This window comes from Trachypithecus francoisi, unplaced genomic scaffold (assembly GCF_009764315.1).
Source record: "Trachypithecus francoisi isolate TF-2019V2 unplaced genomic scaffold, Tfra_2.0 Lachesis_group8, whole genome shotgun sequence".
NCBI classification, from domain to species: domain Eukaryota; kingdom Metazoa; phylum Chordata; class Mammalia; order Primates; family Cercopithecidae; genus Trachypithecus; species Trachypithecus francoisi.
In genome coordinates this window covers 14326474-14388907 of record NW_022681473.1, presented here as the reverse complement: position 1 = coordinate 14388907, position 62434 = coordinate 14326474, and the positions used below count along the sequence as shown (strand labels likewise).

Sequence of the window (62434 nt, the reverse complement as noted above, 5' to 3'; positions counted from 1 at the left end):
TTTTTATCTCCTCAGCACTGTAAGTCTTTAGGGCACTCTGCTCCACTTTTCATTGGATTACTCCAATGAGCACAAGGCATGAAACTTAGTGCCATCTTTAAGGATCTAAAGGATACAGAAATGATGCTCCGTGTCATGTATGCATTTAGTTCATCAGTTGTGGAGAATGACCGTTCACTATCACAACCAATTGGTGGGCCCAATTGCAGCCACTGTGCCAGATGTGGAATCTTCGCTAGAGCAAATGCATGTTGACTCAGGTACATGGTATGTGGCCATCAATTGAATTAATACCTTCTCTTCTATCTCTATCAGAAAAAGGGATCATAAATAGTTCCACTCATATGGAACAGACAACAGTATACATGTGTATTTTTGCCCTACGACTATATTAAATATAGTGTTCCTTTTGTTATAATATAGATAGAAAAGGTGTGGACTACTTGTACTTCCTTCAGACCATCACACCTGTCTACTATATCGATGTTAACATGCTAACTAGGCCAGATGGCAAGAAGTAATCAACACCTTGGAGGTGCCAGTACATGTGCATTTCAGGTGACAGGAAGTAAACCCTGTGAGGAATCAGAGGCCCTCTAAATCAGGGCCATGCTAAGACAACCCACCCAAAGAAAAGGATGAATTATTGAATCTTGCATACCCCACGGAGAAAAAGAAAGTACACTGCCTGATAAATGTCTTTGGGTTCTAAAGGTAGCATATTCTACACATGGGTATAGTGTTTCAGCCAATTTACAGGGGACACTATAGCCTGCCAGCCTTGGGTGGGGTCTGGATTAGGAAAGGGTCCCAGAAGATCCACGCTATAGTGAAAACAGTACGGCTACTTGGACCATGTGCCCTGGCTGACCCTCTGGTATCAGAAGTATCAGATGTGGGAAGAGAGACCATGTGGGGTTGATAGCAAGCCCAAGTGGGAAAAGTACAAGGCAAAGTTTTGGGGTTCTGGAGAAAGGCCATGTTTTTGCAGTGGATAATTACATATCTTTTCAATAACAACTCCTTTTGAATTATATACTGTTTGAATATACCTTTTGGGCCCTGGTAGGGAGCACCTAACCATGAGACATTAAGTGACTCTGCATCCAAATCTCCCCATTTTGTAATGAGTTCTATCAGATTTATCAAGTCATAATGTCAAGTGTGGCCAAAAAACCATCTCTCATATAATGGAGTTGGAATACCTAGCATTGAGCAGCATGAGCAAGAAAGGAGACCACAAGTAAGTTGTATGAGAAATGTGAGGAGCAGGCTCCCAAAGATGTTCACACCCTAATCCCTGGAATATGACTATGTAGGTTATATGGGAAAAGGGAATTAACGTTGCAGAGGGAATGAAGACGCTAATCATCTAAGTTTAAGATAGCAAGGTTATCTTGGATATCCGGATGCCCTGATGTAACCACAATGATTCTTAAAAATGAGAATAGGGAGAATCAGAGATTCAGAGGGAAATGTGACCATGAAAGAGGCATAGAGAGATGCAACACTGCTGGCTTTGAAGATGGAGGAAGGGGCGGTGAACCAAGAAATGTGAGTGAGCTCTAGGAGAAAGAAGAGGCAAGGAAATAGATTCTCTTCTAAATCCTCCAGAAGAGAACTTCATTTTAGTCCAGCAAGACACATGTCAGATGTCTGACCTATATAGGCCTATACTTGGGCCTGGGAAACAAAGGGTAGAGGCAGGAAGGGCCCTGCTTACCTTTATCTGTATTCCTAATAATACACTTCGGGAATTTGTGCTTCCTGTCTCTCCGTCTGCCATCCATGGCCCTGCCAGCCCCCAAGTCAGGACTCTGTAGGATGAAAGGTCCTGATTCCCTATGGGGGCACACTTCTGCCAGGGGACATGGAAAGAGTCCCGCTGAACTCTAAGCCATAGCTTCTGCCTGTCACTGCAAAGACTTTGCATCCAGAGACCATTATGCAAGAAGAGTCACTGTCTGGGCTCAGGCAATTAATTCAGTTCTTCAGGAGAAGGAAGTGCTTACGTGACCCAGTAAGGGCAGGGAGAAATATGTTTGCCACTCACATGATCCATTTGGACCCTACTTGACCAAATTTGATAGTAAACAGACAATTGCACCACCATAGCTTGAAAATAGCATGGCAGCCAGGGTCTCAGACCCTTCAGAAATGAAGATTCGGGTCATGCCACCAGGTAAGACACCAATACTAGAAGAATCATTACAGGAGACTGAGGGTAATTTAGAATGGACTCCAGAAAAGGGAGACAGTAAAAATCAGTTACATCCCCTAACTCAATTGCTGTGAGAAAAAGGAGAATTCTCTCTGAAATTCCAAATAAAATAAATTCTCCCTTTTATTTATTATTTTATTTGAGAGAATTCTCTCTGAAATTCCAAATAAAATAAATTCTCCTTTTTATTTATTATTTTATTTGAGAGAATTCTCTCTCAAATTCCAGCTGTGCATTGTACCAACTAGAATTTGAAACCAAAACAATACCATTTGTTTGAGCAATTCCCCTCCTTCCCATCCAAACTAACTTGCTGAGATTTTGATTGCAGTTGCAATGAATCTATAGAACAAGTTGGGAAGAACTGATAATGTGACAATATTGAGTCTTTCTATAAATATACATTGAATATCTCTCCATTTATTTAGTCATTCTTGATTTCATTCATCAGAATTTTGTAGTTTTCTTCATAAAGAGCTTGTTTAGTCTTTTTAGATTTATGCCCCAGCTGTCCCTTCCCAGTGGAGTTGTATAGATAGTGCTATTTCTCCCAGTCACAATGTGTGACAATACACATGAAGTATCGTCAACCAGGGAAGCTCACCTGAGCTTCAGTATCAGGGTTTTTGCTGGGGGCTAGTGATGTAGATATGGCTGACCTTAGTCTCCAGATCCTCCAGAACTGGTGCTGATAATGTGTGGCCCAAGGCCGCCACTATCAATATTAAATAAAATAGACTTCAGATCAGAGAAAATTACCAGAGACAGAGAGTGCTATTATATAATAATAAAAGGATTGATCACCAAAAAGACACAGTAATTACAGATATGCAAGCACAAAACAACGAAGTGACGCAATATATGAAGCAAATCCTGATATAATTAAAAGGAGAAATAGGCAAATCCACAATTATAGTTGGAGAACTCAACACCCTCCTCTCGCAACAACTTACGGAATAACTATACAGAAAATCAGCCTGGATATGGAAGAACTGAACAACATGATAAATCAACAGGGCCTACTGGTCATTTATAGAACACTCCATCCAACAGTAGACTACACATTCTTTTCACGCACCCACAGAATGAATACAAAGATAGATCATATCCTAGGCCGTGACACAAACCTCAACAAAGTTGAAAGAGTTGAAATCATATTGAGTGTGTCCTCTGGGCTACAATGGAATCAAAACTAGGAATCAATAACCTAACAATAACAGAAAAACCTCCAAACATTTGGAAGTCAAACAGCACACTTCTCACTTCTTCTTTTTTTGTTTTTGAGATGGAGTCTCGCTGTGTTGACCAGGCTGGAGTGCAGTGGTGTGATATCAGCTCACTGCAAGCTCTGCCTCCCAGGTTCACGCCATTCTCCTGCCTCAGCCTCCCAATTAGCTGGGACTACAGGCTCCCGCCACCACCCCGGCTTTTTTTTTTTTTTTTTGTATTTTTAGTAGAGACGGGTTTCACCTTGTTAGCCGGGATGGTCTAGATCTCCTGACCTCGTGATCCGCCCACCTCGGATAGTGCATAGGTTAAAGAAGTCTCAAGGGAAATTTTGAAAGACATTGAACTGAATAAAGGTGAAAATAAAGCATCTCAAAATTTGTGGAACACAGCCAAAGCCATGCTGAGAGGAAAATCAATAGCACTAAATGCTTACGTTAGGAAAGAGGAAAAGTCTCAAACCAATAATATCAGCTTTTACTATAATAATCTAAAAAAAGAGCAAAATACGTAGCCAAATGAAGACAATAATAAAGAGCCAAAATAAACAATGAGTTGGTTCTTTTGAAAAATGTATATATATAATAGACATACTGCTTAGCAAGACTGGCAGGGAAGGAGGGAAAGAGAAAGGGAGAGGTGCGGGGAGAAAACCAACTTGACAATAACATCAAGAATAAGCCGTGTTATCACAACAGCCCTTGAAGATATCAAAATTATAATAAGTGCATATTATGAACAACTCCACACATAAATTTGACAACTTGTATAAAATGGACCAATTCCTTAAAAAATATAAATGACCACAACTCATCCGATATGAAATAGATAATTTGAATAGCGCTCTATTAAGGAAATTGAATCTGTAGTTTAAAGTCTTCTGAAAAAGAAATCTCCAGGGCCAGATGCTTTTACTGGACAATTCTATCAAACTCTTAAAGAAGAATTAACACCAATTCTATACAATCTGTTTCAGAAAATAGAAGAGGGTAGAAAACTTCCCAATTGATTTTTATGAAGCTAGTATTATTCTGATACCACCCCTCCCAAAATGAAAGAAAGTATTCAAAGACAAACTTTAGACAAATTTAATTTAACAGAATTTTACAGAGCAAAGAACAATTCTAGAATCAGTCAGCTCCCCAGAACTAGAATAGATTCAGAGACACTCCAACGCTGCCATTTAGTTGAAGATAATTTATGGACAGAGAAAGGAAAGCAGCTTAGAGAAAATGAAAGTGAGGTATAGAAACAGCAGCCTTGGCTGTAGTTCACAATGAGAGAGCAACTCACATATCTAGGATGATGTTAAATATTCCCCAAAAAGGAAATGATAAATGTTTGAGGTGGACAGATATGCTAGTTACCCTGATCTGATCACTGTATATTATGTGTATCAAAATATCACTATGTATCCCATAGATATATACAATTATGTGTCAATTTTAAAATACAATTTTAAAAGTATTTTGCAATAAAAAGTTTGAAAAAGAAGAAGAAGAAAAAGAAAAGTAACAGTTGCCTTGGCTACAGCTCAGCATTTACCTTGTTTGAACACTATTGGAACAGTTGGCCGCCTGTGAGTGGTTGAGATATTGCTACTGTGATTGCCTGAGACTCAGGTACTTGCTACAAAAGTAGGCTAGTCTGTTTCCACGTTCAGTTAGGTTATAGTTCACTATGTATTGAGAAACGTTTAGGTCAAACTTAAAGTACGTAAGGAGGTAGCTTTAGGCTAAGCTTAATTTAACAAAAGAAAGAGAAAAGAAAACTACACACCAAGATTCTTTATAAATATAGACCACCCCCCAATTTTTTTTTTTTTTTTTTTTTGAGACAGACACTCTTCCTCTGTCACCCAGGCTGCAGTGCAGTGGCTCATAATAGCTCACTGTAACCTTGAAATCCTGGACTCCAGTTACCCTTGTGCCTTAGCCTCTCAAGTAAGTAGAACTACAGGTATGCACCACCATGCCCAGACCCCTGAAACCTTTAACAAATAAAATACAGCAATATTTTAAAAGAATTATACACTATAACTAGGTGGGGTTTATTCCAGGGATGCAAATCTCATTAAATATTTGAAAATCAATCAATGCCATCCACCATATTAGCAGTCTAAAGAAAAAAAACTTATGATTATATCAATTGATACCAAAAAAGCATTTAATAAAACTCAATATCTATTCTTGACAAAAAAAAACCTCTCAGGAAAATAAGAATAGAGGGAAACTTCCTCAACTTGATGAAGAACATCTAAAATAAACACCTACAGCTAATATCATAGTTAATAGTGAAAAACCAGATGTTATCTAAAATTAGAAACAAGGCAAGAATGTCTAGTCTCATGACTGTATTAAACATAGTACTGGAAATTACAGGTAATACAATTCTAAGTAAGGCAAGAAAGGAAATGAAAAGCATAAAGATCAGAAATGAAGAAACAAAATTGTCCCTATCTGGAGATGACAAGTAAAATCCCAAGGAATCTATAAAAAACTCTTAGACCCAGATTTGGACTCCCTAACAAGTTTACAAAACACTAAATAAACATACAAAAATCCATTGTATTTATATGTACCAGCAATAAGTATGTGGAAACCAATATTAAAAATAGAATGCCATTTATTAATATAATCACTCTGAAAGAATGAACTACTTAAGTGTACATTGAGCAAAAAATGAACTGGACAGGTATGCTTAAAACTAGAAAACAAAGAATAAAACAAAGAATATCTAAATAAATAGAGAAGCATATCCATATTGTGTTTATGGATTGGAAGACTTAACACAGTAAAAATATGTCAGTTCTCCTCATATTGATATACAGCTTCAATGCAATTCCTATCAAAATCCCAGTGAGAATTTTTGCACATATAGACAAGATTATTCTAGTATTTATGTGGAAATCAAAGGATCCAGAATAGCTAAAACAATTTTGGAGAAGAATAAAGTGAAATGAATCAATCTACCCAATTTACAATATAAGACATTACATAGCTTATTAATACAGCTTATTAATCAACACTGTGCAGTACTAGCGAAGGGATAAACATACAGGTCAATGGAACAGACTAGAGAAACCAAAAATAGATCTACACAAATATGCCAGAATGATTTTTTTTACAAAGACTCAAAAGCAATTCAAAGGAGGAAGAAAAGCCTTTTCAACACATGGTGCAAGGACAATACATCTATAGGCAAACAAATAAAAAGACACTCAACTTAAACCTCACTCCATACACAAAAGTTTAACTCAAAATGGATCATAGATTTAAATGTAACTTGTAAAAGAATGAAACTTTTAGAACAAAACAGAGGAAAAAAATACTCAAATCTTAGGACTAGCCAAAGAGTTATTAAAATTAACATGGGAAACAGAAGCCATTTAGAAAAAAAAAAAAAAAATAGTAAGTTGTATTTTATCAAATTAAAAAACTTTTGTTTTGTGAAAGATGCTATGAAGAGCATGGAAAACATAAGCTACAGATTGAGAAAAATTATTTTCAAACTATATATCCACTAAGAGTATTTATTTACTTATTTATTTAAGACTAGGATTCACTCACTCTGTTGCCCAGGCTGGAATATGTCACCATCACAGCTCACTGCAGCCTCAGCCTCCCAGACTCAAGCCTCAGCCTCACGAGTAGGTGGGACTACAAGCCTGCACCACCACGGCCAGCTAATTTTTGTATTTTTTGTACAGACAGGGTTTCCCCATGCTGCCCATGCTGATCTCCAACTCCTGAGCGCAGGCAATCGAACTCCTGACTGAGCTTCCCAAAGTGCAAGGATTACTAGCTTGAGCCACTGTGCCCAGTCCAATATTTAGAATATAAAAAGAACTCTCTAATTTCAACAATGAAAAACAAAAACCAGCAAAAGACCTGAAAAGATATCAAAGAGCGTATATGGCAAATAAACACAGGGAAAGGTGTTCGACATTATCAGCATTATCAGTCAATAAGAAAACAAATTAAAAGCACAATGAAATAACACTACACACCTACAAAAATGGCTAAAATAAAATATACTGACCAAAAAGTGATGGTGAAGATATAGTGACAAGATCATGGCTATATTGCTGGTGAAAATGTAAAATGGTGCAGCCACTTTAGAAATCTGGCAGTTTGTTAAAAAGTTAACATGCAACTACCCTATGACCTTGCCATTGTACTCCTAGGCACTTATCACAGAGAAATGGATACTTTATGTTCACACAAAAACCTGGATGAGAGTGTTCATAGCAGCTTTATTCATAATAGCCCAAACTAGAAACAACTTACATGAACTTCCATGGATGAACAGCAAGATGGTCCATGGATACTAGGGAACACTACTTAGCAATAACAAGAAACAAACTTCTCTTGATACACACAATTTGGATGAATCTTTTGATAATTATGCTGAGTGGAAAAAGCCAGTCTTAAAAGATTAAATGCTCTATGATCCATTTACAGAATATTCTTGAAATGACAAAATCATAAACATGGAGAACATATTAGTTATTGCCAGGAGTTATGGACAGGATGGTAGTGGGGAGGAATTAGTGGGTGTGACCTTTTAGGGCAACATGAGAAATCCTTGTGGTGCGGAAAATGTATATTGTATATAAAATGTATATTGTATAATGTGTGACACAATGGTATTATATCAATAAAGGAGCAGAATTGTAACCATTCTGAATCTTACCTGTGTCAATATCAGCAGTGATATTGCACTATAGTTTTCCTAGAGTATTATAGGATGCTGAGGATACCCAGGCTCTGTCTTGTTTCTTATAACTGCATGTGAATTTACAATTATTTTAAAATAAAAAAATTAAAATGCAATGCCTCTTCTGCCTGGCTCTTTCTCTTGCCTCTCATTTATTTGGAAACTAACTTCTGTGTTGTAAGAATGTCAATCAATAACATGGACAGGCCATGTGTAGGTACTTGGGCTGATAGCCCTAGCTAAGTGCCCAGATAACAGCCAGTATCAAGCAGTAGACTCACGAATGAGCAGGCCTACAGATGATTCCAGCCACCTGCTTTCCTGAGAGCTCCCTTGAGCTAATGCTGTGTGGAGCAAAGACCAGCTGTCCTTGGAAGCTCTCCCCAAAGTGCAGATGTGTTTGAAAAATAAATGCTTGCTGCTGTTTTTAGCCACCAGTTTTAGGGTGGTTTATCACATTATAATAGGTAATTGAAAAAAAAATTGGGGCTTTGTCTCTGAACATTCACAGAAAAAGAAGAGAAGTGGTTTTTTCACTGAACCTCTGTGTTAGACAATAATGACCTTTTTTGAAGTTTCATCAAATTGTACCTTTGAACAGTTCAAAACTGGCTTCATAGTCTCAGTTAGTGAGGTTTTATTATAGCCACCATATGTTCAAATTAAAAATTTGGAATATCATTTGGTTAAAGATTTTTATGCCACTTATGGGTACAGAAGGCAATTTGGGGGATATAGTTTGGATACTAAAATGGAATATTGGCCGGACACGGTGGCTTATGCCTGTAATCCCAGCACTTTGGGAGGCCAAGGTGGGCGGATCACCTGAGTCCAGAGTTCCAGACGAGCCTGGCCAACATGGTGAAACACCATCTCTACTAAAAATACAAAAATTAGCCAGGCATGGTGGCAGGTGCCTCTAATCCCAGCTACTTGGGAGGCTGAGGCAGGAGAATCGCTTGAACCCAGAAGGCGGAGGTTACAGTGAGCCGAGATCGCGCCATTGCACTCCAGCCTGGGGGACAAGAGCAAGACTTTGTCTCAAAAACTCATACAAGTTAGTATGAGTTTATTTGGGTGCAAAAGAAAATTTGAACTACCTGCCTAGTTTTTTCATAATACGCATTTTCCATAAACTTGTAAAGACCCCTCTCGTGTGTGGATCTGTGTATGTGTGTGTGTGTGTGTGTATTCACTTCCTCTTGCAAATGAATCAGACTACATACAAACCTTCTCACATGTCACAAGATATTTTTATTCTGCTGTAATACTCTGTTGTGCTTAACATGGAAGATACAAGAAGACCAGATACAAAATTCGGCTGGACATAGGCAGGTAGGCGTCAGTTTCCTTCGACCTTCCATTCGTCTTTCAAACAGTTCATCTAACATTTGCTAGTAGCCCTCTTACCTAGTTTAGACTTTTTTCACCTGGGAATTTCTGGCTTAGTTGGTCAGGTACTATATTTTCGCTGGTTCTTCCAATATCCCCTTGAATCATTACTCTTCCCTTTTTGATTCATACTTACCAAGACTGTAAGAAAGTTTCCTGAGTTTTGATACTTTCCATTTTTATGACTACAAATAAAACTAGCCCAATAAAAGTTTAAATTACTTTTTCTTCAGTTTGACTTTTGTTTCTTTTCCAGAAAATTCTACCACCATTTTCTCCCTTCCCTTCTTTCACAGTGAGACACTTCTACATTGCCTGTTTTTGTGCCACCTCTGTGTCATACAGGACATGCTATGGAACAGGCATTTTCTTTTGAGTCAGCCCAAGTAAATTTTGAATACGTGCTTCCCCTCTAACTAGATATGTAATCTAGGGCAAATAGTTTAAATTCCTTAAGTCCTGTCATTTGTAAAATGGTAATAATAATGGCCTATGATAGAATTCATTGAGGTATCCTTAGCTTGTTTTCTTTTTGTTCTAATTCTGAAACTCGACATTTTAATGAGTGGTGTTGTTTGGGTTGGATTAGAAACAGTCCCTAATTAAGGGAGAGGCTGACTAGGCATTTTGGAGGTCAAGCTGTGCAAGAAGACCAGAAAGAACAAAGCTCAGAGGTCCCTTGAGCCTGGTGCCTTTAGAGGCCTGAAGAAGAACAGATCTCACACTTTTTCTTTTGCTTTGTATTTGGAACTCTGTTGGGAGAAAGATAACGGTTAGAGGGATGGAAAATTCTAACAATTGGAGAAAGGACAGCTGTAAGGAGAGGGAGGGGGAAGCAACTCTTCTAAAACATAAAAGGGTCTTAGGACATTTATTTAAAAATTGATTATTTCAAAAGACTCACAATCCCATTTACTTTCCCACATCCTATATCTTGGATCTTGATAGACTCAATTCGTTGTTTTATGTGGTTTGCAATCTCGACAAAACAAAATTTGTGTTCTTTGACAAGGATAATGCATAATCCTGATTTCAATATTCCCTTTTAGTCAGAACCTACCTATTTAAAGTTATTTTCCATATTAACTATTGATGATCAAAATAAGTCTAGCTTGTGTTTGTCCTAGTGTTTCATAATTTTAGTTACAGAAACGATGCAGATAAAACTAATTTAACATGCGTCTTCCTGACTCTAGTACGTTGAATCTGGCCAGAAAAACCACATTTGCTCTCTACACTGGTAATAGAAATCCATCATTAGCCAAATTGCTGCATCCCTTTGGACTGGGTCTATTAGCAGAGGCTGGAGCGGCCATTGGCCGACACACGACACTTTAGGCCAGCAGGGGGCGGGTAAGCTCCAGGGCACTCGCCCGAGCAGCAGGGGGCGTGGCTTCTGCTTTCTTGACTGACAGCTAAGGATGCTGGAGCGGATGAGGTAATAGGAGCCAGGGCAAGGAAGGCGTGGGGGTGCGCGCGCGTGTGTGCGACTGTGAGTGTGCCAGTGCGTGCGCAAGCCCCGAGACAATGCGTGTCTTCAGTTCGCGCTGCGGACACTGATCATGCTCCATTAAGGGAAGAAAAAAAAAGAGAGAGAGAGAAAATTACATTTTGGGGAAGGAGGCTGCAAAGTTGCGGCTGGGCGACAGTGGTGGTCCCGGGGCCGTGTCATGGCGGGTCGCTTCTCTGCATCAAGGAACCAGGGAAATACACGCGGGCGCGGGTTTGCCTTAGCGCCCCGCTTGGGAGGGGCGGTTCATTCTGGAAGGGACTGAGCAGAGCCACAGGGAGGGGGAGCTCTCCCCGCGGCGGCTACTGCAATTCGTGCGGTGAAGGGGTGGGGAGGGAGAGGGGAGGGGACCAGAGCGTGCCATTCCGAGTGCGGCAGTGCGGCGAGATCCCACCCCGGCGTCTGCAGAGCCCGAGGCGCAACTGGTGCGAGGGCTGGGTCCTCGCCTCCCCGTCAGCCCCAGCTCGCGGCCGCCGGGGCTCGGGCCGCGCGCCCGCGGAGTGGCTTTTGCAAGGCGGGGGCCTGTTTGCAGAGAGCTGGGCATTTGCATGAAGCGACTCGACCCCACGGAGCAGCGGCAGCAGCGGCGGACCCCGGCGGCGGCGGCGGCGGCGGCGGCGCGCGGTCCCAGCCAGGTGGCCCCGGTGTCCCGGCCCCGGTGGATGCACGGCTGGGGAGGAGCCCATGGGCCGGAGCTGAGGCTGCCCGCGGAGGGGGGGCGCAGGGCAGGGGGCGCGGTCGAGGCCCGGAGGCGGCGGCGCAGGAGGAAGCGGAGGAGGTCGGGCGCTCGGGCCGCAGCCCCGGGCTCGCCATGCTCCTGGCCTCGGCGGTGGTGGTCTGGGAATGGCTGAACGAGCACGGCCGGTGGCGTCCCTACAGCCCGGCGGTGAGCCACCACATTGAGGCGGTGGTCCGCGCCGGCCCCCGCGCGGGGGGCAGCGTGGTGCTGGGCCAGGTGGACAGCCGTCTCGCGCCCTACATCATCGACCTGCAGTCCATGAACCAGTTCCGCCAAGACACGGGTAAGCCAGCCGCCCCTGCCCCTGCCCCGCTTGCTCCCACCTTCCCAACCTGCCAAGGTACCTCCCTCCCTGTGAACCCACCTTGGCCACCTAGTCGGCACCTCTGTGCAGTAGTGTCACCAAGAGGTAGTGGGAGGCGATTCACTCCCCTGGATTCTCGCAGAATCCTCCCTCCCCGCTAAACGTCCATGCAAGTAGTATTGGTGTTCTGGTTTTGCAAACCCAGCTTCAACCTAGTCGGTAAGAATCCACTCCCCACCCCCTTTCATGCCACCCTCCCCCCTTTTCAGCATTTGGTGGCCCTAAGTCTTTCCATGTAGAAATTCTAGGGTCTCCCCAGACTACAGGTAATTTCAGCCCTTCGCAAAGGCGTCCTGCCCTCATCCCGTGGCGGCCGGCACCTCGGCTGACCTGACCCTCTTTTGCTTCAGGCACGCTGGGGCTTGCCACACGTCCCCTCACCCCCGATCTCACTGCCTCTGCGTCTCCTGTGTGGGATGCCTCCCGGCAGCTGGGTCCTGGATGTGGGAACTAGGGGAGGAAGAAGGGATTCCCCGGAGGTTCTCGCTGCAGTCGGGTAAGGGAAGCGCCGGGCTCCCTGGGAGGAGAGACTGGGGCTGGGGTACCCTGGACGCCGTGGCATTGGCGAATGCCTCTGCTAAACACTACAAGCGCGGAAGCAACAGGCCGGAGCAGATGGAGAGAGGAGGGGGAAGCTCGGGGCTTCGGAATGCATGGCAGGGAAGCCGCTCCCTTTGTCTGTGGAGGAGGAGGAGGCAGATTCCTAAGGAGAAACTGTCCCCAGGCTTCCTCTTAAAACCATAGCCCGTAAGGAACCCTTGGTCTCCCGGAGCGCCAAACTACTATCTTTTCATGAGAATCAAGTTGCCACTGTAGCCAGCACAAACCCGCTTCCCAGCTGACCTGCCTTTCCAGGTCAGAGCCAGGAAGGGAGCCTCCAGGATGGGGTCGTGGGGGGTAGGGAGTGAGGGTTCTGCCCAAGGGAGAGCAGAACTGCCCCTCTTTGCTCGGTCCTTGCTTAATCGATGACCTGGGAAGAGTTTCTGTCTCCTTCAGTGACAGGTGGGGTGGGGGCCATTGTTTCTGGAATTCTGGCTCGGCTTTCCCAAGAGTGTAATGGAGGAGCCTGGAAAGGCCGGTGTGCTCGGGAGGAAGTACAGAAGATGACTGGAGAGGCCCTCCCCAGTGAACAGCTGTTAGAGCAGAGTCTCTCCGCTTCCTTGGAAAGCCCCCATATCCTGTGTGCTAATTAGGATTGTCATGGGAAAGGGGTATCTTTCCACCCTCATGTCCCCATCTTTAGTCATAACTCCCAGCAACCCCTTTGCCAAGGACTCTGCAGACACTGACTGATTGAGGCGAGCTTTCTGGGGAGAGGATTCTGGAAGTGTTAGAATCTGGAGGGGCTTAAACGGTGTGTGGAGCTGAGGGAGACTGGGAGGAGGAGAGAATAGAGAGGAACGTGGGGAGATTGAGAAAGAGGATTAAGTGTGGCTGAGGTAGGGGGAGAGAACGTCATTGTGCAACTTGGGTAAAGGTTGTGGAGGTGAGGGTGGAGGCATCAGGAGGTGAGGATGGAGGGGGTGTGTGTTGGGGGGAGCTGAGCCATGGAGGTGGGACCGAGAGAGAGAGAGAGAGAGACCAGCAGTTAAAGTACCTGACAGGGGATTCCAGTCCTGAAAAAAAAAAAAAAGCAGGTTTTAGCTTTTCTATTTCAGACTAAATCTCTGCAGCATTTGGAAAACCACCCTTGTGACAGAAGGGTCTCAGCCCCTTTCCTACATTTGGGAAGAGCACAGGTAGAATCTGTGTTTGGTGGGACTTAGGATAGGCAAGGTATCTACAAAGGTTCATGACCCTTTCTACAGAAGTGAAGTTGTAGAGAAAACTGGGTGGAAGGAAAGAAGCCACGATTCCCAGGTCTGATCACTCTTACCTGAGGACAGGTTGAGTACTGCCTGGTGATGAGCAATTTAGTCAGAGGATGGTGCTCCCTGGACTTTAAACTTCAGGCAGAGAACTTGCCCTGAATCATTTTAAAGGCTGCCCCAGGGTGTGTTTGTCACCAGACTGCTGTGGTTTCATCCACTCATTGCTAGAGTCAGTCAGCCATCCTGAGTACCTCTCTCCTGTGCGCCAGGCCCTGTGCTGGGTGCTCAGACACTGGGCTGAATTCCCAGAAAGGCTGGCTCTGTCAGGGCGCTTGTCAAAGAAGAATAAAAGAATCTCTGGGTTTCTGAGCTCTGAGCCTCCTCCTCTCCCTTCTCCACCAACACACACATAGTTTCTCTCAACCTCATTGATGAGGCCATGACAGGGTAGGAACTTTAAACCAGTGGCTCCCAGGCAACCTCGGCCAAGCCCTTGCAATGTTTAATTAAATTACCCACCATCCTTAAGCCATAATTCAAAGCTGGGAACCAGAAACATCCCCACAAACAAAAGAGAGCTGGAAGTCCCCTGCCCAGAGGCGATTCCTCTCCTTTTTTGTTGCCTCCTCTATATGGGGACATTTCCTGACATGAGAGCTTTGTCTTTTTAGAAGTTGCTTGCTCTGCTGCTGAGAGAGTCCTCAGGCTCTCCACTTGCCTGGGCTCCTGACCTCATCTAGCCTGTCTCCAGGGAGATGGCTGGGAGATTGCAGACACCCGTCTGCCTGCCTCTGTTTGCCCTGGGCCCTTCTCCTTCCCCAGACCACCTAGGGGTCTGTTCTTATTTGCATTCTATGCCAGTCTCCTCTAGGCATTTTGGGCTAGAGAATCTGGAAGAAGGGAAGAGATGGGGTGAGATAGATGGGACTGGCTCTTGGCCGTTTCCAAAAGCCTCGGTGAGGCCTTCTCCACCTGCCATCATTTACCTTGACTGGGTTGTCCTTTTTCTGTTGTAGGGCAGTGACTGAAGAACTTTACTTCAGCATCACTTCCCCCTGTACCTTTCAACATGCCTGATCCTACCAACTCCAGGGTTTCAGTAGCAGGATGAGGAAGACCCAGGCTGAGAGTGGGGAGAGACAACTGTGGCTCTCATTCCAGGCTCACTGCTTACTCCGTGCCCCTGAGCAAGTCTCTAAATGGTCAGGCCTCATTTTTTTTTTCCTTTTTTATTTTTTTAGAATGAAGAGCAGCATTAAGATTTCTTTTTCCCTCTTTTTCTTTCCTCCCATCATGCACATCAACAGGTGAACGGGTTGGTCCCTGTGCCAGTGATGATGCTGATAAGCACAGGGTGAAGGAGAGTTATTTCCAGCTCAGAGTTTCCTGTGCAAGTATTGCCTTCTTTATGTCTTTTAAAGTGGTAAGAAGTGTCAGATGGAGAGAAAGAGGTTGGGTTGAATTAAATGATTTGACAGAAACTGAGTTTTAGCCACCCCCCCCAACACCCCCTACCCTATGTTAGCATAGAAGTGGAGGAGGCAGGCATCCTGATGACCACATGATAGTTAAAACAATGTGCAGGATGCACCGTGTGACTGCATCATGCCAAGCACATTGCACGCACTATCTGGTTTAATCCTTACAACCATCTTATGAAGAACCTATTATTATCCCCATTTTATAAGTAAGGAAACAAATTGAAAGTGATTAAGCTGCTCAAGGGCAGCTAGTTAGTCAATGGCAGGGCTGAGATTCTGAATTAGGTGCCCTATGTCCTATTTCTTCATTCAGTGAATAGTTATGGAGCAACTGTTTAGCGCAGGCACTGTTCCAGACATGTGGGATATAGCAATAATAGCGCATCCAAATGTTTCTTTGTCCTAGTGGAAAATTCTGGTGGGCATAGGGGATGCTGGTAAGAGTGGCCTGAGACTTCTTGGACATAGTGCATGCCCTATGGGCAGTGAGTCACTTACATAGATGTGTGTAACATGTCCCAGAGACCTCAGTGCATGCCTGGAAGGCATTGCCTTCTACTTCCCAGAAGCCGAAAGATTTTGGGTGCTTTGTAACACAGGTGGAAAATCAGTAAAAAACTGATTTACTTTCTCCTTCTTCATCCTTAGTTTATGAACATCCTCCATCCCTATCCTACTGGAGCCCTTTTCCTTGCGTTACTTCACAGATTATCTGGTTTATAATCCTGATTCTAGAAAAGCTGAGAACTAGCACATCCAAAATAAGGTGGTCTCTGAAAAATAATCAGAGAATAAAATCCCACCATGTCTGTTGTCTCAACACTTTGGTTCTGAGGTCTGCATGCTATCTCTGACTCTCCTCTAGGATTGAATTGAACTCAACAACTTTCCCTCCAAAACCAGCTCTTCCTCTTGACATCCCTCTGACACCATTTTACCACTTTCCCATGGTCCAAGCCCAGGATTCTTTGACTCATTCTGTCATTTAGAATCTTATTTGGGCACCTAATAGGTACAGGCACAAAGGCCCTGTAGCCCAGCAGCTGAAATTTGAGTGTACCTGTGCACCACTCAAGGTGGCCATTCACATGCAGATTCCCATACCCAGGCCTGGGAGATGCTGGCCTGTAGGTCTCAAGGGCACTGCTGATTCCATTCGTACCCCTGGAGATTCTGATGGAGGCAATCCTCAAACCTCACTTGGAAAGCATTTAGCTACTGATGATCAAGTCTTACCCATTTTTTTCTCTGTAAGGTCTCTCCAGTTTGTCACCTTCATTTCATTTTCTATGCCAACATCTTTCTACTCACCTGGAGCTAATGGACAGAATGGCTCTGGTCTGGCCCCTCTTTTCTTAACAAACTTTACTGGCTCTTCATTGATTGCAAATTAAATCTATCATAGCCTGCCATTTCAGACTTTCCATACCCTCTCTGGCTCTTACATATCTTTCCAGGATTGTCTTCTTCTATGCCTTATATTTCCCTCCAATCTGCCAAACAGAGGCCACCTCTATCCTCAGGCATTCCTTTAGAGTTCTCTGACACCTTCACTCCACAACTAGCCTTGAGGTCCCTTCTTCTGAAACACTGTCCTTTGCCATTTGTACCTGTCAAAATTATTTTTGTTATACGAGCCCATGCCATTTGTTATTCATTTCTTAAAATGTTCTCCACAGCTTGAAATGCTTTCCAAACTATCATTACTTCATTCATTGAATCAATATTTCGGGGTGTCTAGGACATGCAGGCGTAGAGAATCCCACTATGAGCACATGCCTTGATGCCCACTCTCATGGGATTGGGAGGGGGACAGATGTTCATCAAATTAGACACATAAATACATATGTGACTGCACATTGAGATGAGTGCTATTAAATTTTTTAAAAGGAATGAGAATTCGACCTGGCCAGGACTGCCTAGGAGACTTCCTTGAAGAAATAAGCTTTTCCTGTAGGAAGAGCTACGGAAAAGATGCCAGAGAGTTTTGGGGAGGAACCAGCATTGTGAAGAGGCCCAGAATCAGAGTAGCCTAGCAATGAGGAGAGACTGAAGGCCAGTGTACCTGAGATGTGCGCAGAGTTGGGCTATGAGGGGGCCATGTATGTTGGTGGGTAGGGGGGATTTAGATTTCATCCTAATGAGAAGTCATGGAAGGGATTTTTGCAGGGAGGGGATGTGGTCGATTTTCCTGCCAACATGCATTTTGTTGGCATTCTCCTTGTGATACGTTCTGCCTCATAAATAGTCATTCACACACTTGTCTTCCAACCCTGTTTTAGACTGAAAGCTACTTGAGGAATGCTTGAATCTGCATTCCCCATAGCAGTTAATGAGTACTCAGTGATATGTGATAAATGATTAAATATTAAAGTAGCCAGAAATCTTCAATCAGTCTCAGCAGTTTGTGGAGCCCTTGCAACTGCCAGACACTGCATTAGGCACTAAGACTGCAAAGAGCTCCACAGTGGCGTTCCTGCCCCCACTTAAGGCAGGCTGGTATGAAAAGTGTTGCTGAAACATTGGTGCACATCAGCATAGTCAAGCTACGCAGCTCAGGCTTCCTGAGGGTGGAGCCTGGGCTGGGAGAACATTTTAAGAAATGGTTGGAGAATGGCTTAAGACCTGAATGGTAAGGAGAATTTCAATAGGTAAAAATGACAAAGGAGGCCATTTCAGTAGAAGGGACCTAGCGAATTGTGGGGAAGGGAGTCAGAGAACTCTGGGGGAATGCACGAGGATAAAAGGGGCCTCTGTCAGGCAGGAATAGAAGAAAGCACAGAGACTGAGGAAAACAAACCTAGAAAGGTATATTATAGGTCCATGGCGTAGTTTCCAGAAGTTCTGGGACAACTCTCAGGCATCTCCAGGATTGATAACAGTATTGTGTTAAAAAAAAAAAAAGTATTTTAGGCACATCTGTGAGGGGATTAATTGCACTGTCCCTGCCACCCTGGAGAGAATATCAAATAGTGCCATTTAAACTCTCTAAACTTAAATTCCTCATTTGTGAAAGGTATTTCTAGGATTGCTATGAAATTTACATGGGATATGTGAGGTGCTTTGTAAGTAATAAAGATTGTGCAAATACCAATTTGAGAGCAGCAGAACGCAGCCAGATGACTAGGCAGATAGGGGCAGGTCTCCAGTGAAACCCTACCTTCAAGCCAAAAACAGCCTGAAGGCTGAAAGACTGGACTGCTGGTCCAGGATGAAACCCGCAATCCAGTGTGAGAACTTCTGTTCCTGTTTCCCTACCCTTTCCCAATTGATTCTTTCTGAATAATGCCTTTTAACCCATCAAATGTTGCCTTTTCCAGTACTACCTACAGCCTGCCCCTGCCCTATTCTGAGCATATAAAAGCCCCGGACTCAGCCACATTGCAGGGACTTTCCCAATTTGGGGTAGGGGGACCATCCCTGGGTCCCCTCTCTGCTGAAAGCTGTTTCATCACTCAATAAAACTCCCCACCTTGCTCACTCTTTGGTTGTCAGCATATCCTCATTCTTCTTGGGTATGGGACAAGAACTTAGGAATTGGTGCGCAGCCAAACTTGGCCCAGGTGGTCAGAGTGAGCAGGGCATCTCCTGCCATCTCCTGCAGCAGACTGTGTGGCGGAGTGAGGCCTAGGCAGGGTGTTACCGGCCAGAGGTCCCTGGCTTGCAAAGTGACTGAGAAGAAAATCCTGTGTCAGTTATATAGAAACTTTCTCTCTCTTTCTTACACCCCCCTACCACCCTACACACACACACACACACATACACACACACACCCTGAGCTAAACCTTCCCCATGGCTTCTCCATCCTGCTTAGACATATAATAGAAAATAAATTACAATAATAATCACCAACTTTCATTGAGCTCTTGCCATGGTGACAGGTGCTATTTTTGAGTTTTATATTCATTTCTTCATTTAATCCTCAAATCCACCCTTTGAAGTCGCTGCCGGGGACTCAAACAGATGAGGAAACTGAGGCTTAATCACACAGCTGGAAGGGACAAAACCACCCCTGTTGGCTCCAAAGCCCATACTCTTTGCCCCGAGCAAGCTGGGCACTTAGGAAGGAAATGGAGACAAACCAGAGAACTATCGCCTCCCCCTCCCCTGTCCCCCATCCAGATACCCCCATGTTCCCCAGCAGAGGCCCTGGTGATGAATAGGGGATTGTTCTACTTCTCCCTTGTGCCTCTGAATGTTGATGTTTGGGTCATTAAGGGGCTTGGAGTTGGGGTGGGGGGCGGGTTATGACCCTGGCAAAGGCCTGAATAGCCATTGTTTCTTTTCTTCCCTCCTTGAATGGGATTCTGTCCCCAGTCTTGGTATATCCCTCTAGGTTGCAGGAGGGGTGGGTCAGAGGCTGGTGAAGGGAGCCTTTTCTCACCACTTTGATGGATAGAGCTTAAGCTGACAGATGCAGAGATTCCAGCATCCCAGGGGCCCTCCCCAACCTCCCCACCCTACCCTGAGCCAGGCATCTTTAGCCTTAATGTTGATACCATGAAATGAGCCCTGGTTGAGAATGGGTCAGGATTCAGGTTTTGAGTGAGGGAGAAAGAGGCAACAGTTACAGGTTCAGTTCCCTTGCAGTCCTGACAGTTCAGATCTGCTGTACCATTTCCGTGTAATAACCCTGACCTCTTCCTGGCCCCAAAGTGAGACTGTCAAAATTAAGACAATCCTATCTTTAGGAGGGTTTGAGCTTCTTAAAGAAAGACATCAGATAAATATAAAATTATTCTCATGACCATTGAGAATGTTACTTTTGCTGCTGATATAAGACTTAATGCTGGGAAATATGAGAGAGTTTTCCCAACCTGATTTCCCATCTCCTCATAGTAACACACCGTTTTTTTTTTTTTTTTTTTTTTTTTTGACAGCATTCATAAATGTATAGAGATCCAGCTCCCTCGCAGCCACTTCTGGGCAGCCTTCCCACATGGAGGCAGAGTCTTCCCTCAGTCCTCTAGGCTTCCACAGCCCTGTATTCTTTTCCTCATGACTCTTGGCACAAGAGCATTTAGAGGAACAGAGGAGAAGGAATATGATCATTATGAGCACCTACTGTGTGTCAAGGGCTTTACATGCCTTAGTGCATTCATAGGGTTCACATGAAATCCAGAACCTGGCATGTACAAATACATATTTGCTGGATAAATAAGTGAGTCATATTTAATTTGTACAAAAACTCTAAGAAGGAGTTATCTTGTTTCCCAGGAGGGAAAGGGAGGCTAAGAGGTTCTATAATAGCTAGTAAATGGAATGAATTTGGCTGCAAACCAGGTTGTCCCGACTACAAACCAGGAGGCAGTCTTTCTGCTACCTTACACTGCCAGCCATATCCTTCATGTCATAACTCATCTGCTTCTACCCTTGTTGGACTGTAGACGTCTTAAAGGGAAAAAATGAGTTTCATTCAAACCTGGCACTTCAGGCAGTGTCATGCCCAGTACACAGTAGGACTTGTTTAATGTTTGCCATTATGGCAATGGCATGACTTGTTAATGTCATGCCATTCATGTAATTGCATGCTGACTCTGACCTCTCCCCATCCCACCCTGGCAGGAACTCTCCGCCCAGTTCGCCGCAACTACTATGACCCCTCTTCAGCCCCTGGGAAGGGCGTGGTGTGGGAGTGGGAGAACGACAATGGCTCCTGGACGCCCTACGACATGGAAGTGGGCATCACCATCCAGCACGCCTATGAGAAGCAGCACCCCTGGATCGACCTCACTTCCATTGGCTTTAGCTACGTCATTGACTTCAACACCATGGGCCAGATCAACCGTCAGACCCAGCGCCAACGCCGCGTCCGCCGGCGCCTCGACCTCATCTACCCCATGGTCACGGGGACCTTGCCTAAGGCTCAGTCCTGGCCAGTCAGCCCTGGGCCAGCCACCTCGCCCCCCATGTCCCCCTGCTCCTGTCCCCAGTGTGTCTTGGTGATGAGTGTTAAGGCAGCCGTGGTCAATGGCAGCACTGGACCCCTACAGCCGCCGGTGACCCGCAAGAACTTGCCCCCTCCTGGAGTGGTCAAGCTGCCCCCACCACCAGGCTCTGGGGCCAAGCCACTGGACAGCACAGGCACCATTCGAGGCCCGGTGAAGACCGCCCCATCACAGGTGATCCGGAGACAAGCCTCCAGCATGCCCACTGGGACAACCGTGGGCTCTCCTGCCAGCCCCCCAGGACCCAACGGCAAGACCGGAAGAGTGGCCCTGGCCACATTGAATCGTAGCAACCTGCAGCGACTGGCTATTGCCCAGTCCCGGGTGCTGATCGCCTCTGGGTAGGTGCTTCCACAGCTGCCTCAGAGCATTTACTCACAGCAGAGATAGGCTACAGCAGATCTTCTGGATCAGAAGAAGGAGGGGCTGCCAAGACTTAAGCTTCTCCTCATCTTGTGCTGACCCCTGGCTGCAGGTGAAGGCAGCATGGTGTGGTGGATGAGGGAGGGTTTGATGCTCGGCCTCTGATCCGGACTCTGGTTGAGACTGGCTCTTACTAGTCATGTGATTTAGGACCAGATCCCTAACATCATGGAGTCCTAACTTTCTCATCTGTAAATGCTGGCAGTAATACTCCTGTTAGGGTGGCTATGAGGCTTAAAGAAGATCGTGGCCAGGCATGGTGGCTCATACCTGTAATCCCAGCACTTTGGGCCGCTGAGGCTGGAGGATCGCTTGAGCCCAGGAGGTCAAGGCCGCAGTGAGCTGTGATCGTACCACTACACTCCAGCTTGCGTGACAGAATGAGACCCTGTCTCAAAAAAAAAAAGAAAGAAAGAAAGAAAAAATAAGATTGTGCCTACTAAGCAATAATAGGCAACATTAATTGAACTCCCACTGTATTATAGCTTGGGGTTTTATCATCTCTTATAATCCTTGCAACAACTCTATGAAGTAGGCAAGTAGGCGTTATCCCATTTATAGGTGAAGACGGTAGATGTTTGCTTGTTCAAGGGTACATAGCTAATCACTGGCAGAGAATGGGATTCAGACTTTAGGACATCTGACACTAGAGCCCAGATTCTGACTCTGCTGTGCTTCTCTTCTACCAAGTGTCTACACAATGCCCAGCGTTCAGTAGGTGCAAAATGAGAATTTCTTTCCTGTAGTCTCTCTGGAAGCCAGAGAGGTGACTCCAAATTGAAATACTGGCCTATTTTTAGTGATGACTTATTATGTGCCAGGCACTTTTCATACATTGTCTCAGTTATTTCTGTGACAACCTGTTGATGCTGTAGGTCCTGTTTGTATTGCTTTTTATGTTCTTGATTTTCCTGATCATAAAATTGAAGTGACCCGGGTTCATATGGTGGCTGCAACGTTTGCCTGCCAGCCGCTGGTGTCTTAGCATCTCACAGCCACCCCGTCTTCCCTTTCTGTCTTCAGAGAGGCCTGGCTCTCCTTGTTGCCCCTGATCCCAGCTGATCAGGATGGTTTTCCATTGCATGGGGTGCCTAAGTCTGAAAGTCCAGGCCACTCTAAGAAGGTTGTTTTGATACTCGGCTGGGTCCCTGCACACAGAGGTTTGGCACTGGGAGGAGGAATGAAGGAGGGTGCACCACAGGGTGGGAGGAGTGCTGGATTGGAAATCCAGAGGCCCAACCCCTACTGCTACCCCTGTCACTGAGGTAAGCCACAGAATCTTTGCAAGATCCAGTGGCCTTACCTACCCCATGGAGTTATCGGGAAAATCTCCACTCAGGGAGTTGGCCCGTTGGCAGTGTGTTCTCTTACTCTGTGATCTAAGTGCTAAGCACAGACGTCCTGCTCAGAATTGATTTCCCAAGGAGAAACACAGAGCTCATGTATTATGCAGTAGGGGTTGGAACCCAGGTTTTGGTCTCCTGATCCACTGTTCTTTTGGCTAAAGCCCAGCTCCTCATTGTACACAAAGGCAGTTTATAAAAGGCAAAATGCTGGCGAGATGCATGAGATTTTCATGACTTCCCCTGAGATGGCAGAAGTGTTTGGGAGCGGGGAATGGATGGCTAAACCCTGCTACTGCTTAATTTCTCCCCAGTTTCACACAGCACCATCCTGGGGGCTTGGGCTGGATAAGAACACGTCCTCCAGAAAGTAGGACTGTCTGGGCTTGAACCCAAGTGCCTTGCTGTGTCACTTGGGGCAAGATTTGCATCCCCTGTCTTCAGTTTCCTCACCCATAAGATGGGATAGTAATAGTAACTTCCTTTTACAGTTGTCATGAGGATTAAACGACATGCTAAGTATATAGACTTAGCACAGTACTTGGCACATAATAAGAGTTCAGTCAGCATAGGCTGCTGTCATTGTGATTGCTGTTATTATTGTTAACAGGTATCCATGTAGTTGAAGTCAAAGCTGAGTAGAGTCTGACATCCCACCTTGTCTCTGGTGCCCTTGACAAATGCCAAGTGACTTCATGCCATCACTGAGGGAGAGGCACCCAGGTGGCTTTGAATCTTGATGAGGGAGTGGAGTCAGCAGCTTTATCTCTCTTCTTTATTTCCTCTGCCTGCTAATAGAATTGGGGCTAGAGAATGGGTGGAGGTCTGGGCAGCACAGTCTCAAATGGGCTAGAGAAACAAGTTGGTTTTTTTTCTCTACTCTGTTTTCCTGACGAGGGAGGCCCCTGCCTACTCCTCTCGATCTTCCAGCCCTTTGCTTTTCACCTCTTACCACCTCCCTCACCCCCACTCCCATCTTCTCCTCCAGCCTTTCTTGGCCATTTAATTAGCGTGTTTATTCCCTTTGTCTGGCATTGCCATCGACCTTCTGTCACTGCAGGGCCCCTTCCCCCCCCCCCCCCGCCCATGACCTCTTCCAGCAACTTTCCCACGGAAAAAGGAAGACCAGGGAGGGCGGGAGGAGTGGGATGAAGAGAAAGGTTTGGGGGCAGGAACAAAAGATCCTGTGAATTATTCAGAGACAGAAGCAGGGGTTTTCTAAAGGGAAGCAAGAAGGGGGCTGTGCAGTGGAGGCAAGCGCCACCCCTCTAGCCCCCTCCTCTAGAGCTGAGGATTCTCTGTCTCCAGCTAGGCCTCAGTTGCCGTAGAGACAAGATCCTTGTCCTGCTGGAGGATTCCTGGGCTGGTGCATAACTCCGAGAAAAACACTGCTTCTCATCGTGGTGCCTACAGAGATATCCTCCCTCCCTCAAAACTCCTTTCTCTGCCACCTTGCCAGCTCTCTTCTCTTGTCTTAGTTTTATGTTTTAGCGATAGAAACAAAACCTTGGATCCTGCATGTCGGGGAACAGCCCAACTGAATGGGGGCAGAAGGTGTCTTCTGATTGGCCAAGAAGCGGTTAGGACAGACAGTTTTGGCTGATGGAGTTGCCTGAAGGATGTGAGATGCGTGCCTGCCATTGGGTTGCTGTTTTCTAGGAGAACTCAGGCTTTTGTAGCTGGGGCCCCAACAGGGTGTGACCAGCTGGGACTTGATGGGCTGTTCTCCAAGGTTTAACCAGTAATAGTGGGGGAGGTGAGATCAGGTGTTGCCAACTCAACCGTCTCAAGTACTACCTAGCACTCAACTTTATGCTGGATATCCATGACCTCAAGAATCAGAATCAGAAAATTGGAACATTAGCGCAGAAAACATCTTTCTTCAACCCAATGCACCTTTTATACTTGGGAGGTAAAAGCATAAACAATCACCCAAACTTGCATAGGGCTCGGCTGTTTACACAGTTATTTGACCTAGTTCCTAAATCCTCACAGGGCCGCCGTGGGGCAGACATTTAGGATGCCCTGTTCCCAGCTGTGGTAACTCAGATATGGTCAACAAAACGCAGAGAGGCTGTGTGGTTCTCCCAAAGGCAAAGCAGGTCAGTGCTGAGCAGGGCTAAAACAGACTCCCTGACGCCAGTGCAGAGCTCCTTCCCTTACACCGTTCTGGATTTCACAAGCAAATATCCCCGCTTCTCCCCAGGCCCCTCCTTCCCAGAGCCCAGTGACAAGCCCACCTACCATGTCATTCCTCTCCTCAAGTGGCAGGGACATGTATCTCTCCCACCTATTGAACCCACAGTCTTCTTGTGTGTCCCAGGTCCACATGCAGGCCCTTCCCTCCCTCTCTCCAGACCTTGCCCCTGAGTTCTTGAGCTGCCTGAGACGTGTGGTGTTCCAGGGATTGGATTATTTCCTGGTTCGCCAGATTGGGTGTGGAAACCTGCCAGTCCAGTTTATGGGAACAAAGGTGGCTTTTGTCACCCAGATCACAGCTACTTATCAGCTGGAGTGGGGGGTCTGGAGATGGCGAGGGAGAAGGCAGGTGCACGACTGAGCCCTGCGTGCTGCCCCCTGCTGGGGAGCTGGGAGCAGGACACAGGAAGCCAGGTCTTTTCCCCAAATCTGTCCAGAAAGACCTGGGGGAGGAGAATCTGCCGTAAGTGGGGGACTCAGGGCTTGGGTGGCCACCTTGTTTTCAGATATTGAGGTGGGAAGTTGTCAACCAGTTTCCGTGGCACCTTCTAACCCAAGAGCCTCACAGTTTTACAGATGAGGAAATTGAAGCTCAGAAAAGCTAACTGCCTTAGCGAGAAACTCCTGGCAGGGATGGGACTTGAACCTGATTTTCCTGACTCCCCGTCCACCATACCATGCCCGGCCCTGGGGAGCAGGTCACAGGGTCCAGAAGCAAATCCATTCTTCTTTTCTTGGCCCAGTTGCCCTTGTTTTGTATTCCGCTTTCTCTTCCATCCTCCCATCCTGGTTTGATTTATCCTGGGGACAGTTTCAGAAGAAAAGTGGCTTTGGGTGGTCTGGTGAGACACAAACATTCCCATCCCCACATCTGTTCTTTCACATCCATCTCCCAGCATTGGTGCACATGTCGTCATCCCTGGGAAGGGACAGAGCCCCAGGCAGGCTCACAGTAGCTTAGAGCTGGGGAAGCACCTCCCTTACAGACATGAGGGGAAGAGACAGACCCCACTGCTTGGCGTGGAGGTCCCGTTGCAGCTTTCCGCATTCCTAATGGTGGGCTTATTCATTACGCTCTCTGAGTTTCTGGTCTATGTTTGCAGTGTGGGATGTTACAAGGATTACATAAACACAAGAGCGCAGCGTAGTAAATGGGCTCTGGTGCCAGATTTTCTGGCTTAGCTGTGTGATCTTACCAAGTTTCCTTAACCTCTCTGTGCCTCAATGTAGTTGTCTCTAAAATGGTGTTAATAAGTGCATCTCTTGCGTAGGATGCTGGAAGGATTAGACAGGTTTATATGCTGTGAGCAGTTGGAGCCACTCTTGGGATTAGGTGAGCTCTGTGAATGTCGGCAACGATAACATGTGAGTGAAGAAGGGCCATGAACTGTGTGTTCACTCCTGACCCCCAGCATTAGGAATAGCCAGCACCACAAAGTAGGGCTCAATCAACACTTTTTGGATGGATACATCAATACACAGATACTCTTTTTTCCCTCCTCTTGCTTTCCCAGCACCATCCTGCCCCCACAGCAGAGCTGCTGGCTTCGCAGGCTGTCTGCCTCCTGGAGTCATCTGTGACCGGGTCCATTAGCCTCTCCAAGCCCAGCTGCAGGAGTGTGGGTGGCAGAAAGGATGGCGCAAGACCCAGCCCCATGTGTCCCATATTTTCCGAGTCAGCGCTGTGGGGGGTCGCGCCTTTCCCAGGCAGCTACGCCATCTCCTCTCCAGCCTGGCTGGAGTTGCTGGGGAAAAGGATAGAAAGGGGAGGAGGCTTTGCCTCATATTTATATATGTCTCAGGGAAAAGGAGACTTGACAGCTGTTCTAGCAGTGGTTCCAAATGTTGGGCTGGGGATTGCTACATCTGCATCCTCTCAGGAGCTTTGGGAAATGCAACTTCTTGTGCTCCACAGGTGGATATTCTGGTCTAGATCTGGGACTCTGTCCTTCTAAAAGCATCTTAGGTGACTCTTGTGTGTACCCCGGTTTGAACTTGCTTCTTTGTGTTTTCATTCCTTCAACAAATATCAATTGAATGCCTGCTAGTGCCTGGCTCTGAACAAAACAGACAAAGATATTTTGCCCTTGTAGAGCCTGGATTCTAGAAGGTGGCATAATAAGCAATAATTTCTTTTAAAGGATCCTAAGTAGAGCAGGAGTCCTGGCGTGGGATGCAGGGGTGGGTAGCAATATTCAATACGATGGTCTCAGGAACCTCACCTGGTAGGTAGGATTTAAGCCAGGACTGAAGGAGTTGTAGGAGGAAACTAAGCAGTTGTCTGGTGGAAGGGCATTTTGGGTACAGGGAACAGCATATGCAAAGGCTCTGAGGCAGGAATGCACCTGGCTCCTTGACAGCTGAGTGACATGAGAGGAAGCAAGATGAATAAGAGAAGCTGGGTGGCAGTGTTGGCAGATCGTGCCAGGCTCTGTAGGCCTTGCTGGGACTTTCACTTTGACTCTGAGTGAACTGAGGAACATAGTTCTGAGGTTCTGAGTGGTGGAGTGACACGGCCTGACTTAGGTTTTGAAGATGCCACTTCCTGCTGTCTGCTGTGTTATGCACTTACTGCATTTTAGTAGAATTAAATACTAGTCCATTTTGTTCCACATGTCAAAATGACATTGTATCTGCCGTTTCCTTTCACAGGGTCCCCACAGTCCCAGTGAAGAACCTAAATGGGTCCAGCCCTGTCAACCCTGCCTTGGCAGGTAAGAGAAACCCCAGGATGCTCTGGGTTAAGGTAGAGAAATCAGAGTGATGACATAGGTTGTGAGCATTTGTGGGGAAAAAAGGAGAGAATCTGGATATTAATGAAAGCAAATGGTGATTTTAGGAATTACATGGGAAGGGTATGAAGAGTTTGGAAAAGAACTGATTACTGAAAGGAAAGCATGCAATTGAAGATAAGTGAGTGAATAAGTAAGTTTCTGGGGAAAGTGCAGGGTAGAGAATCCAGGAATTATGAGAACTTTCTCCTGGAAAGGAGGAGAGTAGGTTAATGAGGAAAAGGAATTTGGGGAATGTTGAGAGCTAAGTCTCCAGTCCTTCCTCACCCATGCCCTGCCCCTTCCAGGAATCACTGGGATCCTCATGAGTGCAGCGGGGCTGCCTGTGTGTCTCACCAGGCCACCAAAGCTGGTCCTACACCCACCCCCCGTCAGCAAGAGTGAAATAAAATCCATCCCAGGGGTTTCCAACACGAGCCGCAAGACCACCAAAAAACAAGCCAAGAAAGGTACCAGCCTCTTGTCTCATGGGGTACTGAGAGTCAAAGACTTGGCTCTCAGCCCTGACTCCGCCTCCACCTCCAAGGGTCATAGCCACGGCTTCACCCTCTGTGCCTCAATTTCTGCATCTGCTAAGTGGGCCTAACCAGTAAATGTTGATGATTATACCAAAGCTGATTGTGTATGGATCATATGGAAACACCTTGAGAAATAAAAATATACAGTGCAAAAGTATAGAAACATAGAAATACAAGGTGTGGTACAAAGAAAATATGTTAGAAGAGAAAGATGACTTTGGCATTGGAACCGAAACAGACTGGATTCAAATCGTACCTTTGTTTCTTGCAAGTCGTGTGACCGCATGGAGCCCCTATTTTCTCATCTTTATAATGAAGTAAAAATAGTCACAACGGGTATAACTGGTATCCAGCAGGTATATCCTGGAATGCATCAATGACAGGATATAGTCACTGTCCTGTGTCCCCCTAGAATGTACAGATGCTCAGAAATCCTCCTTTAGGAACCCCCTCCTACCTGCACACAATCCAGCAAGTAAGGGGCCACTATCTGTAGCTTCCTAGCACTGTAGGACCCCAGCTTAGCTCTGTGGCTGGTCTTTCTGGTCACTGGCATTAGTTGTTAAATTTGACCATCTCCCTAAGCCCCAACCTTGCAAATTTGTGAAGTTTACATTGGATCATATGTGTGTGGCACTTAGCCCAGGGCCTGGCAAGAAATAGGCTCTTAATTACTAGAGCTTAATTCTTACAAGAGAAGCAGGACAACCAGAGGAAAGGACCTGCATCGAAGCTTCTGGCTGTTGCATGATCCACTTCCTCAAACTCTTGTCCTACTTTTCCAGTCTATCAAGATTTCCCTGCTTAAATGAGCTCAGTTGCCTTGCTCATAGTCTTATAGGAAATAACAGCATTTTACACTTTCCCACTCTTCCTGTTATTATTCATAGTGCATATCGGGCCCTTATCTGGCAGAGAGCTAAAGGGCATTACATCCATTTGCTCATTCAATTGTCAAAGCAACCCTTTGAGGTAGGTGCTATTGCTCATCCCCATTTCCTAGGTGAGAAAACAAAAGCTTAGAGAAATAAGGGAGTGGCCCAAGGTGGGACTGATTATTTTTCAGGCTGTATCATCCCATCCTCTACCTTCAGGTTGGGCTACCTTTTAAGAGTCCAGTCCCCCCAAAAAATCCCTAAATCATTGCAGCCCATCAGGATGATTCCCAGAGGATCACCCTTCCCCTGCTGCAGGGCTGTGCTTGCTGGCGGTGACAGTGTCATCCACAGCCAGGAAAGATTGTTCTGGAGTTGTGGTTCGTAACTTCCTTGTTTCCCAGAAAAATAATCTCACTTTGACACCACATTATAAATTGAGACTATACTTAGCAAATTGTAAAATGAAGGTGGTAAGACTGCCTAACGTCTACTTAACGTGTAACAGTTTACAAAGTGCTGTTAAGAAATCATTTGATTATAAGGAAGATAAACCCACTCAAACCTTCTCAATTAAAAAAGTGGGTTTGTTGAAAACAGGCAGAGAGATGTCAGAAAAGGGACTGCAAGAAGTAAAGCCTTCTTGTCAAACCATCTCACTTGCTTTTCCACAATCCATACTCTCTCCCATGTTCTTAACTTCCATTGCAGAAGGAATTCCTCCCCTTTTTGCTTTTAACTTGCCTAATAACTTCCCCCTCTGTCATGCCTAGCATGGCAAGGCTGTTTGATCTCTTACCTGTGCCTTGGTGACCAACTGAACCTCCTGTCTCTGCAGGTAAAACCCCAGAGGAAGTGCTAAAAAAATATCTGCAGAAAGTCCGGCACCCACCAGATGAGGTGAGTTCAGAGTTAGGAGAACGGGATTCACCTCTCCATCACCCACACGCATTTCCTCTGCCGTTGTCGGTTTCTACGGGATATGGCAGGGGCTTCATTCCAAGCTCTGATGGGTACAGAATTGGTCAGAGCTGACACTGAGGGTTCAAGGGCCATGGTCCAGGGCTGCAGCTGCACCTCAGTCTCTCCCGCCTCCCCCTTCAACCTAGTGCTGGTTGATTTTAAGCTACCTTAACATGGCAGTCTCAATTTAAGAAAAGCAGTATGGTAAGCCACAAGAACTCACCTTAAATTGGGTTTGATACAGAACAGTGATTCTCAAACAGAGACAATTTGGCCCCTGAGGGAACATTTGGCCACGTCTGGAGACATTTTTGGTTGTCATTATTCTCGGGAGAGGAGATGTCACCAGCACCTTGTGAGCAGAGCAGAGGCCAGGGATGGTGCTAACTGCCCTACAATGCCCAGGACAGTCCTCACAGCAAATAATTGTCCTCCCCAAAATGTAAATAGTTCTGAGGTTTAGAAACCCTGTTGGGCATTTATTTAAATAGCAGTCCCTCTGGAACAGCTACAACACAATTCCTTTACATTCCTTTACAAGTTCACCTCAAGTAAAGCTCGTCAGTGGGCTTGTCGACATCCTTTGTTTCCTCCATAAGCCATCGGAGGACGAAACAGAAGGACAGTGCGTTGTCATAGCTCTCATGATTATGATAATTTAGATGATGAGCCCAAGTTAATCAGTACCAGGAATTATTTCAGGACGTTGTTGTGTAAAATAAGATAAAACGATGTTTAGATTCCAGAAAGCACATATACCCTGATTTGTGGACGTTTTAGAAGAGAAGTGGTAAGAGCTCATCTGACCTCTGAGATCATGTGGAAATCTCCCAGGCTGGATGAGAGCTGATGGCCTCTCTGCTGTGTCTCCTCCCTCTCCAGGACTGCACCATCTGTATGGAACGCCTCACGGCCCCCTCAGGCTACAAGGGCCCGCAGCCTACGGTAAAACCTGACCTGGTAGGGAAGCTGTCCAGATGCGGCCACATCTACCACATCTACTGCTTGGTCGCCATGTACAACAATGGAAACAAGGTCAGTGCCAGCCTATGGGGCTCCTGCCACCCTTCCCACTGGGCTATGGAGTAGCAAGCTGGTGAAGGCCCTATAGGCCTCTTGCTCAAGTGATCTGGGAAATCTTAGCGATTACCCCTAGGCAAGAGTGAGGATCTTGGCTGTTCTCAGCAGGATCGGTTCTTTACTAAATTACGGTGCTGGTAAGACCCGTCTTCACCTTCCCTTTTGGGCTGTGCTATCTAACTCTCCATCTTCAGTGTCAGATCTAAGAGAGGGGTAGGTTTTTGTCCATGAGGGTTCTGAGGGGAGTGGCCCGTTGTCATGGCCCATTGCTAGGTGAAGTGTGCTCCCATCAGTGAGAGAAAAGGAAGTTCTTCTCACAGCTCTAGACCCTTGCTGAGTAGTCGTTCATACCATTGTAAATGCGTTTCCCAATCACCCTTTCTTCTCCAGGGATAGTGATTTTCAGCTATACTTCTCTTTGGACAATTTCAAAATACCCTTGATTGGCCCTTCAAAGGTACTAAAGACTGTTGCCAAAGTACACCTGGTAATCCCTGCCCTAGAATCCCACTGTTGGAAGAGGGGAAGGCTGTTTTGGATGCTTATTTTGACTATTATCTGACAATGCAATAGTATCTCCTCATTAGAGCTGGTTCTTTGGAGTCTGGAGGGCTCCATAGGTGATAATTCTCTCCTTACAATGTCTGAGCATTTCCTAAGTCATTGCCTCATGTTCTTTTCTATACCTGAGATAACTTTTACTCCCCATCTCCATGAGTTTAAATACTACTTCTTTCTTCATGCCAAGCTTAGATTATATGAGAGTCTGAGATATCCCTGATAGCTCCCAACCTCTCACTAAGCAAGAAGTTTGTCTGGGTTTCAGGGTCTGTTCTATACATCTGTTACTGTGGGAAAGAAGTAGAGGCAAGAGAGGTGAGAGATCTGAGCTTGAATCCTGGCTTATTAGCTGAATGACTTTGGGCAAGGTTTTCCAATCTCTTTGAGATTTCATTTTCCATCTGGAAGATGGAGATTAAAACTATACCTACTTTATGGGGTGTTATGCTATTATTATTCAAATTGATATCACCTTTGTGTTAAAGGCTGTAATTTTCTCCTTCATCTTCATGTAGCCTATTTGATTGAAAAGTTCTCAAAGCACTTTCTTGGTGTCCCTGAGAGATATGCTTCTAGTGGTGGGTGGTCGGTCATTGATGGGGGATGCAAATCTGGATCACTTGCTCACTTTCCCAACCCTGGGCTAAAAGGTTTCATTGGGATCTTGCATTTCAAGAGGTTCTTTTGGGCTTAAAGGGGTTCCTTAGCACATTTGTTCCCTATTTGATGTCTATATTCAAGAAGAATATGGTAACTCTACTTTTATTTCCGTGGGGTTTTCAAAAAGGTTTCTCAAGAGTCTATGCTTTATTCTCTATTGCACTAATACTTTGAAGCTTGTGTTTTTATTTTATCAAACACATGAGAGAAAAGGGCCCAGGAAGAAGGGAGTGATTCACCCTAGGTCATGAAGCAAGTCAAGGCCAGAGCAGAGAGTGGGAGCCTGGTTTCAGAGAATAGTCACCCTGAATACGAGCTATTGCTTTAAGTGAGTAGACTGGAGAAGTCCCTAAATAGCTCAGCAGAGGATCCCTGTCTTCCTGAGGAGATGGGGATGTCCTGGCAAGCTTTCCTTCCCAGCTGCATAGCAGCACATTTTACACACGTCGCTCCCAGCCCATGCGCCTTCCTTCTATTCGCCCCTCCTTTTTGCGAGCCTGGGAATAGGATTTGGTGTCCAGGCCCTCCTCCAGGCAGCACCTCACCAGGCCCTGCAGTGAGACCATAACCCTGTACACCCCTGCATCCAGAACTGCCTCTTCCCACTAATGGAGCCACTGAGTTGCAATGCAAAGCTGGGGGTTTAAACAGACCCCACCCCGTGACAAGCAGCAAGTCCTTTAATCTTGCTGTGCCTCGATTTTCCTCTCTATAAAAAGGGACTAATAATTTCTTCCAGGCCAGTGTCAGAAGCTGAGGCCTAAATGAGACAAGAAATGTTAAACTCTCTTTATAGTATGATTTAAAGCACTATAATTACTGACATCATTCTCTCTTCTAGGTATTTGTGCAGGCTCTACAATCTATCCTTATAAGCAAATTCATAGCTATTCTTCAAGGACCGTTTTCTTAAAGTTATCCTCACTTACTCCAGCTCTTAGTGGCCAGTTTCTCTTTTCATAGCAGTAGTTTCCAAACCTGTATGAGCACCAGTCTTTCCACAGAAATTGCAAAAATGCTGATAACATTTAGATACACCACCTGCTAAAAGCTTCCTATAGATTATCTCATTTAATTCTCTCAACAACCCAATGAGACAGATATTTTTTATCCTTCTCCTATAAGGGAAACTGAGACTCAGAGAAGTTAATTAATTTGTCCAAGGTCACACAGCAGGCAGATGGCAGAGCTAAGAATTACGTCTAGGCAGCTTGATTTTCGCATTCACAGCCTGAACCACTACGCTTTGCAGCTTCCCAGTTCTTACTCAGTGGACCTGACGTGGGGCCCACGCATCTGTATGATTAACAAGCTCTGTGGGTGATTCTGATGCTCAGGAACTGGGCAGTTGCTGCTCTCCAGGTCTTGCTGTCCGTTCCACCCATTTGGTACTGAGTAGCTGAATAATGACTCCCTGTGTCTGCTCCTGCCCTAGTGAGCTGCTCCCCTCCTCAGGGACAGGGGCTTCTCTTACATATCCCTCAGCGTGGAGTGTGGGACCAGTTGTGGAATTTACCTCCTGTTACTTTGAAGAAAGCAGAAATGGCCTATGTGACTGGGCTGGGGGTGAAAAACTAAGATCTATCACTCCTTAGGGCACACTTTGTCCCCCTGGCCCTTTATCTCTGGTACCTGTTGGGACTGGGTGGGGAAGTTGTTACCAAAACTGTTTCCCAATCTGGCTCTCCTGGCCTTGGCTCCTCAGGATGGGAGTTTGCAGTGTCCAACCTGCAAGACCATTTATGGGGTGAAGACAGGCACCCAACCTCCAGGGAAGATGGAGTACCACCTCATCCCCCACTCCTTGCCTGGCCACCCAGACTGCAAAACCATCCGGATCATCTACAGCATCCCCCCTGGCATTCAGGTGAGCCTTTCTCTCAGGTGAGCCTTTCCCTCAGCCCTTGGTTTTTCTTGTTCTACATGTTTGTAGGTAAAATGTTACATATGAAGAGTCTCCTTCCCACACTTGTCCCCCATCTACCCAGCCTCGCCCGCTGACACCACATCCCCTCACTTCATCACCATTGTTCTGACTTTCCTATGTATCCTTCCAGGATTCTTTGTGCACATGCAACAGAGAACTGCATCCACCCTTCCCTTTTGTTTCCACAAACAGTGCCATTTAGGCACACTGTTTGGCATCCTGCATTTTTCAGTTAACTATATAGTCTGTAGATCTTTCCACATCCGTATAGAGAGAGCTTCCTCATTCTTGTGTCTGTGTAATCATCCATTGTATAAATGTACCACTAGTTGCATTCAGCAGTCTCCATTTGATGGGCATATGGATTGTTGCCAGTCTTTGGCTACAACAAATAATGCTGGAATGAATAACCTTGTACACATGCGAATATATCTGTAGAATAATTTTCCAGAAGTGGAATTTCTTTGTCAAACGGTATTTGCACTTGTAATGTGATAGCTATACTTGGCTTTGATTTTGGTGGGCATTACTTTCCTCTTTTGATTCTTTGAAAGACAGTCCTGAAGAACAAATTTGAACACTATTCCTGCCAGTAAATGCAAATGTGGCACCTTCCTTTACACAATGAAGCTTTTTCTGAGTGTTCTGGGGCATTGACTGTACGCATTTCTTTAGCAAATATTAATTCCTCTTTTCCTCCCTCCTAGTTTTCTTCTTCCATTTTGTCTTTTATTTAACAAACATGTGAGTGTGGACTATGGTCCAGACATGTTCTAGACATTGGAGAAGCAATGAGCAAAGTAGACGCAATCCTTGCTCCTTGAAGCCCCTATTCTAATGGGGCCAGGAAGGCCATAAAGGAAACAAATGAATAAACAAGGTACTTCCAGATAGCGATCATCGATGTGGAGGAAATAAAACAGGAAGTTGTGATAGCCGGCAGAAGAAGTGAATAAATCGTGGTTCTTCCTGGAGGGGCTTACCAGCCAGTCAGGGGAAGATAAATGTACATCACTAATAAAACCTCTGAGATGCAGTGTAGACAAAGTGAGAACACAGGCCTTCAAAGTCCGACGGACTGGGTTCTACTTCCTGGCTGAGTCTTTATTAGCTGGTGCCTTTAGCCTAGGGGTTCCCAACCCTCAGGCCACAGAAGAGGCTGCACAGCAGGAGGTGAGTGGTGGGTAAGCCAGTAATACCACCTGTGCTCTGCCTTCTCCAGATAAGCGGCAGCCTTAGATTCTCATAGGAGCACAAACTCTGTTGTGAACTGTGCATGCGAGGGATCTAGGTTGCACACTCCTTATGAGAATCTAATGCCTGATGATCTGTCACTGTCTCCCATCACCCCCAGATGGGACCACCTAGTTGCAGGGAAACAAGTTCAGGGCTCTCACTGATTCTTCATTATGGTGAGTTGTAGAATTACTTTATTATATATTACAATGTGATAACAATAGAAAGAAAGTGCGCAATAAATGTAACGCTCTTACATCATCCCAAAACCATCCCCCACCACCCTGGTCCATAGAAAGGTTGTCTTCCACAAAACCAGTACCTGGTGCCAAAATGGTTGGGGACAGCTGTTTTAGACAACAGGCCCTTGACCTTTTGGAGCCTGATTTCTTCACCTGCACAGCCAGGAGCCCAATTGGCAGAGGTTTGGTGAGAATGGCAGATAACGTTTGTCTATGCGTATTGAAGGATGAGCACAGTGCCAAGGTGCTCCACACCTGGTTGTCAACATTATTTTAGGTCCTGCTTGTCATGGTAAAGAGGAGGGCTTATGTCTGTCTGTCTGGGAGGGTCAGAGGAGACTTTCTAGTGCAGGGAATTCTCTACTTGAGTCTAGAAAGACATGAAGAAATGGAGGAGAATGTTTTTAGTGGGAGGAGGTAAGAGGGTTGTAGAGGAAAAATGTGAGTATCAAAGGACAAGAAGGAAGGGTTTAATTTGGGGCTCAAGACTTGCAAGGAAGTACAGGGAGGAAGCATGAAGGAGGCTCAAGACTTGCAAGGAAGTAGAGGGAGGAAGCATGAAGGAGGTGCAGGGAGAAGACTAGGCCGTGAGGGAGGTTGCATCCAGATCATAGACGGCGTTGAATACCAGGGCGGGAGTCATGGATTTTACTCAACAGCTATTGGGTGTGCAATTAGGAGTATGAACCACTGTGTGATTGGAATTATGCTCTAGGAAGGCTAGTCAGGCAAAAGAGTCGGGGATGGCCAGAGGGAACGAGACCAATTAAAAGACCAATGCCACAGTCCAGGCCCTAGGAATGAGGCTCGAACCAGGGAAGGCCAGGATAAGGAAGAGAGAGATATGGTTGGACATGGAGTCAGGTGAGACTTCTCAAGTGTCTCAGAGGCAGTGAGTCAAGGTGATACAGACATGAATGAAAAAAACAGGACTTGGGAGAAACAGCCAATGGTCTGGTGAGCAGAAGAACAGACCGAAGCTTGCAAAGACAAACGTGGGGCTACCATTTCCTCCAGGATTAAAGAGCAGAGAGCCCGCACTAGGGGTTAGAGGTGGCGCCTGCTGCCTTGACGGGTGCCGTGGTGGCTCCTCCTGAAAAACCCAAGCTCGTATCAAGGGAAATGCAGCTCTCCACTGTTAGGATCTACATGCATCCTGCAGTGTAAGTAGCAGGACACTCAATGCCATGTCACTCAAGTTTCCAGGGACCACACAGGCATGCGCCTCTGTGAGGAGTGGAGGCCTTCAAGCTCTGCATTCACTGCAGAGAACCATTCCCTTGGGGAGAAACTCTGGGTTGGGCTGAGGCAGAGTCGTGACTGCTCCACTTAGCAACGAGCTGGGAGGGCACAGCCGTGTTGGGTCAGTGCCAGGCAAGCGTCTAAGTTGGCCACACAAGCGACAGTCCCAGGCAGATCAGGAGCAGTCAGAGCCATGGTTAAAATTGGCCTTTCAGTCAGGCAACTTGATTTAGAAACAGCCGGGGCCATGGGAAGGTTGTAAATTTGTAGTGATTTCCTATGAATGTAAAATTCATAAATGCTGCATTCTGCATCTCCAAGAAGGTGTTGTTGCTTCTTTCAGCTCACGGTGACCTCTCCCTTCTCTGAGACCCCATTGCATTTACTGTGTCAAACCACAGGTGATCTTGAATCAGGTTAACTATTTAAGAAAATGGAAAACCACAGAATTTCTTATCATTTTGGAACCATGGTCCATAATAAGAGAGAAAGAAAAATCTGGGTTTTTTTCTTTCTTTTTTTCATTCATTTGTTCTTCCACACTCATTCATTTATTCAGGCAGGGCATATTTGCTGATCATGTACGTGAGAGCATGGAAGTATCAGTTTTATACTGGTTGAATCTAGAAGGGATTTTTAAAGAGGGTTCCATCCCTGAGGGGGTCAAGCATGCTCAGAAATCATAGACAAACCTTTGTATGGGGAGGGAGAGATTTGGTCATTGTTACCAGGAGAAAATTTGCCGCTTTTCATGAGCTTCTCAAAGGGGCCTGTGGACCCATTCTGAGCACTGATTAGGAAACCTGTTCTCACTCAATTGTTCTTCAGTTTCTTTCTCATCCAGTGGCCTGAGACTGCCTACTTAATAGGGTATTGGGTGGCAATAGCTGAAATGCTGTTAGAAGATTTTTAGTCCTGATCATCCCAATTCCTATTGTCAAAGAAGAAAACAAACAAAAACCCATAAGGACAAAAGAGAAAATCCACAAGAATCATTCAGAAAATTCTCTTGGCATGCTTGGTAGCTTGGAGGCACTTTCTTTATTCTGTGTAGTTAAAAATCCAGAGTGTGCCTCAGGAAATCTGGGCTTCAGTTTTAGCAAAGCCGCTAATGTTACAGAAGCCACTTATCTTCTCTGCACTGCAGATTTCTTCTTTTCTAAGACAATAGATGATGAAGATGATGGACAATGATGTTAAACATTTACTGAGCCCTTACTACTTATCAGGCACACTGCTCACTTAACATTTATAACAGCCCCCATAAGGGAAGGACGACTCTGCATCTTTCCTGTTAGAGAGATGGGGAACAAAAGCCCCAAGAGAGGGTTCCAGCTAACACGGTGGGAGGTAGCAGCTCTGCATCCAAACCCAGGTCTAAGGACACAGAAACATGTGTTAAATGACCACTCACAGTGCTTTCCAGGTCTGTTCTCTCTTGAGGCGCTGTGGGAATTATTATTATCATTATTATTGAAATTATTCACAGCCTAACCCGCCTCTTATCAGAAATATTTTGAAAAATGCCATTTGCTTGCTTGCTTTCTGCTTTCAGGGACCAGAACACCCGAATCCTGGGAAGAGTTTCAGCGCCCGAGGCTTCCCACGACATTGTTACCTTCCGGACAGCGAGAAAGGGAGAAAAGTAAGACTGGAGGTTTCCACACAGAACTAGGTTTTAGAATAGATTGGGCAGTTTACTTTTATATCAAGGCCTAAAATTTTACTTCTTACAATGCACAGACCAAACAGAACTGTGTCTCTTTTAACTCTAGATGCACATAGTAGCAAGGTCAAGTTTGAGTCAACCATAGGTGGGGTGGCTACGATTCGAATTTTTTTTTTTCTTTTTTGCAGGCGGGTGGGAGTGGGACATTTAGTTTGTGTATTAGCCTGTTCTCACGCTGCTAATAAAGACATAAATGAAACTGGGTGATTTATGAAGGAAAGAGGTTTAATTGACTCACAGTTCCACGTGGCAGGGAAGTCCTCACAATCGTGGCAGAAGATGAAAGGCAACTCTTACATGGTGGCAGTCAAGAGAGAATGAGGGCCAAGTGAAAGGGGAAACCCCTTATAAAACCATCAGATCTTGTGACACTTACTCACTACCACGAGAACAGTATGGCGGAAACCACCCCCATGATTCAATTCTCTCTCACTGGGTCCCTCCCACAGCATGTGGGAATTATGGGAGCTACAATTCAAGATGAGGTTTGGGTGGGGTCACAGCCAGACCGTATCAGTTTGTTTCCTCTCTAGGGTATTACTGGCAATACTTTATCTATTTTAAGATCCTGTGTCGAGAGTCCTGCTGCTTAAAAGCTGGTCCTGGAACCAGCACCAGTGGCACCACGTGGGAGCTTGATAGAAACACAGAACTAGAAGCCACTTCATCTTAACGAGATGCGTAGCTGATCTGACAACACATTAAAGCTTGAGAAACACTGGTCTGGGATAGGGATCTTAATATGTAGATTATTTTCTTTTTATGTACTTTCATATCATTTGAATTTTTCCCAACAGGGCAGAGAAAACAATCATTGGATTTCTGGATTCCTAGTGATTCATGATTAGGCCTCCGTGGTTCTATGAACTCTAAAATCCGAATAAAAAATGTATGTTTGTATTTCTACGGATGAGGCCAGAAAATTGTTGGATTTTCAAAATCTTTCCTGATTTCAAAAGGAGTAGGAACCATTGATCTAAAGGGAGTACTGGGGGGAATATTGGACAAGATGTATTTTAGTGAGCTTTCTCTCCAAATTTCCGCAGCTTACTTCACCAAGTGTTTATTTGTCATGCACTTTGCATGTCAGCAGCTATGGCTATGTTGTTGCTGTGGGTCAGTGTCTTAGTCTGTTCTGGCTGCTGTAACGTAGTGCCATACACGGGGTGGCTTATAAACAAGAGACACTTATGTCTCACAATTCTGGAGCCTGAGAAGTCCAAGATCAAGGCACTGGTGGATTTAGTGTCTGGCTAGGACTTGTTCATATGAACCCATCCTGGTTTGTAAATGGTGCCTTCTCACTGTGTCCCCACATGGTAGAAGGGGGCAAGGGGTTTCTCTGGGGCTTCTTTTATAAGGGCACTAATGTCATCCATTTAGGGTTCTGCTGTCCTTACCGAATCACCTCTCCAAGGACCCACCTTCTAATACTGTCACCTTGAGGGTGAGGATTTCAACACAGCAATTTGGTGAGGACATATATTCAGACCGTAGCAGCAGCTTCAGTCGGCTCCATGTGTCTTCCTGTTCTGGAGCCCAGGTGGAAGGAGCAGCCCTTCTGTGGTCCATGCCCTTCCCATGGAGGGGACAGAGGACAGACAGAGAACCCAAGTGGAAGTGTGTAATCCCATTTAGAACTCCTGGATGCTTGTTACTTCCACTCACCCTTCACAGGCCCCAACAAGTCCTGGGCAAGCCAAATAAGCGGTGCGACGGTGACCTTTCTACAGGGAGGCCCTTTGAGTTTCATGTCAAAGGGTCTGGATATGGTCTCCCCCTACAGGTGGGAAGCAGGTATTTTTGAAGAAATAGACAACCACACAGAGAAGACGTGCGAGTGCAGTGTCCCCAGATTAGGGGTGAGGACCATCCCTGATACTGTTTACTTTGAAGAGCCTGATTTCTGTGCTTGAGCCCTGGAGCTACATCCCAACTCTTGGCGAAATGTCTCTACTGTAAAGCCCTGCAGTTAAAACTAGAATCCTGTTGCCAAGAGCTGCTTTTCTTCCAGGCCTCCCTCTTTATGTTAATGACATACTCAGAGTTCCTGGTACCCAGATGGGCACATGAACCTGTTCTTATCCACCTGTTCTTATCCACCGCATCTATTTAGCTCGTTCCTCCCTGCACTCACTGCCTTCCAAACCACTAGACTCCTAACCCTGCCACTGCCAACATAGATAAGACTTCTTCATCTTTTACCTGCTACCAGGTTAGTTATCTCAAACAGTGTCTAGAATCAAGCTTTTTGTGTGTAAAAGAAATAAAACAAAGAAACAACAAAGTGCAGTCTTCTCAGCTTGACATATAAGACCTACTACAGTGTGAGTTAAACCTTCTCCTCACACCAATTTCTCATCCTTATCCTTCACATCTGCTGTTCCAGGAACCTAACATTGGACTTCATTGTAGATTGAGGTATAATTAGAGGATGGGCTTTGGAGCCAGACCAGCCTGGGTTCAAGTCCCATTTCTGCCATTTACTAGCTGTGGGAACTGGTTGGCTTCATGTCTTGAAGTCTCAGTTTCCTAATCTGTGAAACAGTGGTGATAATTTCCATCTGTATGGACAGGATGTTGGAAAAATTAAATGAAAATATCATTTGTAAAATGCACAGCACGGTGACAGCAATTGTAATTTATCCATGCCTTGGGTTTATATTTGTTTACTAGGTCTGCACATCCTTCTCTATTAATATACCCCAAATCCTTCCCTTCCTTTACTACTCAGCTCAGAAGCAACCTCCTCCATGAATTCTAGACTGATTCCCACCTGAGAGTCAACAGAGTGGTGATTCAGACCATGGGCTATGGAGTCAGGCAGTCCTGAAATCAATCCCTTAACCACTGCCCCCAGCCACTTACTAGCTATAAGACCAAGGCAAGTCTTTTACCTTTTGAGCCTCTGTTTCCTGAGAGGGATAATGAGAGTCCAGTTTTCTGTCATTTAATGGCATGGATATCATTATTACTAGACAGCTTCAACATCATACAAACATCATAGAGCGTACTCACACAAAACTAGATGGAATAGCCTATTACACAGGTAGGCAATATGGTATAGCCTATTGCTCCTAGGCTACAGACCTGTACACCATGTTATTTTATTGAATACTATAGGTAGTTGTATAATGGTAAGTATTTGTGAATCTAAACATTGAAGACTTATAGTAAAAATACAGTATAAAAGATAAAAGTGCTGTATCTGTATAGGGCACTTACCATGAATGGGACCTGCAGGACTGGAAGTAGTTTTGGATGAATCTGTGAGTGAATATGAAGGCCTAGGACATTGCCGTACACGACTAAAGACTTTATAAACACTGTACACTTAAACTACACTAAATTTATATACAACTACTTTTCTTTCTTCAACAATAAACTAACCTTAGCTTATTGTGACTTCTCCATTTAGAAACCTTTTACTTTTTTTAACTTTTGAGTTGTTTGTAACAACACAGCTTAAAACACACATTGTACAGCTGTAGAAAAATATTTAATCCTTATTTTAAAAGCTTTTATTTTTAAAACTTTATTTTTTTTTTTTTTTTACTTTTGAAACTTTTTGTTTAAAATGAATACGTGAACCTTGAGCTACTCAGGGCAGAATCATCAGCATCACTGTCTTCCACCCCCATATCTTATCCCGCTGGAAGGCCTTGGGGACAGTAACAGGAATGGAACTGCCATCTCTTATGATAAGAATGCCTTCTTCTGGAATACCTCCTGAAGAAACTACCTGAGGCTGTTTTACAGTTAGCTTTTCTTTTTGTAAATAAGTAGGAGTGCACTCTACAATCATGATTAAAAGTACAGTATAGTAAGTACTAGGGCAGTAGGAATTTCTCATCTCTATTGTAATCTTGTGAGATCACCATCATATATGTGTTCAGTCATTGACCACAATGTCACTATGTGTGGCACATGGCCATACCTATATCCTCTGATTATATATAACGATTACATGTCCCAATGCCCAGCACTTAGAAAGTAAGCACTCAGGAAATAGCAGCTCATATTTCTAATGTCTGCTTTTATTACTAATACTATTATGGTTTCCTCTCCTCCAGCCCATACCATGTTTACAGTAGTTCAGTTTTGAACCCAAGACATTTGCATTGGATGCTTTTTCTTCATGCTGGACACTACTCTGACCAAGGCCTGGAACAGGGCATTAGGCATTGGTCTTGCTCAACAAACATTTTTTAAATTTAACTGAGTTAGAACATTCTGCAAGCCCCAGAACTTTCTTTGAGCCTCAGTTTTCTCACCTCGAGAAAGTCAAAGTGCTCCAAGATGTCACTAGAGAAATATTGCACAACTTCAGCTTTGGGTAAATTAATACTACATTGAGGTAGTGGTGGTGGTAATGAAGGGCATAGCTTCAGAAGTTCTCAGATCATAAGCGCCTTCAACTCCTAGATCCTATCTTTGAAAATGCAGCTGTTATGTTGGCAGATAACGTTTATCAATTAGCGCGCTGTGGGCACTGGTGTGAAAATACTTTTCATGTAGTGTACAGTAAGATGTTCACAACATTTAGAGGCAGATTGTACCATTGCCATTTCATAAATAAGAAAATTAATGTTCAGAGAGGTGCTATAACTTCTCCAAGGTCACACAGTTATTCAGTGACAGAGCCGGGACTCAGCCTGTAGCTCCCAAACTCCAAGTCCAAATCTCTTTCTTTCCCCTGGGCGCTTAGGGTATCATGATGCAGGAAGGGATGGGGCCCTTGGGAGGATTCTCTACCATCCAAGGGATAGTCTTTGACTGCCAATTAATGTCTGCTTTTCATAACCCACTTCGTCCCTCTAGGTTCTGAAGCTGCTGCTCGTGGCCTGGGATCGCCGCCTCATTTTTGCCATTGGCACCTCCAGCACCACGGGGGAGTCAGATACCGTCATCTGGAATGAGGTCCACCACAAGACAGAGTTTGGCTCTAATCTCACTGGCCATGGCTACCCAGATGCCAATTACCTGGATAATGTGCTGGCTGAACTGGCTGCCCAGGGCATCTCTGAGGACAGCACTGCCCAGGAGAAGGACTGAGGCCAGAAAAGCTTTGAGGTGGGAGGGGCCGTGGGGACTGCAGGACAGGAAGTGAGGAGAGTGAGTCAATGTAGAAGAAGTTGGTGTCCTGCCCTCCCAACTTTCTATCTTCCCCTCCTGCCCTGTGTCCACCCCTCATCCCTCCCAATCACAGCTGGAGCCAGACTGAATATAGTGACATCATTCATAAACCTTATCCAACACAAAGGGAGAGGGGATGAGGGCCATCCTGGGTCTGTTCCCATGGAGTTTTTGGTGCTGGGTAGGCAAGAATCCCCTCCCTACCCCACCTCCCAAGTAGGGGCATGGTCAACACACCTGGCGTATGGGCAGTGCCTGGGCCTCAGCCGGCTTCTTGCTACTTCCACTCTGCTTTGAGAGTGGAGTTTCTGCTATTCTCCCTCTGCTGGAGCCAGGGAGCTCTCACTGTGCAAGGTTAGGGGGGGCAAAGGGGTGAACTGCTAAACTGCTGTGACTTCAGAAATGGATGCCTTGGTGTAGAGCGAGGAAGCACTCCTTCCCAAGAGGGTCAGAGAAGGAAACGCCTCTGGGAGCACATTCCGCTCTCATCACAGTCCTTGGCTTCTCTGGGCCCTCCTCTCCTCCTCACAGCTCTCACCTGTCCAAAGAGGCATCTGGTTCTCTCATGTGGATGGATGGACTCTGGGGTTCCTCTTTGGGGTAGCATCCCATGATGCTGTTTCTAGCCCCTCTCTGATCAAACCAGAGCCTGCATCCCACTGAGCATCTGAACTGTCCTCAGGGAGAGGAGCCCACAGCCTTCTTCCCAACTCATTCTAGACCAGCTCAAAGATTCCATGAGTTTCATCAAGTCACTGTGAGTGGAGCCCATGCTGGGCTCTGTGCCCTCTGTGTCTGTGCATGCGTGTGTGGGGCGGGGGGAGGGGGCGTGTGTGCATCTCTGGGCCAGCTTGATGGGAAGGCCCGTCATTTCCCTGCACTCTGTTTTGCAAGATGCCAAACCCCAGTTCTGATGGGGCTCCAACAGCCAGGCTGTGGTCTTTTGATGTTCCTCACCTGTTGCCAACCTATCCCACAGAGAACCGAAACCCCAATGGAGACAGAACTGTGCCTGGGGAGATGCCGTGAGGTGAGGGTTGGATTCATCCTTTTATATTTCTTTTCAAGATTGGAGCAGAGCCCATCTCCCTCCAGTCTTGTTTCTATGAAGGCTTCAATCTGTTTCCATGCAAATTTGCTAATCAGAGCCCAGAGCTGCTGGGTCCCTCATCTCCCTCATCTATGGTAGATTGACTTATAGCAGGGAGAGAACCTCTTTAGCTCATTCCTAATGGGGATGGGACCACGGTACTGTCTGGTCCAATCTGCATCTTGGTTGTGTCCCAAGACCCTGTCTCCTCCCCAACATTCTTATTGCCTTTGGCTCCCAGTAAGGAATGAATTGGGGGCCAGGGAGGAGAAAAGGGGGGATCAAAAAGGGAAACCGAATTCCCCCTTTGAAAGTGGGTTCTTTGAACTATGTGTTTGGGGGAAGTTCCTCTGGATACTAATTTGAATTTATATACCTCATGTTTTGGGGGTTTGACGTATATATATATATAAGCATATATATTTCATAATATTTGGAAGGTTTTTGATGCTAGAAAAATGGAAACAAGAAAACCTTCAAAAATGGTACTTTGATGGGAACTGGAGGCCAGGCTTTCATAAAAGCCAGCACCATAGCTGCTTGCTGTTAGGCCTCCAGCCATTTTGACGTGGGTGTGGATAGTCGATTCACCTGCCTGTCACCCAGTTCTGTGGATGTGCTGGTGCTGAGCCTTTGCTCTCTTTCCAAATGGCTACAGGGATGTTGATCAGCTCCACCAGAGGGAGCGCTGATGGGAGGAATTGTTCTGCCATCCTTGTCCCTGTGTCTCCTGTCAGCAGGCAGCCATTATATCTCACCAGCAGACCAGGAGACTGGTCCCGAGCTTACTGCACCACAGGGCAATTTCCTGCCATAGTCAGGAAGGAACCCCCTGAACTAAATGGAAGAGACATCCCTGCGGTGTTTAATGTCACACCCATGCCCTTTGTCAAGTTACCATGTGCCAGAGATTACTTGGAGAGCCTCATGCCGTCTCTGCCTTCAGCACACTGCTCAAGTATCTGCTGAGCTTCTTGGCTGCAAGGATGCAGAAATAGGCTGAGGGTTCTTGGGAAGAAAGACACGACGAGGCAGTAGGAGGCGGGGAAGAAAAGAAGACAGACTTTCACAATGGAATTAGGCAGTGGGGAGAGATCAGTTTCCCCACATCAGGGAGAAGAAGGTATAGGTGGGGAAGGAGGTGGCCAGGAGCAGAAGGAAGAGGACTCAAGATGGAAAGGGAGCCGCTGTGCACGTGGCAGTATCACTTGGAGAGGTCGTCTTCATACCTTCAAGCCTTTTCCCCTGGGCTTTTGATTACATCTGTGCCCAATTTCTTGTCCTCCCTGCAGATGCTCAGTAGGGGCTACCTCATTCTCGTGCTGTACTTGTGTGGCTTTCTGGGCAGTAGGGATCTTGAATTTCCTTTCTAACACTGTGCCAGGCAAGGCAGGGAGCATTCCTCTGCCCTTTCTCTTGTGCCAACCTGGAAAGGTGCGGTCTAGATTTCAGTGAGAACCCTGCCAGCCGAGCCCTGTGCACCCACTACCTTAACACAGAGTGTTTTCCCACCAGAACCCCTGCTGTGTTCTCCCGGCCCAAGTAGGGGATTCCATGCCTTCCCTTTCATGGTCTTAGCACCAGCAGCCTAGTTTCTCCCTTCCAGAGTCTCCAGGGATGACGAATTGGATTGGAGACAAACCTCATCAGATGCTCATCCCCTAAAAGGTTAAGTGTGTATTTGTGGCTGTGGTGCCTTTGTGTTTTCATTCTCTTCCCCTTTTTCTAAAATTTGGTCGTCTCTGTGGTTTTATACTTGGTCAAAAGTACTCATCTTGGTGATGCACTGTTGTATGCATGAGAAAACTGGGGGAAGGCTCATGTGGTACAAGAAAGGACCCCTGACCCATTTCCTTCTCTGTGGTCCCCGGCATTAGATTGGGGGTTCTGGGAGAGGCAGGTGAATGTCCTAAGTGAATTGTTCTGTTTGTAACTGGAGTGTTTTGAAGTCTTTGGTGTTGCTCTGAGAGAGGACACCGCCACCTGGTGCTCATGAGGTGTCTGTGCAGAACAATAAATGGCAAATGAACAACCACAAAATTGTTGCTGTTGTTGGCCTTCTGCTTTTTGTAGATTAGTGCACGTATCTGTGAGGGATTTGGGTTACCTCTCTGAGTCTGTGAGCAACCACAAGCCCTTCCACTGGATGGGGGAAGCCCCTCCCCCACCACTTAAAAACAAATTTTCCACATATTACCCACCCACACATTTGACCTGGCTAGACTCTTCCTGCGACTAAAGGAACAGACCACATGGCCGGGAAAATGAGTAAGTGAATGTGTGGGAGAAAAAAACACTTTTAAAATCACGAATATTCACTTTTAAAGGTCCCTTTGCCTGACTACAATATAGTATGTGTTTAAATGGTTTACAGGCTGTTGTTTCTCAAATAAATGTTTAATGTTAATCATCCCCAAACTGACAAGAACACAAAAATAAAATGCAAATGCAGAGCCACCTTTGTCACCCAAATCTGTGTCTATTTCTGATAGTCCATGGGATGAGGTTTTCTTGAAAGCCAAGGTTGGTCTCCCCGCAGACCCCAGCCTAAGACCACCAGTTAGGAACCCAGGACTTGGAAGGCAGAGCCTGTGAGCTCTTCCATCAGGGATCAGACTCTGCAAAATGATTTGATGAATGCAACCGGCAGACTCCCATGTTCTAACTTCACATGCTTGAGCTGTTGGACAGAGAGTTCCTTAGTACATATTTTAATGCATATTTATGTGCAATCTTGTTGATAGGAATATAAGTGTGTAAGGAACTTTTCATTTCAATACACAGCGCATTAAAAGCCTGGGAATTTGGGGCTATAGTTTTCCTTTCTGACTCAATAATCTTCAAAGAATTCATAGGAAAGTCAGTATTTGCAGACAAGTGGTTAACTTGGCTAAAATGTACAAAACACCCAGAACCCACAAAACACTCAGAGGTTTAGGAGAATGTTTTAATGCTTAAGAGGCAGGATTAAGTGAAGAGATTAAAGAAATCAGTGTCCCTGGCTGGGCAGTCAGGAGAGCAGGGCTCAAATTCTGGGACTCACTTCTCTGTGTCTCAGTTAGAAATGAATGAGGATCCTGGTTCCCACCTTCCCACACGCTGTGATACTTCAAACTCCTTGGTGAAGGGCCTCTTCTCCGCCCAAGATTTTGATTGTGAACATTAACAAAGAGAATAGTCATCCTCCACAGAAGATAATTCATTAATGACATTTGATTCAGTGAATGAATATAGTATTTAAAAAAATATTGTAGGGGGATCATGAAAGTAGTGGAGGTAATTGCAATCAGGAGAGATTGGTATTAACATTGAGCAAAGTCCCAACTATTGCCAGATGACAATTATGCATCCTGCTAGATGCCCCAGGGCTGTCAGCCTGGAACTGAAATAAATGTGTTGCAAGTGGTGCTGGATGCCTTTTTCAGTTCATTTGAAAACATGGATTTGATCATGTCAGTTCCCTTTCTGCTGGAAAAAAAAAAGTAGCTTGCATAATTGGTGTTAACTACTCTGTTTTGATTCTACAGAGTAAGTAATACTTAAATGTGGTCTTACTTTAACTTCCTGCCTGTTTTACCCCCAGAACAATGCAGACTTATTGAAATGTGGAGTGTGTGTGTGTGTGTGTGTGTGTGTGTGTTCATATAACAGGAGGACAGGAATAGTAAGGACCCAGAACAATGCAGACTTATTGAAATGTGGGGTGTTTGTGTGTGTGTGTGTGTGTGCATGTGTGTGTGTGTTCATATAACGGACAAGAAACGTAAGGACCTAGAACAATGCAGAATTACTGAAATGTGGGGTGCATGTGTGTGTGTATGTGTGTGTGTGTGTGTGTTCATGTAACAGGACAGGAAAGGTAATGACCATCCGTGGAAGATGAAGCGGTAGTACTCAGCACCAGAATTTTTTTCAGTTTTTACCCATCTTTCATTACTCCTTGTCTCCAAATCATCCCTTCCTCTTTGACCCACTCATAGAAGTTTACAAGTTAAAATATTTTCTGAGGACTTGATGACACCAGTCAGAAGTCCCAGAGTGGTCTGGTGTAAGGGAGTGTTCATCAAGGGGCAGCTGGAGAAAGTGGAATCGGCACAGGCAACATCTTTCTTTTCAGATGTTTGAGGTGACTCCGAGTAGATAACAGTCTGTCAACGTAGCGCCCTCACAGTTAAAAAGCAGTAACCAATCAAGACTTGTGTCTTTTCGGGACTCTAAGAGTGTGAAATTCAGACAGCTTTTTAAAAATCAAAATAAAGGGAGGGTAGTTGTTACAGGCAGAAACTCTCAGAGCTCACAAATTGGAAACAACTGCAAACGTCAGAGTAAATTCATGGCTTCCAAATCCAAATGTTAGCATTCTCCCTCCTCTATTTTTACACAAATGCCTTCAGGTGAAGACAGCGACACACACTGGGAAAGGACATCTGCTTCCTATGTTAGTCCCAGAATGGCTTTTGCTTCTACTCCCAACTGTTCCCTCTCCCCAGTCCCACCCTTATCCATGTAACAGTGTGAATTTCCTGGCCCAGAGACTTAAACAAGAAGTCACAAATATACCTACTTTTGGTTGCACATGCCATTTCAATGTTTAGGAAAACAGAGTGGTCAGCAGTGACCACACTGGAGATGAGAGAAACCATTTTCGGGGAGAGATTTAAGCTGGACTCCACCCCTGCTCTTCGTCAGGCGTGTCTCCAGTTGCTGCAGTGCCTGGAACCAAACTCTGCCTTTCCTCAATTTCCTGATATGCTTTCTTCTTGAACTTCCGGGTGCCGTAGATGGCCAGGGTGATAACAAGAGCCAGAATGGTGGTGACCCCCACTGTGACCCCAGCTGCAGCCCCTCCTGACAGACCACCACCATTCCCATGGATGACATTCATGGCCCTCCGCAGCTCTATCGGCTCTCCCAGCCTCCACTGGTGGGTCTGGGAGTCTTTAATCCAGGATCTCGCATTCTCAGAATTGGTCACTATGACAGTATTGGTGGCAGCCTGACTCATGAGGGGTGGCCGGGTGAAAGGTGGGAGCCTGGCAGGCGGCAGGGACCCTCCTGTAAAAAGCCCGGATTTGACACAGTAGGACACTTGGCATCCGTCGCTGATGAGGGCTAGGTGCTGGCTGAAGCCCCCAGGGCACTTTTTCAGAGATGGTGCCTCTAAATCTCTAGATATAGCAGGATCTACCAGGGGGTTCCCAACTGTGCAGCTAAAGAACCCACCAAAGGGGACCGCAAACCTGCTTCCCAGCTCATAGTCCTGAGAAACGCAGACCTTGAGGTTTTCAAAGAGTCTCAGTGGAAAGTAGCCAGCTGGGCATGACTGTGCATTTGTCATGGGGTTTATGCTCTTGCTGCTGAAGAGGCCTCCGAAAAGCAGTCCTGAGTTCTCAGGTACTTGGCTACTGGCCACACACCAAAAAGCCCTAAATTCAGCCTTTGCCACCTGGAACACATCTTCACACACGGTCTTGCAGAAAACAAGGAGAGTGCACTTTCGATGACACTCCAGGTGGTTGTAACCCTCCTCGTGGATCTGGGATAGCAAGTGCACTGGGGAGTAATCAGAGGGGCAGGAGAAATCACCAGTAAGTGGATTCTTCTGCTCCAACTTTTGGCAGAGGAGGACATCCCTACTCCCTGAGAGCTGAGTGCATTCCTGATAAACCCCACCGAAAGAGAAGTTGGTCATTTTCCCCTCGCAGGAGCCATCATCTATGTTGGCCTGAAAATTGAAGTTGGGAGAATTGAGATCTGTGCAGCCAGGGTAGGTGTTGAATGTGTAATATCGCTTCACAGCAGTTTCCACCGTCTTTGACACCTTCCTCACCAGGGGGCCTGGCAAGTCAGGCAACATGCTGGGGTTGATGAAGAAATGCAGCGGCAGGCCAGAGCGGTCGATGGCCACCAGGTGGTTGGTGATACCCTGCTGCCAGACCTGGAGGGTGATGCCTGGGTAAAAAGGAACCCCTCCGATGCTCTGCACCCTGGAGTTGGTTCGGTTTGAGAGGTAGCCTTCGGTGAGGATATTCTGCAACGTATAGTTTTCCTCAAATTTGAAGTTCACGGTGTTTTGGAAGGCAAGTCCAGCAGAGGCAGTCACGGCACTACGACTGCTCTGGCTGTCTTGGAGGAAGGAGGTCTTGATGTGGTCCTCCTGAATAAGAGCAGCCCCAGCGTCGACACTGGTGATGACATGGGTGCCATAGTTGAGGACCAGGAGTTCTGCCAGGTAGGTGGCCATCCTCGTCTGGTTGTTCTCTAGACGGTCAGAGATGTCAAGGAGCTCCTTCCTGAAACCTGAGCTTAGCGCTACAGTTGGGTTGATTTTGACTGTGTAGATGAGGTTTCTTACCTGAACTCGGGTAGTTATAGCTTGGTCCTTCACTTGGAGGGTCTTCATCCTCTGGAACTCAGCAGAGAACTTGCCATTGACTTTGGAATAAAGTGAGAGATCTGTGTTGATGGAGTAGGAGGTGCTGCTCTGGTAATTAACCTAAGATTCCAGGATTTCTGAGTTCATCTCCAGGTTGCTCTGTTTCTGGGGAATGGTGAAGATTTCATCGGGGTGATATGCTGTCCATCCTCAGTTGTCCTGCAGTTGGTGTAAGTCAAGTCCATCACCCATCCCATATCCACATTCTGCAGATTGTCCCAGCCCCCCTCCAGGTAGGACTTCCAGGACAGGCAGTTTCAAGGCATCCTTGCATTTTTGAACTCCAGCTTCATCTGTCTCTCCCAAAGGCTTGCCTGATGTAGCCCATGCTGCCACTGTCCAGAAAAAGATGGCAGCCCTGAAGCTGTTCATGGCTCAGACAGCCCCAGTCACACAGGAGCCTACACAGCGGCCAGCAAGCTTCAGGCAAACTAAATGGAGAAAAAGAAAGCAGCTGTGGAAACAGTTCTCCAAAATTCAACAGTTTTCCAAAAGCTACCAGTTTCTCTTTAAGCTAATCTAATTGCAAAATAAGGAAATGAGAGTTGGTTAGAATACGAAAGTCCATCAGGACTTTGAAAAATTTATGCCACGCCACACATGCAAACACAGCCCTACTTTCCCAAGAGTTAACTATCCTAATTTTCCCCCAGCCCTGGCTGGTTACTCTGCTGCAGGGGTGTGCGCTTAGAAAAAGTGTGACCCCACCACACCCTACTACTTCTGCCACCAGAAAGGTTGTCTTTTCTTTTTTCTCACTCTCTTGGGCTTGATATTTTACATTTCCCCTGATTGCTGTTTCCTGGGACTCCAATTCCAGTTTCCTTTTACTGGAAACACAGAGGCAAATGACAACATCATCCTTACTGAAACAGCCTGCCTCCACCATACCCATGCAAGCTGTAAGTCAAGGCCAACCCGGTTCCCCATTTTCCTGGGGGTGGAGGCTGTTTCCACAAAAGAGAGGAGTGAAACTCTTGGACACTTGTCCTGTAGGTTTCATTGTTATAAGCCCTAATAGTTCTGCCTTAGGGGATGACATTATCTGGGGCAGAGCTGACAAGGCCTGAAAAGGACTCTGTTAAAATATGCTGAAACACCCCAGTTTGCATTGTCCTAAGCATTCAGAGTGAGAGCGAGGGGCCCCCGTACTGACCTGTGTTCTGTCAGGTAGAAATATTCAAGACAAAACCACACTATTATCTAGATTTTGAATTATCAATGGCAGACAGGGGCCAAGGAACATATGTGTATGTGTACACACATTTATATAGCCCCTGTGTGTGCATCTTGCATGAAATTGGTGCCTGTTATACCTTTAATTTTTCATTTCCTTGCTAAGTGTGTGTATTCAGTTTAGGTGCATAAAAAGAATGTGGCTCTTCATTACTCAGTATTTTTCAAATCAAAACCGCAGTGAGATACCATCTCACACCAGTTAGAATGGCAATCATTAAAAAATCAGGAAACAACAGGTGCTGGAGAGGATGCGGAGAAATAGGAACACCTTTACACTGTTGGTGGGACTGTAAACTAGTTCAACCATTGTGGAAGACAGTGTGGCGATTCCTCAAGGATCTAGAACTAGAAATACCATTTGACCCAGTGATCCCATTACTGGGGATATACCCAAAGGATTTTAAGTCATGCTGCTATAAAGACACATGCACACGTATGTTTATTGCGGCACTATTCACAATAGCAAAGACTTGGAATCAACCCAAGTGTCCATCAGTGACAGACTGGATTAAGAAAATGTGGCACATATACACCATGGAATACTGTGCAGCCATGAAAAACGATGAGTTCGTGTCCTTTGTAGGGACATGGATGCAGCTGGAAACTTTCATTCTCAGCAAACTATCGCAAGAACAGAAAACCAAATACCGCATGTTCTCATTCATAGGTGGGAATTGAACAATGAGATCACTTGGACACAGGAAGGGGATCATCACACACCGGGTCCTATTGTGGGAAGGGTCGAGGGAGGGATAGCATTAGGAGACATACCTAATGTAAATGATGAGTTAATGGGTGCAGCACACCAACATGGCACATGTATACATATGTAACAAACCTGCACATTGTGCACATGTACCCTAGAACTTAAAGTATAATAAATAAATAAAAACAGCAATTCATTTGCTACATCATTAGAAGAATATAATTTCATACATGTCTTTTCATATGCCAATGCAAGCTCTATTAGAGACCATAATTTAAAACAATGTTTCCAGGTCCATTGATCTGGTGCCAGGATTGATTGAGACCCAACTCTGTTAATTCTTTAGGACAATTAGGCTGTGTCTTAGTACACTTAATGATAGCCAGGGACTACAGGGGAGTTAATGAAGCTCCCAGTTGCATCCTTAACATTCCCAAAATTATACCATGTACCAGATGCAGTGCTGAGACTGAAAAAGTCAGGTTGCAATTCACAGGTATCACTACACCATTATCTGTATGCATCCTGAAGGAAGGTTCCGAGGAATTGAATTCCTCTGTTGGTTATTAATGCAGCTAAGAAGTGTTTTTAGAAAGAATGAGGCTAGTTACCTTCCTTCCCAGGCTGGGCTTCACCAGTTATTATCAAAACCATGATGGTGTTCTGTAAATCTAGAAATACTGCATTCTGGGTCTATTTTTTTCTTCCAAGACAGGGTCTTGCTTATTTGTAGGCATGGTCCCGCTATGATCATGGTCCCATGATCAGCATGGGAGTTTTGACCTGCTCCATTTCCAACCTGGACTGGTTTACCCTTCCTTAGGCAACCTGGTGATTTGCTCCAAGGAGGTCACCATATTGATGCTGAACTTAGTGCAGACAACCAACTGGCATAGCACACTACAGCCCAGAACTCCCGGACTCAAGTTATCCTCTTGCCTCAGGCTCCAGAGAAGCCAGGACTACAGGCACGAGATACTGTGCCCATCCATTCTGGGTCTATTTGTGCCACAGTTAACATGCTTCTGGGAACTGACACCAGCCACCCAAGAGGGATTAATTTATGAGCCAGTGCCCAGTCTATATTTGACTAGAGAACCAAACCTTTGCACAGGATGTTCTAGTTAATTTATAAATCAGTTAGCTATAAATTTATACCTCAGCAGCATGATCCCAGAATTAGAAAAGTGAGAGTTGAATGCCCTTGAGTACTTCCAATGAGTCTGTTGAAATACCTACATACTTCTCTTAAAACTATTTCTAGAATGGTTCATCAAAATTAGAATACTCTCACACTGCTTTGGAGACAAGCTGACAATTTGTTACCCTCTCCTTTCTCTTTAATAGACCCTGTTGAGAGCTCACTCTCCTGAAATGAGAATACAAGCAAGGTTAATACAGACAATTCTATATTCAGGTGTCCCTATGTCTCCAGATGTCCAGTCACTTTATTTTTTATTTCTTCTACAGCTTTTGTCTTCATTTTATCGTAGAAAAAAAAATTGAAAATAGCAGAAAGGGCCAACAAGGGTAAAATTACATTGTACCCATAAGACAAAATATTTTGTAGCCATCACAATTATTTAAAACAATTTTAATAACATGAGAAATGCTGATGCCATAATGTTACTGGAAAGGGTTTCCAATGCAGACCTCAAGACAGAGTTCTTGGACTTTGTACAAGAAGGAATTCAGGGCAAGTCCACAGAGTAAAGTGGAAGTAAGTTTATTAGAGAAGTAAAGAAACAAAAGATGGCTCCTGCATAGGCAGAGCAGAAGTATGTGCTGCTTGATTAAGGACACTTATTGTTATTCTTGATTATATGCTAAACAAAGGGTGGATTAATCATGAGTTTTCTGGGAAAGAGTTGGGCAATTCTCAAAACTGAGGATTCCTCTCCTTTTTAGACTATATAGAGTAACTCCTGGAAATTGGCAGTCATGGCACTGCTGGAAATATCTTTTAGCATGCGAATGCACTATAATTAGCATGTAATGAACAATGAGGATGACCAGAGTTCACTCTTGTCACCATCTTAGTTTTGGTGGGTTTTGGCTGCCTTCTTCACTGCATGCTGTTTTATCAGCCAGATCTTTGTCATCTGTATCTGTATCTTCTGCGACTTCTATCTCATCCCGTGACTTAGAATACCTAACTCTCTGGGAATTCAGCCCAGCAGGTCTCAGCCTTCTTTTACCCAGCCCTTATTCGAGATGGAGTTATTCTGGTTCAAATACCTCTGACAATAATGTTATGGAAAAAAAAAAGAAAAATAAACATTCAGCATGACCCCAACTATGTACATAACTAGAGGGATGTACGCCAATGCATAGACAGTAATTACATCTAGTTGGGAGGTTTTTCTAAATTATTTTAATTTTTTCCTCTTTTCTGTGTTTTTAGAGTTTTCAACAATGAACATGTATTTATTAACTTGAGAAATTTGTATTCAGAGCCTATTAAGTACCAAACAATGATGGGTGTTGGGTAATCATCACTTTTGTGCTCAGGAAAATAACCAATGCACACCCATGTAAAAAAAAAAAAAAAAAAAGAAAGAAAAGAAAAGAAACAGCCAGGCGGTTCATACCTGTAATCCCAGCACTTTGGAAATCCAAGTGGATGGATCACTTGAGGCCAGGAGTTCAAGACCAGCCTGGCTAATATGGAGAAACCACATCTTTACTAAAAATACAAAAAAAAAAAAAAAATTAGCCAGATGTGGTGATGGCACATACCTGTAATCCTAGCTACTTGGGAGCTGAGGCAGGAGAATTGCTTGAACCCAAGAGGCTGAGGTTGCAGTGAGCCGAGATCGCACCACTGCACTCCAGCCTGCGAAACAGAGTGAGACTGTCAAAAAAAAAAAAAAATTATTTCTGGAATTTTTATATGCCTGAAATGACCCAAAGCCTATGGATTCTGTGACTGCTGTGCTCAAGGAAGTTCTCTTTCCAATTCTCTGGGAAACAGTGAAAGGAGAAGTGCAAATGATGGGAAATTTGGCTTAACTTAATTTTACATACCAGGAGCAGCAGAACTGCTCATAACGGTCACATATGAGGAAGTGGTGACCAGTGCGTTTTACCCACACATTTTCTGGTTTATTCTGTTCACCAGAAATTTCCTTTGCTTTTTCTTATGCTAGAACACACATGCAGTCACATAACCTCCCCAGATGGCCACACTTGAGGAGTAATGGCCTGTGGCTAACACTGATCTTTGATCTCTAAAAGAGGCATCTTGTCCACAAAACCTTTGCATCTGCATTGCTGAAAGGCGATTTCACTTCCTCCAAAAAGAGGTAAGAAGGAAGTCCCACATCTGCTTTCTTTCTCTGTTTGATCCCGTGCAACCTTCTGACACCATCTCATTCAGAGCCAAAGCATGATTCATGTCTGAGGTTCACTCCTGTATGGGCTTGGAACTAGTCCAAGTGTTTGCTACTTCTGCATTTCACCTGTGATCTCAAATGGGGAGGAAAGTCTAGTTGCATTTGTTGGGACAATTCCCTTTCAGCAGGAATCTAGAACAGTGTGAAAACTGAGAGTTAAATAATCACTAAGTAGATCGGAGAACTATGGCTTTTATAGACTTTGGAGTGAACTTTGTTACGGAAAATCTGGAAGGTCTCAGTGAACAAAGTGGCAGTATTTTCCTATCTGAACAACTGATTCCTAACCTGATGTTTTAAGAGTTGCGTTGTCAGCTTCTTCCCCTCAGAGGTTCTTTCCACCAGGGTCATTTGGGTACTGACCACAAAACTAAGAACATAGTGATTTCATGACTCCGTGTAATCTGGAGGGTGAAAACAGAAGGCCCATGTGAAATGTTGCATATTCCCATTAAAAGCTAGGCCAGAATTTGATGGCCTAAGCCATTTCATTTCTGTTCTCTATTAGCACTCTTTTTCTTCCTCTCTCTTCCATTTTCCTTGATCCATTTTCTCATCTTCAGTTATTCTCTTTCTGCTCTTTTTTTTTCCTCTTTGGCATTTGCAAATTTAGATTTGGAGGACACATGTCAGTGTGGTACTTCCACTGGACTAAAGAGGAGCTGGTTTGAGGGTGTGAGCCTATGGTCTCAGCTATTCAAGAAGCTGAAGCAGGAGGATTCCTTGAGCCCAGGAGTTCAAGGCCAGCCTGGCTAACATAGTGAGACACTGGAAAAAAAAAAGCAAGAAAGCAAGAAGGAAGGAAGGAAGGAAGGAAGGAAGGGAGGGAGGGAGGGAGGGAGGGAGAGGGAGGGAGGGAGGAGGGAGGGAGGGAAAAGAAAAGAAAAGAAAGAAAGAAAAAGAGAAAGAAGAGACAAGAAAAAGATAAAAGAAAAGAAAAGAAAAATAAGAAGGACACCCTGATGTGGCAAAAGCTTAGCCTTTTTAGCCTGTAGGCTTCCACACTCCTATTCCATGTCATGGCAGACATCACTGAGCTGTCATACCCTTGATTTTCACTGAGCCCTGAGGCAGTCTCAACATCATTCTCAGTACAGTTCTCTAGGACATTCTAGTGAAGCCCAATTCGTCAATCCATTAAATAAATACTCCTTGAGCATCTGTTGTTGGTCATTTGAAGAGTCTAGAGACAGAATAAGCTCTGAGAGCCATTATTTCCTCTCCATCTGTCCTCCAAGCTATGCTCTACAAGGATTGAGCATTAGGACCAACTAACTTCCCCTGCCCATCTGCCTTCAGGCTTCCAAATAACATTAGCCTAACATAAAAAGTACCTTTGCATTATCCTTCAGCTGAAAACAATTTAGTATGAAGAGCTTTGCACACACAGGACTGGAAACACAGTGAAATTTCTCTTATGTCCTCATTTCTCAGTCTCCACTTCTTCCCTCTCATGTAACTTCCTTCTTAAGGAAGATATGAAGAAAAGCAGTGATGGAGTTGCATTCCGTCTCTCTGGATTAACTGCTGTCAGACTTCATATTTCTAAATTTGTTTCATTATTAGGTAACATAAAACCAGTCTCACATTCAATCTTTTCTTCTTTTATGCTGGGATATTCAGATAAACCTTGAGAAGAAGCAAAGTAAAATTGACAATATTTTTCTTTCTGCCTGAAATAACCATGAATAAGTTAAGGTGGAAACAAGCAATTTAAGTGAGGTGATTCTTCTATCACAGAATTATATAGAATTTGGAGCTAGGTCCTCTCTTGAAATGTTCCAATTGGCTCTTCTATTTATTAGTAATCTTAATATGAGATTAAGAGCAAAGCCTGGATTGTAAGTCTATTCAGTCCCTAAACTTTGTTCTTCCTTTGCTAGTCACTCAAATATCTCAACTGCTGGACTGACAAATATAGATGGAAAATGGAGGTTTCAGAATTGAAATACAGGCAACATTCTAGCTCAATAGATGATTTTGTGCAAGTTCTGGAGTTTCTCTAAGCCTTCATCTTTTCAACTGTGAAACACAAACAATAGGAGCTTCCTCTATACAGTAGATGAAGTTGCTAAGAGAATTGACTGCAATCATCCCTGTAAATCTCAACATGGTCCAGGCAGGAGCTCAATGTATATCAGCTCTCAACTTTGCTTGCTGTACAGTCTTCAGGATGGGAGTCGAAGGAAAGGCATGTTAGAGCATCTCAGAAGCTTGACTTTCCTCCCCAGTTATGGATTTGACAGTATGAGAAGTCATATTGACACAGAGAGACCACCTGACTATTATTTACTAATATCCTAAACAAAGGTATGAATCTCTTTAAGAAAAACAATCTGGTTGCAATGCCATCTGGATTAATGGCACTGGTAAATGAGAAGTGATTGGTTGCTTTATCAAAAAATTCGTTTTAGGAGTGCTTTACAATGGGGTTGCCAAACTTTTTTCTATAAATGAGAAGCTAGTAAATATTCTAGGCTTCGCAATCGAATGGTCTCTGTGGTAACTATCTAGCTCTGCCACTGTAGTACAAAAGTAGGTGATAGGAAAATGAATGACCATGAGTGTGTTCCAATAAATCTTTTTAAAAATAAGTTGAGGCTGGATTTGGCCTATAGTCTGTAGTTTACTGACCCTCAATTTAGAATGATAGAATTATAGAATCCCGTAATTGAAAAGGACCTGTCCTCCCAGCCAATGATTTAACATCCTCCAAAAAAGTCTGACAAAGTGGTCATCCAACCTCTGCTTGGATGCATCCAGAGCTTGAGGGCTCCCTAGCTCCTGTGAAGACAGTTCTGATCTTAAAACACTCCTGCTTCAACTGATCCCAAATGGTCTGTTTGATCTTCTGGTGGCTGATCGCATTCTTCTTCTATGCTGTGGCTGTCTTGGCAGTGATGCTATACATCGTATCCAAGCAAAAGAAGATGGTAGCTTTAGATGACTATGAGCCTAGAGGTCCTGTGAGGATGTGACTGTATCTATCTTGTTTACTGATTAATTGGAATGAATGAGGACCACAATGCAAGGGTCCCAGAGGCCTCCTGTTGGGTCAATTATTTTTTTTTGTTACTGGATTGTGGAGAATTTCAGTGGTTTTCAGGTCAGAGATCAAGATGAATAGGGCAATTAATGTGCTTGAAGAAGCACCAGTTAGCTTTCAAGAAGAAAATATTTCAATATTTCCACAATCCCTCAATGTGGGGATTTTTTTGTGAAGAGGTCCTATATGACCCAGAAGAGTCCTGCCCTATATGATAACTGTGAGGCAGGAGACGCCCAATTTCCTGGGAGAGCCATGAGGCTTTCCTCAATTTCAACCTAAGATAAGTGGGAAATATTTACAAACTTAGAGACAATTTAATATGTAAGAAAATTTTGCAGTAAGCATTAGGAAGTGTTGTAGAGGCAACCTCAACTGAAGAGCTATCTTTTGAGGGGCAGCCAAAAAAAATGGGTGGGGGCAGTGACTCAAACCTGAAGTGCTCTCTCTAGAGCCTGGGCAGTGCATGCTGTTTATCTAGATTGGGCTACGTCCTAAATTCTCCAGGCTAATTTTTGCTTGTCCTCCTATTTCAGTTTAAACATGATTTCTTCCTAGAAGCCACTGTTGAATCCATAGGCCTATGTTGCGAGATAACGATTTATGTGTCTCCCTAGATTCCATCAGCAGCACCAGCTTCCCAAGCCCTTGGCTACTCCCTCTGTGTAGATTCCCAGGTTGTCCTCCATCCCCTCACCTCCAAAACCACTTGCCTCTCTCCCAGGAAGAGGCCTGGGCTCTGGCATAGTCTCCCCCTCCCCAGTGGTTCCTATGCAAGTCCAGCAAGAGTAGGGCTGCTAGATTTAACAAATACAAATTCAGGACACACAATTAAATTTGAATTTCACATAGACAATGAATTTTTTTTTTAGTATGAAAATGTCTCATGCAATACTTGGGGAATAAAAAACTTATCCATTGTTTATCGAAAATTCAATTTTAACTGAGCATCCAGTACTTTATCTGAAGACCCTAAATATGAAGGACCTCAAAGAGACTCTGGTTCCTCTCATCATGTCTGAACTCCACTGAAGCACCGAGTCATTGCGTGTGGCATCTGGCTTCTCCAGTGGCTGGCCAGAGGTGCTGCACAGCCCAGTAGTTAAGAGGACTTAATTCCATAGGGCAGTGAACATTGATGAATGAGAGCTGAGATACAGGAGAGAAAAGAGATCCTCTCCTTTCTTCCTCCAATGGACTGTCCCGAGCCCTGGTGGTTACATATGGTCTGGTTAAAGATATTAACCACCTGTGTTTTTCACTGAGCTGCAGTCACCTCAGTAGTACACCCCTTTATATTTGCTTCCTCTCCTTCTCTACCTTATCTCCCTTGCTCCCTCACATTTGCTGCCCTTGGATTGCACCTCCCAATAAAGCGTTATTAAATGATAGGGCGTTAAATAATACCAGAATCTTCCTCTTACATGCTCCAATAGCACCTCTTGCATTATTACCGTGTATTTCAATTGACTTTTTGTTTGGCTCTCTCCTCGAGTGAATGTAACCTCTTCAATGGCAGAGGACTGTGTCATTGGTTTATCATTCTCTTCTTGGAATGTAGCAGTGTTTGGTACATAGTTTGCTTATAGTGAATGAATAAAGACATGAATAAAACAGACAAATCTGACAATTTTTCTCAAACATTTCCATGGAAAAGCAGGCCATGACTCATTGAGATGGAATACTCAAACTTAAGTAACATTATTATGAAATTTTTGTTTCAATTTACTTCAATATTTTTGAACAGTTACCCTGGGTCTAGTTTGTGCTATTTGTGTTTCTTACTATAAAAGAATTGATTTTCTGGTCTGAAGTTATATCCTTGGTAAACCTGGGATGGTGGGGATAGTGTAAACCTGATGTCTTATATAACGAATTAATGACAAAGCCTAAAGACAGTGCTCCTCTATGCCAAAAGCTTTGGCCTTACTTACATCTGATCTGGTCTTCGAGGCTGTGGCCCTGCACGGCTGAACCCATAGCCAGTTCCATACCCACCTTGCTTTCCATCTTTGCCTGCAGCTAGTGAGGCTGGCCTACAGGTACCTGGTCTTACCCCTCTCCCTGTTCCTAATCCTCCTACATAGATATAGAAGACAGAGATTAGAAAGGAAGGAGGAACTATCACAGAACCAGACTTGCCCCAATTGTAATAACATTTTCATTATGCCAACAGCAGGAGAA

General features: G+C 45.0%; 2 protein-coding genes across 3 annotated transcripts; one reads left to right on the top strand and one right to left on the bottom strand.

Moving 5' to 3' along the window:
• The first annotated feature begins 11401 nt into the window (after nucleotides 1–11401).
• On the top strand, nucleotides 11402–47468 carry DTX4 (deltex E3 ubiquitin ligase 4). 2 transcript variants are annotated; one of them, XM_033207443.1, is made up of 9 exons: nucleotides 11402–12091; nucleotides 21030–21753; nucleotides 28030–28091; nucleotides 28457–28618; nucleotides 30401–30462; nucleotides 31408–31560; nucleotides 34532–34693; nucleotides 39029–39118; nucleotides 44024–47468. In XM_033207443.1, the coding sequence occupies exons 1-9, from the start codon at nucleotides 11881–11883 to the stop codon at nucleotides 44255–44257; spliced, it is 1860 nt and encodes a 619-aa protein (XP_033063334.1). In that variant the 5' UTR covers nucleotides 11402–11880; the 3' UTR covers nucleotides 44258–47468. The 2 variants fall into 2 exon arrangements, with proteins under 2 accessions (XP_033063334.1, XP_033063335.1); XM_033207444.1 differs by lacking the exon at nucleotides 39029–39118 and having other exon boundaries at nucleotides 11586–12091; nucleotides 44024–47463.
• Nucleotides 47469–47809: 341 nt separating this feature from the next.
• Nucleotides 47810–52343, bottom strand: MPEG1 (macrophage expressed 1). The gene is given in 4 exon segments (XM_033207442.1): nucleotides 47810–49151; nucleotides 49237–51998; nucleotides 52001–52091; nucleotides 52093–52343. Coding segments are annotated over 3 exon segments (2148 nt in total). The 5' UTR covers nucleotides 52237–52343; the 3' UTR covers nucleotides 47810–49151; nucleotides 49237–50085.
• Between the last annotated feature and the right edge of the window lie 10091 nt (nucleotides 52344–62434).

What these genes read in the sequence shown, in the direction of transcription:
- DTX4 (XM_033207443.1), top strand. Translation starts at nt 11,881, where the DNA reads ATGCTCCTGGCCTCGGCGGTGGTGGTCTGGGAATGGCTGAACGAGCAC. An exon ending in TGTCAACCCTGCCTTGGCAG is followed by an intron (nt 28,092 to 28,456) that starts GTAAGAGAAACC and finishes TGCCCCTTCCAG; the next exon opens with GAATCACTGGGATCCTCATG. An exon ending in ACAGCGAGAAAGGGAGAAAA is followed by an intron (nt 39,119 to 44,023) that starts GTAAGACTGGAG and finishes TCGTCCCTCTAG; the next exon opens with GTTCTGAAGCTGCTGCTCGT.